Source organism: Malania oleifera, chromosome 12, assembly GCF_029873635.1.
Source record: "Malania oleifera isolate guangnan ecotype guangnan chromosome 12, ASM2987363v1, whole genome shotgun sequence".
Taxonomy (NCBI): domain Eukaryota; kingdom Viridiplantae; phylum Streptophyta; class Magnoliopsida; order Santalales; family Ximeniaceae; genus Malania; species Malania oleifera.
The window spans coordinates 81,877,333-81,949,421 of record NC_080428.1 but is presented as its reverse complement, the minus strand read 5'-3'; the positions used below and the strand labels follow the sequence as shown (position 1 = coordinate 81,949,421).

The 72,089-nt window shown below is 37.6% G+C and overlaps 2 protein-coding genes across 10 annotated transcripts; both read right to left on the bottom strand.

The window, feature by feature from the left end:
* Window positions 1-13,646: 13,646 nt before the first annotated feature.
* Window positions 13,647-20,412, bottom strand: LOC131144701 (uncharacterized). Its single transcript, XM_058093521.1, has 2 exons — window positions 18,789-20,412; window positions 13,647-15,207 (listed from the first exon to the last, which is right to left on the bottom strand). The coding sequence occupies exons 1-2, from the start codon at window positions 19,494-19,496 to the stop codon at window positions 13,933-13,935; spliced, it is 1,983 nt and encodes a 660-aa protein (XP_057949504.1). The 5' UTR covers window positions 19,497-20,412; the 3' UTR covers window positions 13,647-13,932.
* Window positions 20,413-32,558: 12,146 nt separating this feature from the next.
* Window positions 32,559-67,192, bottom strand: LOC131144700 (pentatricopeptide repeat-containing protein At3g04130, mitochondrial). 9 transcript variants are annotated; one of them, XR_009133872.1, is made up of 4 exons: window positions 67,027-67,167; window positions 65,146-66,809; window positions 49,068-49,260; window positions 48,402-48,898 (listed from the first exon to the last, which is right to left on the bottom strand). XR_009133872.1 is itself a non-coding variant. In XM_058093520.1 (3 exons), the coding sequence occupies exon 2, from the start codon at window positions 66,691-66,693 to the stop codon at window positions 65,161-65,163; it is 1,533 nt and encodes a 510-aa protein (XP_057949503.1). In that variant the 5' UTR covers window positions 66,694-66,809; window positions 67,027-67,167; the 3' UTR covers window positions 32,559-32,743; window positions 65,146-65,160. The 9 variants fall into 9 exon arrangements, 8 of the variants coding, with proteins under 8 accessions (XP_057949503.1, XP_057949496.1, XP_057949502.1 ...); XM_058093520.1 differs by lacking the exons at window positions 48,402-48,898; window positions 49,068-49,260 and adding an exon at window positions 32,559-32,743; XM_058093519.1 differs by lacking the exons at window positions 48,402-48,898; window positions 49,068-49,260 and adding an exon at window positions 42,538-42,759.
* Between the last annotated feature and the right edge of the window lie 4,897 nt (window positions 67,193-72,089).

Here is a 72,089-nt window from a genome sequence, read left to right as displayed (position 1 = left end):
GACAATGGCTGGCTGACCACTACTGAGTCAAAAATGTTTGTAAGTACGATGGGCCTGCCGCACCTTGGTCCGGACTGTCAGGTGGACGTCTACAACTCTACACTGAAAGCCACATCGACTATCTATCTCCCACCCCCTCATGGGGTGGTTAGCACAAGTCTGAACATAGATATCTGATCTATATAGCTACGGTACCGAGCTCTTGAAGCTGAACTAAACTAACATCCGGGTTCTGATAACATATAATATATGATACTATAGCATCTTTCATAATTTAATAATTACGGCCTCGTGCCGAACATTTCATAATTACGGCCTCGTGCCAAACATTTCATATATATAACATTATGAAAATAAATCAATTATCATGCATTTTAAAGTCATCATACACTGCATTATTACGTTATTCCTGAAAACATGCTTATTCGTAAAATTGCCGTAACATAATACATTTCATGAAAAACAATATTCATGCCACATAATGCTGAATTAAATCATATGTTCCATCTAAAATCGTAATTCTTGTATACAACAGTATTTTTCCAAATATACATTTACTCAATAATATTCATATGTAATATATGTTTTTCTGAAAATAAACTTACTCATACATAATAATAATTTGCATGGAAAATAACTGCTTTAGTTTATTCCCTTACCTAACTATTGAGAAAGCCCCTAAAATATCCTGGTCTAACACCCGTAGGGTTTCTTGATCAATACCCTGAAACTGAAAACTCCCAGTATTAAATTTTAGTATTTTCACGTGTATATCATTTCCTATAACTATCGTAAGACCAAATTTGACTTAAAAAGCCTTACTTAAACTCAGAGATGATTTTCAACGGAGTTCCACCAACGATTCACTCCAGCAGATATGCAGAGAACTTCTCCAGAAGTGTCGTGGTGGCCTTAGATCGTCGATCCGGCGAGCGATAGAGCCGGAATCGAAGAGAGAAGAGAGAGAAACCGTAAAGAGAGAGAGAGAGAGAGAGAGAGAGAAAGGGTGAGTTTTTGCTAAATTTTTCCATATAAGTTCGGGTTTTTGATATTATAGGACTGGATTCGTTGATGAGCCACATTATCTCGTCGACGAGTCCTTCAATAATTTCGTCGACGAAACCCACTCCTCGTTGACGAAATTCAGATTGTTCCAAGACCTCTCTCGGTATTTCCTTGTCGACGAATCCCCTGTGTTCGTTGATGAGACCTCTGATAATTTCTATTTTTCTTTATTATTTTAAATACCATTTTTATTCGGGTTGTCACACCCATGCTGATTTTCTTATGTATGGTTGCACTGCCAGCATTAGTACCTAGCTCTAGGAGTTTATTTCAACCCCCGAACTGGAGTATCTTTCAACCCCTTTTTCTGAAGTTTCTTTCAACTTCTTTTGGTCACAAGTTGTGGTTCCAGTATCATATATACAATTTATAGCAAAATAATAACCTATGCAATTCCAGTATTTTTCACAAATTCAGATAATCACATTGGGTTCAAACCGGCGCCTTTCCACTCAGTTTATCCCTTTTTGTTTACTGATTCAGCTCGGTGTATCACCAGCCTCCATTTTTCACATTCTCAGTATAACAAATTGGAACTTCGTTCCCATATCTATATCAATAGTATAGAAAATTCATACATTTCCATTTCAACATATATCACACAAGTTTAATCCCAAAACCCGCTAAATGATAGAAATCCAGTAAACATCATTTAAATGAATAAGTAAAGGATTCGAGCATCTCCTACTATAGTATAAAAACATATAAATGATTTCTGTAAAGTTTGGAGATTATACGCCAAAATCTTCGTTTTTACCAAAAATCGTAAAATCGTAAAACCGGCATTTCTACTCGGTAGAATTTAGCAAATAAGTAGTTAAATCATACATAATAATATAAACTAACTTTTTAGCGGTTTGGTTTTTCTAAAAATGTTGTTGTAATCAAATTCCTCTTACCTTAAACTCGAAATGAAACTACGTTCGGAAGCGATCCAAACCGACAACCCGGAATCCCAAAAACCTAAAACCACAGATAATAATCTTACTATATTTTCTACTACTATCCAAATATCCAATCAAAACTAAGATCAGATCCCTATCTCAATTTTTGGGAAAGACCCGAAAATCTCCGAAACGACGATCCGATCCGCTAAAATTGTAGAGTTTCCTCTTCTGATCCACGCAGTACCCTCCGTTTTTGAAAACGGACGACGAACGACGAAGAATCATAGAGAGAGAGAGAGATTCACAGGTTAGAGAGAGGGAGAGAGCTTTTGGGAGAAACTTAGCTCTTAAGCAACTCAAATTGGATATTTATAGGGCCTTTGACCAAGTCCAATTCGTCGGTGAGGCGGCATCTTCGTCGACAAATCCGCCACACAGCTCGTCAACGAGGCCATCCCTTCGTCGCCAAGTTCAAGTTCTGGATATTTCTCTGACCCGCTCGGTATTTGCTCGTCGACGAGGATATGAAGGACTTCATCGACAGTCGTGGTGGCTTCAAATTGTCGAATCGGCAGAAAAAAGGCCCGAGATCTTAGAGAGAAGTAAGGGGAACCGAAATGAGGAGTGAGAGAGAGATTCCTGTAGGGTTTCGACCATAAAATGAAAGTTTGGCCTATTTATACACTGACCCTCGTCGACGAGCCACGTCAACTTGTCGAAGAGATCACGAAGACAATTCGTCAATGAACTCTTCCCTCATCGATGAAATTCAAGAACGCCCCAAACTCACTCTCGGTATCTTCTCGTCGACGAATCACACCCTCGTTAACGAGTCCAATATGCCGCGTCGCATTCGTCGATGAAGGCTACTGCCGCCTTTTATCTTAATTCCATTTTCCTCTCTCTTTAATATTTAAATACCATTATTCATCGAGTCATTACAATCCAGGTAACCAAGTGGAGTGGGCTCCGAGATAGTAGAGTTGTAGCTTCAGGATTATAGGGTATGTGTCTTTATTGAGGGACTGGGGTTATGTTTGTTTAATGCTGGGGATTTTTGAAGTACTTTTGGGAAGTTTGCATATATAATTTGGAGACTCTTGCACTCTGGTATTGTATATAAAGTTTAGGTGTGTTATGTTTTTCCCTGCATAGATAGAATATGAATATGGACAGGAGCATCCCCGATACTCCACTTTGGGCTTGGATTGACTTTATTGTTAATATTATCATGGTATTAGAGATATAGAATTATTATAAAAATGGTAGAAATTTTGAGTCGTTACACTGGTTGTTTCCTCGAAATTGACTAGGACCGGCCGCATTACTTGGCAGCGTGACCAGGTCTATCGTAGTGATAACAGATCATCGCTCTAACTTGGTATTCCCCCCAATGCCTCTTATGACACCCAGGCCAAGGAGGGAGTGATGGATTACCCTGATTAGCTTGATTCCCCATTCCCGGTCTCTAACCCACATTGTTGTTATTTCTCCTCCATGGACCTTGACTGGTATGTGATTGAAAACCAGGAGGCATGTGCCTCTTCCTCTGATTTTGTACCCCTGCACTTCTCTACAGACTTGTCTCCACTAACGTTGCCTTGTCCACCAATTTTGAGAAGTTATGAACCTGAAAAGCCACCACGTGCTCGTAGATCCTCCGTCTCAGGCCTTTCTTGAACCTCCGCACCTTCTTTGACTTACCTACAACGATATATGAGGCGAAGCGGGACAACTCAACAAATTTGGCTGCATACTGCTGAACAGTCGTGTGCCCTTGGTTCAACTTCGAAAACTCCTCCACCTTAGCATCCTTGGTGGAAGCGAGGAAGTATCGGTCAAAGAAGATCTCTTTGAAATGGTTTAGGTCAGAGCTGTGGTTACTGGCCTCTGCTCCTCTAGTAGCTTCACAGCTATCCACCAATGCTTGGCCTCTCCCGTCATTTTAAAGGTGGCATAAAGGACCTTCTGTTCATCAGTGTAACAAAGGACTGCCAGTATTTTCTCGATCTCCTGATTCTAGTTCTCTGCAACTATTGGGTCAGCTCCTCCTACAAACGTTGGGAGATTCATGCGGATAAATTGCTTGATAGAGTAGCCCTAGTCAGCAAGTGGGCAGTTCTGCCCCATAGAGTTCCACGCAATCTCTGCCATGACCTACTAGGCTATACCATGCAACACTGGATTAGAATCACTATTGTCCTCATTGGAAGCCCCCACGTTGCTAGTTCCTCTAGCATTTGTGTTGCCATCGCTGGGATCCATCCTGAAGATAGGACAGAAACTAATCTTAGAATCCCAATATCGTAACACGACCGATACAATCATCTAACTAAGAAACTATATATCCTCATACTAAAATACTTAGGCTTTCCCTTTAGGAACTTCCCTCGCACCAACAAACCAATTTAACGTCCATGCTCCCAATTTAAGGTTCAGTCTCACCTCTTAGAAACAAAACCATCGATGGTTTGCTGTGACTTTCCTGAAAAGTCCTTTTAGGAAAATCATATAAGACCGTCAAGGGATTCCTGCCTCTAGGCTGAGAGACAAAACCCAAAATTCCAATTCAACATCCAAAATAACTTACTAAATTCTAATCTACCCATTCCTATCCTCATCAAAATTCATTCCTATACTCTGGTATTATTATCTACTAAAGTCTGCAGAACCTAACAATCCAAGGCTTTGATACCACAACTATAGCACCCCGAACCCGGTGGGGCCTGGAGTGTTACAAATCTATAAATAAATCCATTTCACAATCTCTGATACCATAATAATAATGACTCGAACCCGAAATGGGGTACTGGGTACACCTGTATATAACTCAATTTAAACATGCAGCAAAAATACTTCAAACATCAAAAACTATACAAGAGTTCTAAACCTTCTCATTTGCATAAGTATCTCCCCGAAAATAATAATACAGCCCAAGGTATACAAAAACATATCTATGTACATATCAGCGTCTCAAAAGTACTTACTCTATGCTACAACATCTAAGCCCCCCTCTCCCAAAGCCCGCTAAGCTCGGCTCCTTGGATTTCCTGAAATTTTAAAATTATTGGGGTGAAACACTTCTCAGTAAGACGGAATAAATTATTATCAGTGTGTGGCTAATATGAATTTTAGTGTAAGCAAAATAAACCATTAATTTATCTTTTAATGAAATAGCATTTGAAATCTGTACTCACACCTATATATTTGAAAATACATAGTTTTCTTCTCAAGACATACTCCGGTTCAATAAATAGCCCTTTTTACATAAATCTACATATATGCATAGAAAAACCTCCTTGAGTGAACAATCATATAACATCATGTATAAAACCCCATGATTGGGTTGTGCGGTCCAAATACTAGACTTAGCCATGGCTGGCATACCACCAGGCTAAATCAACATACTTGTCTATAAGTCCGATTTGCCTACCTAACCTAGTCCGGACTCCAGGGTGGTATGTTGACTTTTTGAGTCCAATCTCGTTTTGATAATGAAAAAACACAAATATCTCATTTGTGCGTTTAGTACTTGAACAGGTTTATACTTCAAGCACGCACACATGGCAAAGGAAAAATGGAAGCTGTAAGGAACATAAAACTTACATATCTTGGCATATTCCATAGAGAATTTAAGAGCAAATGAGTGAAGATATAATCTTATCTTAGTTGTATTGTTTTAGATTATATTTGTATATGCATGCTCATTTGATATAGTTGGAAGCTCAAAATGACATATAGATTGACCTTAGGATGCATGTTTTTCATGACACATTCATATGCATTGACCTAGGTTGGATTAGGCTAATTAACAGGCAGCTCTTTGACGATTCCCCTAGTCTGGTTGACGAAATAATTGAAGGTCACTCGTCGCCAAATGCTCTGTTCTCGTCGACGAGAAAATACCGAGACCTTATAAATCTCTGAATGACCAATCGTCGACGAACCCCCTGGTTTTGTCGCCGAATGAGTGTTGAACACTCGTCGACGAATGTATCCACTTGTCGATGAGTCTGTGACGCAGACTGACACTACAACCCTGAAACAATCATATGTTTATCATTAAAAATATTTTAAATGATCCAACGTCTAGATTTCATTTAGGTGCTGAAATTATTTATAAATATCAACCTAAAACCCTAGTTGAACAACTTTTTGAATCTCTTGCCTACACTTTATCACATTCATACATCTTTTGGGCATTCTCTCAGTTTATCAAAGAGCTTTCACGCATAGATTTGTGTTTTCAAAGTATTTATTCTATCATATATTTTGTTTAATATTTTATTGAGAGAGCAAAAACCCTAGTTTTCCATATCTTTGTTTGAAAAATCTTTTGAGAAAAGTTCATTCTAGGACTTTAAATCTTTGAAGCATTCTTGATATTATTTTCATTCAAAGATTTTATATTCTTTTATTCGTGCCCAAAGTTATTTAAGAAAACCCTAAATCTCCAATACATATTATTTGAAATATCTTTTGTGGAGAAATTTTTAAATAAAGTTTAGATCTTTGGAGCATACGTATCATATATATATATATATATATATATATATATATATATATATATATTTATTTGTATACAGAGATCATAAATTTGATTATTGTAAAAATATTATTGAAAACATCACATACACTCATTGAGCTTCAAGATTATATCCTGTGAGTATGTATTAGGATTTTATTGTACTTATTAGCTTGTGAGAAGCATCTGAGTGTTCAGGAATTTCATTCAATTATTGTATTAACGGTTCAGGCTGTGAACTGGGAAGGAGGAAGCTACGCTTCTTGTAAGCAGCGGAGTAAGAGAAAGTTGTGCCTCTTGTAAGCAGCGGGTTGTAACGGGAAGTTCTGCCCAGGTTTGAGGAGTAGATTAGTGGAATCCTTGGGTGTTTTGCCCCAGGCGAGGACATAGGCCGGGTTTGGCCGAACCTCATAAAATCTTGTGTTTAAATCTCTCTTCCTTTATCTTTTTATTTCCATTTGCGCTTAATTAATTGTTTATTGTGTATACTTTATATAATTGTTGCACTTAAAATTGATTGGGTAATACTGAATTGCTTGAGATAATATTAACTTGAATTTAGTAAATTGAGCAATACTAAAATTTAAATATCTCCAGGCTAGCATTTGTAGTTGCGATTTTAAAATTAGGACTTAAAGGCCTAGAATTTTAAAAATTCCCAATTCACCCCCCTCTTGGGATTACACCTAAATTAACAGGGTACACAACCCTTCTCTGACTAAATCGACTATCTAATTACCAACACTCTCAGAATAGTATGGCTGCACTAATTCTTATCTGTAGCTACGGTACCGAGCTTCCTTTACATTCTGGTCCATCAGGGTTCTTAAACCATATAACGCAATTTATATAATAAAAATAGTAAAGCGATCTCATTTTCTCAACATATAAAACATATCAGTATTTCCACATATCGGTATAAAACCATCATATCATAACTCAGTATCAAACCGTTATTTCATAATTCATCATTTCACATATTGGTATAAAATCGTCATATCATAACTCAATATAACACCATCATATCATAACTCGGTATAAATCCGTCATATCATAATTCCACATCATTCTCAACATTTCTTGAGATCAATATGAAACCAAACTTTTATTGTATATCATCATAAAAATGTTCTAACAGGTTTATTTATGTAGTAAAATAATCATTTCTCATGCCACAAAATTTGAGTGATAATTCATAATATGATTAATTGCCTGGGGAAAATATATTTTACTGAAAACAAGGGTATGATCATCTTCATAATTTTATTTAATTCATAATATAGTTTTTACAAGAAAAAAGAGATGATTATCCTACTCACTTTAGTTTTCCCCAAACACGTATATAATAAACAAAATCATCATTTCATATACTTGATTCATTTAGAAAATCATATATGACATTTTTGTATACAAATACTTCAGTTTAATCGGTTCATATTTCAAAATTACTGACATAATTTATTTCCTTTACCTGTTCTTGAAATTTTCCTACAACGTTCCCTAGAACAAACCCTAACCTTTCCTTAAACTTGCCGAGGAGAGAGGAGCCGGCAAGCCGAAAGGAGGGAGAGAGCGAGAGAGAGCTCGGGAGGGCTTTAGAGAGGGAGAAACATGAGAAAATGTAGAGAGAGGGAGAGAGAGAGAGAGAGAGAGAGAGAGAGAGAGAGAGAGAGAGGAGAGAGAGAGTTTTTCTAAAAAAAAAATGAGCTCACTCTTATTTATAGGTATGTTGGCCCGGACAAAACCCTTGACGGTTTGGTCCACACCAAACCAAATTTCCCGTGTTCTTTTCAAATAGGCTCTCGGTTGTTTGTAACCGTTGACGATTTGGTCTTATGCCAAACCGTGCTCACCCAAAACCGCCAACGATTCCTCAAACCGTCGACGCTTTGGTCTTTGTACCAAACCGTTCCCTCTCTTTTCTTTTCTTTTCTTTTTCTTTTCTTGTTTCGGGTTCCTACACGTAGTAACAACATACCTATATGAATCGTTGGATAATGAAATTTATATGAAAATCCCTGAAAGATTTAAATTGCCTGAAGCAAAACCCAGAAATTTATATTCAATTAAACTTCAATGTTGTTTATATGGATTAAAGCAATCTGGATGCATGTGGTACAATCGATTAAGTGAGTACCTTATGAAGGAAGGTTTCATAAATGATCCAATTTGTCCATGCGTTTTTATTAAAAGATGAGAATCCGAATTTGCTATAATTACTATTTATGTTGATGATTTGAATTTAGTTGAAACTCTTGAAAAGCTCACTAAAGCTGCTAATTATTTAATGACTGAATTTAAGATGAAAGATTTAGGAAAGATAAAGTATTGTCTTGGCCTACAGTCTAAACATGTAAATGGCGGAATTCTTATTCATCAATCTAAATATACTGAAAAGGTATTAAGACAATTTTATATGGACAAAGTTTATCCTTTGGGATCTTCAATGATGGTGCGATCATATGATGTTAAGAAGGATCCATTTCGACCTCATGATAAGGGGAAGGAATTACTTGATCCTGAAGTACCATATTTAAGTACTATCGACTCTCTAATATATCTAGCCAATTGTACAAGACTTGACATTACATTTTCTATAAATTTACTAGCAAGATATAACTCTACTCCTACTCGGCAGCACTGAAATGGAATTAAGCACATTCTACGCTATTTGAAAGGTACATTTGATTTCGACTTATTCTACTCATTTGATTCCAAATCTTAACTAGTAGGATATGCAGATGCTGGATATTTATCTGATTCTCCCAATGCTAAATCTCAAACTAGATATGTAATTATTTACGGAAAAACTACTATATCTTGAAAATTAGTAAAGTAGACGATTACAGCAACATCCTCAAATCATTCTGAAATACTAGCTATCCATGAAGTTAGTAGAGAATGCATGTGACTTAGATTAATGATTTCTCATATCCAAGCAAATTGTGGTCTTTAATCAATTAAGAATATTCTAACAGTTTTATATGAAGAAAATGCTGCATGTATAGCTCAACTAAGAAGAAGATACATAAAAGGTAACAGAATGAGGTATCTTAAAGATCTTAACAGAAAAAGTTAATATATGAGTGACATCCAAGGGAAAGAGTTATGAAAAATAGATGGATGTCCCCCATGTCAACCATGAACTTGTCCCATATATATATGCACTAATTCATGTCCTTATAAACCTGCCCCATATGTCTATACTAATTCATGTCCCTATGAATCTGCCCCCATATGCCCGCACTAATTATGTCCCCATGTGAACATGTCCCATTGTCCCATATATTTGCACTAATAAAGTTAGCATTAACTAGCTTGTGAAGGCTATAAATACCTCTGCCCACATAGCTAGTGTAAGGAAGAAAAGTGGAGTAGATAAAGAGAAGAAATATATTTTGTACAAGGTCGATTCCGATATTTAGTACAAGACCGGTTCTAAATTGTCTTGTAATTCCACCTGTAATAGTAAAGTTTTTTATCACATCTGCCCGTGAAGTAGGCATAATCAAATCACGTAAATTTTAATCTCGTTTTATTTAACTTTCTATTTATTTTCTTACATCTTTTATAATACCTTAATCTTAATTGACTCAAATTTGAAAGAGCAATCCGCTCAACCAAAGTGGGCGACCCAAACGTTACCCGCCTTCTGTCAAGCCTAGGAATAAGGATAATGAAGCTCAATTTTAAATAGGCTCATAGTTCATTAACTGCATTTTGCATTGTTATTGGAAGAAAAAAACTTTACTTAAGGAATTTGCAATCTTAAATGCTCTCTGAGAGTGGCTCAAAATTCATTAACTAAGGCTCAATCAATAATTATGGCAAAAGGTTGTGTTTGGAAATGAGAATTTTATGATTTAGTAGACAAAATCACAAAAAAAGAAATAGAATTGAATGGAATTGGTTTTTATATTTTTACATTTTTACCATATGCTTTTTCATTTTATTCAACTCTAATTTTATTTCATTCTTACACACCAAATATTAAGTTAAAGACTACATATAATAAATAGTTCCTCCTTTTGAGATTGAAAGTCCAACAATACATATAATACTTGATCACGTATGAGTGAGATTAGATTTACTGTAGGTCCTAATGATATGGTCCTCATGACACTTTAGTACATTCATATATTAATATAATATTTTGTAATTGATGAATTCTAAATCTTACTTAGAGAAACTATTTCTTATAAGTATATCCTTGAATTTCAAGCCTTAGATTTATACTTATTTAAATATAAAAAAAATTCAATATAATTTTGCATTGTATTCCACTTCCTTCACAAAAATTCAAATCCAAGGTCTGTGCTCCATTGCCATGGTACTTGGCATGATTTTATTGGTCAGGAAGAGTTGATAGAAGGACCACCATGGTCTTTTGGGAGGATTTAATTTTTCTCGTTTCAACCATCTATGTCAATAAAACACACTAAAAACGAAAAGAGAAAAAGACATTGACATCTCTTAAAGTTTGACAAAAAGATACTGACATCTCCTAAGATTTTAAAAATACCGAGAACCTCCTTTGAGGTTTGCCAAAAAGAAACTAACCTCTCATTATATTTTGCAAAAAGATGAGTTGTAAGAAATTTAAGTGTCTCAAAAATCAAATATGAAGGAAGATTTATGAGAATTTTGAAACATCATGATAGGAATATGAAAATTTTGAAATCTCAAGAAATTCAGTATTCTTTTACTAAATTTTAAGGAAGATCAGTGTCTTTTACTCGAACAAAAAACTAAAAATCCCTTTGTATGTTCCAATCATATGTTTTATTTTTGTTGCGGGGTAAAAATAGCAGGGATGCTCCTTCGACTCCCGTTGACCTGAAAGGGGAAGAAAAGAAAGGCTTGGAGGACCCGGGGTGTACTCCGGTGGATCACTCCGATGCCTAAGTAAGAGGAATGCTTTTAGAGAGGCTGAACGCAACAGTAGAATAGTGTTTTATAACTTACCTTGGCCTTCTCTCCAGATCCCTTCTTATAGGGGCTTGAGTTGACCGTAGGTTGGCTCGAATTTATTGCGCAGGGGCGTGAATCGCTCCCCAGCCATAAGTGCGTGCACCTATTACTCAGCTATTAAAGTCATTGGCGTGGATCTCTCCTCCTCTTTATTGGGTTGGAGCTAATCTCTCGTCAGGATGTCAGACCTGGAGAAGGTGCGAGCTAGGCGTTGACCTGCCCTCATTGGCTAGATCATTTTGGGCGTATCAATTTTATATTTCACTCGCAAGACTAAAATTTACTTTTTATTACATGTATTATTCATTGAATATGGTAAGTTACAAATATAATTTGTACTTGCAACAATTAATTTATAGTGATATTTTAGTTTTCAATCAATTTGCAAAACTGATCCAATCGTGCACGACTTCTCATAAGCTCTCTCACCATGATGGAGATGTTCTCCCAATATCATCTTCAGCATCATCCTCTTATTATAAGCTAAGACATGATCAATTGGCTATGTCTCTGATGAAAACAAAACTAATGGCGCTCTTTCCTGATTTAGATGATGGCGGAAGGTGGTTCCAACCTTCTGATTTGGAAAAAACAAAATCAAACCCCAAGAATTTAAAATTGACTTAACCAACTTATTCAAAACCAATAAATCAATAACCAACAACCAAACAAATAAATAAGAACTACACAACTATAAGTGGAAAATAAACAAAATTCCAGAAGATCTCGAGAAATAATTCAACCACTCCAACCTTCACAAACACTAGTACAAAGCATCATGAGCACAAGGAAGGAAATCCCAACAAATCCAATCAAATCATTCCCCTGACTTACTGTGGAAGCTCATCCCGACAATTATATGATCGAGATATACCAGATTCACCCTGCTTGGAAAGGCGTATGCCTCTTTTGGGAGTACTTGATTTAAAATATATATATAAAAGTAACAGTGGCTTTGATAAGCATCAAAATCCTCCTCTCTCGATGAAGCTTCTTTCTTCCAAGCTTTTGCATCTTTCCGACCACTCCTCCAGCTTCTCGTCTCTCTTCGACGAATCGACAACTCCTTCTGATGTATCGTCTCTCTCCAATGACCCCTTTGGAGCTCTCGTCTCTTTCCAAGTTTGCATCTGGCTTCGAAGACTCCTCCAGCTTCTTGTTTCTCTTCGACGAGTTGACGACCCCTTCCAACGTCTGGTCTGCCTCCGACAATCCCTTTTGACGTCTCATCTCTCTTTATTAGAGATCTTATCCTCAAAACCTAAGTGTTAAGGAGAGAGAGTTCAGAGGATCTTATACTGACATTGGAACTGTTTACAGAAACGATGTGAGATTGGACGGACATTAATACTTCCCCTCAAACTCATGGGGTAAATGAGGCGACGAGAGCCTATGGGGGGAAATGAGGTAAGGAGAAGTCCAGCCCACAAAAGAGTTAAGCAACCTAAGGCCCAGCTCTGATACCATGTTAGAGAGCTCATCCTCAAAACCTAAGTGTTAAGGAGAGAGAGTTAAGAGGATCTTATACTGACTTTGGAACTACTCACAAAGACGATGTGAGACTGGATGGATATTAATACTCTCCAACGACCCTTTCGAACCTTTCATCTCTCTCCAGCGACCCCCTATAGCCTCTTGCCTCTCTCCACAACCCCCTTCAACCTCTCTGCATCGAGATCTCTTCTCAGTTTGAAGTTTTTCCTTGAGCTCATTCGAGTATTTAACACTCACTCTCTCCAGTGTTGTTCATAGTAGACATTCTGCCAATGTCTCTAAAACTCATGGTAGCTGCAGTTGCTTTTGATTTGTTTCGATTTTCACTTTTCATTTTTCAATTTTCAGTTTTAATGTCCTACTGCAAGTGCTTTTTCTTTTCTTTTTGTAATGTTATGGCTCATGCTTACATTTTAACATGTAATTAGCTAAAACAGGCCTATATTTAAAAATTATGTTTTTATTTTTTTCTCCATAATTCTAAATTTTTTCTTATTTTTTTACTATATATAAATTAATTTTATTTATTAATTATTTTAAAAAATACAGTCCCAAAATACTTACATATCAATGACTAAAGGCTTACGCTACACCTCGCCTCGCGGAGGGTAAAACGCCTCACCTTATGTCTTTGCCTTTTAAAACATTGGTACATAGAAATGAAGTAGAGTTTGAAATTTTCACTTGATTTTATCATGGTTTCCGATCAAATTTTCACTCCATTTCTTTCCTATTTTATTCTATTCCACAAACCAAACATGACATTAATTGAAAGCATACAGATGTTAACAAATTGAACAAGAGGGGTAATGGATGAACGCCACACTTTTTTCAGCTCTCTAGAACATCCATTCTGCATTATTTAAGATACCTGACTACCCATTTACATATTTCTGCACACTTTATGCTCGTCTACACACCAAAAGATGATGGGGAAAAATCCCAAGGACTTCACCAAAATCCTGCTGCACTAGTGGTTCTCCATTCTTCCTAACTTGGATTTGGCCTCGCACAGCTGAGTGAGTCTTCCATGGCTATGCTTTGCGCCCCAAAGCAGAAGTACTGGTTCATCAGCTTCTTATTGAAAGAAGCTTGCCTGTGGCTCAATTGTGGTGTTCCACAATTGAAAGAGTTGCTTCTTGACAAAGGTCTCAAAATACTGTTTGCAAAGAGGAGGTTCTTTTGCCTATATACTGAAGTAGGCGAGGAAAAGTTCGATCGAGAACAAGGACTTGAAGGCAATACCTGAATTACCCCGTGCATTAGCCCTGCTGCAAATTCCTTCTTGGTGGATGGACTTGGGAGATTGCTCCTGGCATAAAGTGCCCTTTCGTTGTTTGGAAGGGACGACAGTTTCGAAAACCTCTGTCGAAGCGGGGTCAGACGATCTTCTATGTTTCGATACATGGTGTATGAATCTGAGTCGTCGTCATTGTCTTCAAACTTTGTGCTATAAGGTCTTTTGTCTTTCCTCCCAGGCCATCGTAGGAGAGTCCTCAGGCGCCTAGCAGCATAGCTTATGGAACCTGATCTCTTGCTATCAGACAGGTTCAAGTCAATATCTGAGTCACACTGGCCTAGTTCGCTCGAGCATGTACTAAATTCAATATTCGCTGCATCAATACTAGCATTGGATTCGTTCTCAACGCCAGTGTGCAAGAATATCTCTGCATCAGGAACTCGGAAAGAAGTTCCAGGACTGCTCCCAATACCCTGCACTTTTAGATGAGAAACAAGGGCAATTCTTGCTGTATGATCTTGACAGTTGGAGATTCCACCTGCTGATATCAACCTCTTGATCAGTATTTCAGAAGATGCTGATCGTGGCCTTTGCTTGAGAAGGTCTAGTGGAGTCATTCCATCGGTGTCGCGAATGTTCAAATTGATTGATGACACATTCATGAGGAGTTCCACCACATCAGACTGAATGTTCTCAATCACAGCCATGTGAAGAGCAGTTCTTCCATCACTGTTTCTCACATTGATGATGTCTTGCATATTCACAATCTTTCCGCTTACCAACTGCTTCATGAGCTCAATCTGCCGGTCTAGTCGTCGGAAGCTAGGGGTATGGAAACCAGCCACTGTCATATGAAGGAAAGTATCCCCACAATTGTTTGTTAAGAAGGCAGATGAGGGAGATTTCAGAATCAGAACCTTAACCACAGCTAAGTAACCCCGGTAAGAAGCCACATTTAAAGCTGTGTTCCCTTGATTGTCCATGGATGCAGCAATATCAAAGCATTCTAGTATATCCTCAACTATCTGCACAAATTTGAAAAAGATTAGTCAAAACAAATCGAAGTGATATCTTTAGAGGTTCATATAGAGCGAGAGAAGTCAGGAATGATGAGATGGTGTTAGTTCATGCATGGATGTCAAACAAAAATGAGATAATCTTGCTCGTATGGTCTATTGGACATTACATTACCACAAGGACATGAATAAAATAGGGTTGGCTTTCCATGAAAATGAAATTGAGTGGAGGCAATAAGAAGATGTCACTGACTAAGAAGATGTCACTGACCACAATTAATAGACGGGCTAAAAATACAAGATTACCAAGTTTAAGAGCCCATGTGGCAGTTTAATAAAGTCATTACATATGATAAAAACTTCACATGGGTAAACAAATTAAAAGACTAATAACTGATTGAGGAGAAGAATACGTTTCCAAACATCTTAGAGAGTTCTGTGCACAGAATGGAGCAATAATTGAAGCCATGGCCCAAGACAAATTTGAAGATAATGGAATAGAAAAAATGAAAAATATAACTTTTAAATACACGTTGAATGTACTATTGATTAGCTCGGAGTTACCTACTAACATGTGAGGAGAAGCAGTTCCATATGTGTGAGCCACAGACAGTGACAATGGTCGTGATTGTGATGCCATGGCGGTCACAAAAATTTTGGAAGTTAAAATAGAGTTGTCAATTCATTATCACTATTATAAAATAAAGAGGAAACATAGAAAACCTAAATTGTTAAAAAAAGGATTTGAAGGTCTAATTATGTGCAAGGAAGGTATTACCTCCATTTGCATCACCTATATTATAAGGAGCAGTTATCATCATCAAGTTTAAATGATTTGAGAAAGCACATCTCTCATATCCTGAGAATGAAATTAATAAGAATGCATTGCCTTGGAACGACATGAGTGGCTTAGACACCATTATTTTGGTTACTTGACCTAGCTAGAAGAAAACATCAGAAAAGAATATATTTCCCCGTGTAAGATTTGTCGGAGATTTTACCCTCTCTTAAGCTCCATTTGGGTCAACTATTTTGTTTAAGAAATCGAAAGGAAAATAAATAAGTTAATTTTCCATCATATTTTCTCTCTATCAAACATAATTAAGAATAAAAGTTTGTTCAGATATGACTAAAATTAAGAAAAATTAAAGGTTAAAAGACATGAGAGAGAGAGAGAGAGAGAGAGAGAGACAACACTTGGCGGACAAGGTGTCCGCGCCATCAGGGGTTCAGGAAAGGTAAGATATATGCAATCTTACATCCATGTTTGGAGAGACTTTTTCCATACCTCTAATCTTCGAGTTAGCATTGAGTCAAACCCCGACCTCATCAAAGCTTAATGGGCACGTAAAATAAAATTTATGTTTATTACATATTTTTTCTTCTTTCTCATTTGATAAAAAAAACATAAGAAAGTGAACTTTTTTATATTTTCCTTTCCCTTTTCCAAGTTCCAAATGAGGCCTTAAGCAATTCACCATACAAAAAGTTAATTCCCACTCCAAAGCTAAATTTGGGAGAGATTCAAAATCCCTCAAAACCTTCTTTTATCCCGATAGGATTGCCTATGTACCCTTGTTTTTGAAAGAGGATTGGAAAAGTTAAGTTTATTAGAGATTTGAAAAGAATTGCTTGTTAAAAGCTCTATCTGGAGAATGGAGATTCGAAAAAAAGGCTCTGGGCAGTAGAGAGGAAGACCATTAGGCCTTGACAAATTGGGGGCAAATTCAAAAATACTCAGAATTTCACCTCTATAAAATTACCATAAAAGGATATCCCAAAGAAACAATTAAAATTCAATTTAATCAAAATGGAAATTTCTCTCTTTTTATTTTTTGTTGTATTGAGATCACACGAGATAACAAAATTACAAATACTTTTGTTGCGTTTGAGAGCATGGATTTCAGACCTTGGATTTGGATTTGGTTGGATTTAGACAAATTTCATTACAATTTTTGTATTACACCTTAGAACAATTCTTCTAGGCAAGGTGAGAAATGTCCTGGAAGGTTCAAGTTGTGGGCTTGTTAGAACAGCATGGGTGACCAAAAGTCGTTATTGCCAGGTGTGTGCTCCCATCTTCTCAATTATCAAGTATGATGGGATTTTAGGTAATGTTGGGAGGGTACCAGACCAACAGCAGCTTCATTCCTTTTTTATTGTTTTTTTTTTTTTTTTTAATTTATTCTTTGCACACCAAATTACCAATCCCTTCATCATCCCACCAATTCTTCACCTCAAGAGCATAGTTGAAGAGAGAGAGAGAGAGATTATCATCTTTGAAAATTTACAGTTTTCGAGTTGTCTTCCAGTCTCAAATTTTGATCTTTTCTCTTTCTTCTTTTGACGATTTCTCTTTTTTTTTTTTTTTTTTTGGTTTTTTTTTTCTTTTTTTAGAAGAAGTAAGCTTGATATATTAGAGCAAAGGGGTACAAGTACAAGATACAAGGAAATTAACCATATTTGGCATACTTCTTTTACTGAAGAGATGTAGCATTGAATATCACTAACTAGTACAAGAGATTTCATTAGGCCTGAAACTTGAGTGAGGCAGCTTAAGTCAGATGAAGGCATGAAGTGTTCCTGTTTATCTTTGTAGCTTTTTAAATTCCTCACCCCAAAAGATTTCAAGCTTAGGTATTCTCAAGACCTCAGCAACTTCCTCATAGATCTGGACTTCTCTACATTCTTCAGATTTTGGAATCCTCTACAATTATTTTGCAATTTTTTTTATACTATTTCACTTTTTAAGATTTTATTGGAATTTTTCTCTTTCTTATTCCTTCCGGGAATTTCTGAAAAGTTTAAATTTTTATCTTTTTGAGGTTCTCTACAATTCTTCTATAAGTGGAATTTTCTGCAGCTTTTTCTTTTTTGCTTTTTGCAGTTTTGAACTTTTTCATAATTTTCTGCTTTTTTTTTTCACATTTTTTTTTATTTCATGAAATTTTATTTTATGTTCTTTCCCGAAAACACTTTATCTTTATTATTACTCTTAAAGAAAACAAAAAGGATAGCCCCTCCTACTGAACTCGTGTAAAAGGAAGTGCTTTGAAACATTAGTACTTAAATAAAAGTTAAAAGCATTACATACCTTGTAACAATACTACGATAGCATGGGCTACATGTAAATTGGAGTTAATAGCATCCAATTGCCATTATGAAAGTAATTACAATTTTTGGAATCAAAAAATATATTTAGATAGTAACTAATCCAAACAATGTGATCAGTTTTCCAACCAAACCACTCACAACAATAATGCACAAACACAATAAAGGAAAATAGCCAGCACATTTCCAACTTTCAGTAACCTCTTCTAAGTTCTAATCAACCAACAACCAACATTGTTCATGTGTAGTGGATCGCCCGTTCTTAAATACCCACAAATCCTATTCACTGATTAATCAAAGTGTGATGAGAACCAATGATAGTATTGTGCTAAAAAAATAAACTACAAGAACTTGAACTAGGACAGGCAAAACTTTATGAATCTAAAGCGTAGGGAGCCCCTAACAAGTGTACAGGAATAAGATATATGAATCAATGACCGAAGCATATGGCAATTAAGCAGACGAGTGAGAAGCCTCACCTCAACCTGTCCTCTGCCAGCTGCTGTGTGCAAAATGGTGGATCCCTGAGCATCTCTATAAACCAAAACATCAGAGCAATGTCTGAGAAGTTCCTTCAACATCTCCAAATTCCCTCCTCTAGCTGCTGCATGAACAGCCCTGTTCATCATTTCCCACCTAAACACTCCGGAGATTTCATCTGATTGGCCCTCTAATTCTCCTCCATTTCCATGAAAACACCTTGGGGAGATCGAGAAATCGAGCAGAAGCCTGAAAACCTCGGAGTTCTTGCTCCTGGCCGCTGCGTAAAATATATCAGTGACACCATACTCTCCTTCCCCAAACACAAGGAGAGGGTCTCTATCTAGCAATTCCTTAACAAAATCCACATCCCCAGCAGAGGCAGCAGTGTACAGGAGCCATCCGCCGTACCCGGCCCGAACGAGAGAGTTGTGGCCTCTTGTGTTTTGGCAGACAAGCAAGAGTTGTTGGGCAACATGAGAGCGGCATTTGGCAACATCATCAAACTGGGATTCATCGTCCCAGACGGTTTCGAGGCGTCGGATTCGCCGAAGGGAGGTGAGTTTGATGAGGAGATTGGTATCAAGGTGGAGAAGCTCCCTGACCAGATCATAGAGGCCATTGGCAGCTGCCCAGTCAATGGGTGAGGCATACCACCACTGGTCTCCGGTGCTCTCCCACCGGAGTGGGAAGTAGGCAGGAGGCATTGAAATTGGATCCACAAAGAAAATGAACCAATGGATGGAACAAATTGTGGTGGATTAACACTTTTGGGGGGAATCTAATGAGGACCCAAATTGAGAAACAGAAAAAATTTCAGAAATCAAAATCGACTTGTGAAAATGGGAACAAAAAAGCCACTGGGGAATAACTCATAAAGCGAAGTGAAGATGCGAACAGAGTTTTTCTTTTGCAGGAGAAAGTTGTGAAAAAGATAGAAGTCCCCAGCAAATAAATGCGGAAAGTACATGAATCTTGGACCCAGAAAGAAAACTACCCATGTCAGTCGATGGAAAATTGAGATGGATTAACACTTTCGAGTGCCCAACAAAGAAAAAAAAAACAAATCTGGGTTGAATCAAATAAAGACCCAATTCGAGAACAGAAAAATCAGAATTATTCAACGTGAATTCGTGAGAAAACAAAACCAAAAAGCCACATACCTAATGCGGAATAATGGGTGTTAAGAAAATGAAGAACAAGCGAGATGAATGTAAGAGTTGAAGTGAAAAGAATAAACAAGAACACCCACCAGGAGAGAGAGAGAGAGAGAGAGAGAGAGTCACAGAACGGACAGTAGTGGAGCCGTCAGGTGGGAGAGTTGGGATGCATGGTGAAGAGAAAAATCATGAGAATTTATGTAAGTAAGATGGAGGAGATGGTAAAAGGGGGTAGGAGAAGAAAAGGAGGGAATTAAAAGACAAGCATTAATTGCTAAACAGGGGAGTTGAAGGGGAAGCGGGTAGAGGAATGAAAGACTTTCACAGATGAAAAAAAGAGAATGGTGCCACCTTTGATCATGTTTGCACTTTGCAAAGAAGAAGATAACGAAAATGACACACTCCCTTGTATATTTTTCTACTCTGGTGGAATGCTGACAATTCCTTCGCCCGTGATAGCCACAGTGTAGAGAGAGAGAGAGAGAGAGTAACAAGTACTTCGGTTTGGATTATAAGTGTAAAAGTTTACATTGATAGGATATTCCAAAATCGAAATGCAGATTATGAATAAAAAAAATAAAATTATGTAAGGTGTGAAATAACTAAAACCGAGTTAAGGTTGAAACAAAATTTGGATTTCAGCAACTTGGGAAACTCAAGGCAGGTGCTGGTGGCATCTTTAGAAACTGTATATGTTCTTTTATTTTTTATTTTTTAAAATATTTTGGTTCTTATTCTAATAATAAAACTGAATTGATTGTAGTGATGGAAAGAATAAAAACTTGTAAACAATTGGGTCATACCAGTATTTACATTGAGTGTGATTCGAATATTATACTAAATTGGATAAGATCTAATAAATGTTCTTTATGATATTTTTGAGATTTTAAAAGTAATTTATTTGTTTATTGGAGGGAGTAGATTTTTCTATAAATTATTTGTATAGAGAATGGAATAAAATGGTAAATGCTTTGGCTTGATAAGGTGTCATGGGAAGAATAATTTGTTTACAAATAGTAGTCAAATTTCCTAGTTATCAAAGGTTTGTATAAATTGAATAAAATAGGTACGACTTATATGATGTATGTTTAGTTGGTTTTCTTTTGATATTAGTATATGTTTGTTTTCTTCTTTTATTTGATTTGATGCATGAGGTGTTTTATTTGGTTATTATGTAAACCCCAAGTGTCCTATTATTTCTACGATATTTCTGCATCAGAAGTGAGAATTATTAATAAATTTAGGACGAGATCGCTATGTGGATAGCCTCTGACTCTTAAAAAAATAAAATAAATAATTATGATAAATTAGTGCTTATTAAATTTAAATTGATATTTCAGATTCAACAAATTAAGTGAACACTATATAAGATTTATTATTCTTAAGTGAAATAAAAGTGAACATTGATTATTTACGGTTCACATAGTCGGTTAGTTTTAGATACACTCAAATGGTCAAATGTCTCCTGCACTTAATTTTGAGTCAAACGGTGTTGGTGGGGGACGAGTTGAAGGAGTTGGGTCTCCCACATTTATATTTGGGGGATCAAACCCACCCACCTGAAAAATGCCCTTATTCAAGACTTCATTTCCGAAAAAAAACAAAAAACAAAAAAGAAACAAAACAATTTCATTATAATTTATTTATGTATTGATTTTTAAAAAAATTTAAAGTAAGTGAACGTAAAATAAATTTTTTTTAAGGGCTAGTTTAGATTAAGAATTTTATTTGAAAAAATAAAATAAAAGGAAAATAAGAAGAAAACTAATTTTCCACTATATTTTCTCTTTATATCAAATATCACTAAAAATGAAAAATTATTCTAGTATGACTAAAAATTTACAAAAATAAAATATTTAAGATGTATAAAATTAAAATTTTGATCATTAATCTAGTGTATTTTTTATTTTCTTTCTCACTTTTCTTGAAACTAAATATGAAAATATAAAATCTTTTCTATTTTTCTTTCCTTTTATTAATATTTTTCTAGTTCCAAATGGGCGCTAAAGGGTTCTATATTTTATCCTCTCACTTTCTTCGATAACTAAATATAAAAAATAAAATTTTTCATATTTTTTTCTTTTCTTTTTAAAATATTTTTCAAGTATTGAATAATATGAAAATGATAAATGTGAAAATGGCAATTTTAAAAACCCAATCTTTTCTTTTTAGTGTACAAAAACGATCAATGTTTATTTAATTTTTCTTTTTTACATTTGACAGAAAAGAGAGATTCCAAAAATCTCAAAGTAGTTTAAAAAATGTCACAGTCATTTTATGATTCACTAGAAAAACCATAAATATATCATTAAAAGACTTATCTTTTTTATAAAATATAAGGATAGATTTATATTCTTATTTGATAAATTTAAGAAGAAGTTCATAAAACTATTGAACATTCCTTTGAAATCTTAGGAGACCTCCCCATTTATTTTTATTTATTTATTCTAAATCTCAGGTCTTTTGTCGAAAAAAATAAAAATAAAAATAATTGCATTATTTTTTTCTATTTTTTTTATTTTTTTATTTTTGCTTTCTAGGAGCACCTACAGGCCTATTTAGACCTAATGGCAACACAATTCCCGAAAAATGAAGATAAAAGAATTGGAAGCTGGGGGGCAGGCAGAAATCATTTAGGGCAGCTTTAATCTTTGCCTTGGGAAAAGTGGCCAAACATCAGCCCCATTTCTCTTTGTTCCATGCAGGAATCTTTCTTAATCTCATTCTAACTTTCTTCACTTCTTATTTTAAATAGTCAGTCTAATGCAGTGTGGAAAAAAAAAAAATTAAAAAAAATTTGTCATATCTATTTAGTAATCTTTACTCTTTGAAATCAATGTAACATTCCTATTCCCATCTTCCAAAATTTTTTCTATAAAAATATTTAGGGCAAAGTATAATCTTACACCAATCTCTCCCTTCAAAAAATCAGCATTTAAAAATTTCTCAAAAATGTCAAATAATCATAATAATCAAAGCAGAGTGAATTTATGTCAAAACAAAGAGGTCAGCCTTTGTGCCTCCCGAATTCGAGTTTCCCCTGAGTTCTTGAATTTACACCCTTGTGGTGCTGTGGGGCCGGTATCACGGGGCGCAGGAATTGTCTTGGCTGTGTTGCATTTCAAGGTAATCTAGTAGATGCCGGCTGAGGAGACCCGGCGATATTAAAAGAAAAAAAAAAAAAGAGGGATGGGTTTAGTACAAATGTTTGGTGCTTTATTGAGCAGATGCACCTGAGCGTGGGTGGGTTCATAAGTTCATTGCTTATTATTTGGGTGAGAGATCTACCATGCCTCAAATCCTCACCCAACTCATTATTTGGGTAGATGTGAATAGGAAAAGGTCCCCCATGTCCTTTCACACAAACACCACAACGACCATTATATTTATATTTCTTCCAATTAAATTTTTTGACTCACCAAATTTTTAAATCTAAAATTATACTGAAAATTCTTCAAATCTAAACTCGAAATTCAAAATTCATACTCCCAAACATTACTTTAAAGTGATTTCTCAACTTAAAATTATTTCTGAGAGAAAATACAACACTTTAGTTAGAAAACAATAATTGATGGAATCACTATCAATTTACTATTCCAAAAGATCTACAAAATGAATTGTTGAATCAAATAAACAGAGTCTGCACAAAAGAAATGGGTTTGAATAGGAAGATGCACCACACCTACACAAACTTGAAGGAAGGCAGCAACAGACAACAAATTCAAGCTCAAGGGTCAGGAAGCTTCCCCAACTGAACTGTACAGAGAGGACAGCTGATCTCCAATTAGATCAGACAGCAACAGATGGGACCCAAACAAGGCCCATGCCCTCTCATGACAGATCGAAAAATTTTTAGGTGGATCGACATGAGTGATGATTTTAAACCATTCTTTGTTTCAATATGCAGATATGTAAGGGTGACCATAATTCTTTGTTCAGGTATTTTTTACCATCTCTCAAGAAATAAGTACTGCAGGACTGATTCAAGACCACAATTCGTGTGATTGAAAATTTTCTTGAGAGGCGAGGGCGAGGGGTTACTTATAAAAGGCGACCTACTTAGCATGAGTTCATTAATGGGTAGTTGTTGGGCATGTGAAACTCACTTCTCAAATAGTATTGACTAGAACGAGCCAAGAGGGGGGGCCATCCTGCACATGGAAGGAAGCTCTGGTTTTATATGACTTTGTTCTCTCACTTCACAGCACCATTGGATCACGAGATTGGATTGGATTGGATTCCCCCCCAGACACAGTGGATGGATCACTTTTCTCACTAATTGCGTTCTTATCAAATGGACAAAACCACGTGAAGCTGTATCCGTCCACTCCAACCTGCACCAAACAAGTGAAAAGACAACAAAAAAGAAGGCATCTCATGCAAACTATGGAACAGAGTAACAATGGGATCCGTCTCTGTAACTTGCATACATACATAAGTGATTCCACACCTGCCATAGCCTCTGCAATTGCAATTCTGGAGTTACTGTAACACACAATCCCCACTGAAAATTCCTTTGGAAATTTTATAATTTGGTTATGGAGAAAAACTTGCATGTAACAAGGTGAAAAAGGGTCTACAATGCACCAATTCCATTTTGTTGTTGTGAGTATTTATCCCACAAGTGGAACTCGTTTGTGCGTCTATGTGGGTTTCCATTTTCTCTTGTATATCATGTCCATCTGCCACGGGTAAGGTTTTACTGAATCCCTTGAGGCAGAACCTTGTTATGACTTATGAGAAGTTTAAGGTTGAGCATCTTCAATTATAATTTTAGATACCCTTTTGATTAGCAAGAGAGACTAAAGTAGAAATGGTAACCGAGGGGGAACTCTCTCTCTCAAGAGATTCAAGTCATGACATATGAATATAGCAAAGAAGTTTCAAGTATTTTAGTTAGTTCTTAATGGATGATAATCCAAACATGAAGTGCATCAGGTATCGTAGCCAATGGATCCAATCTAATAAAAATCCCAGCCATCAAACAAACGCAACCTATGGGAAACTCCAACGGAGGGTGTAGGAATGCCCAACCAGGTGAGAGGAATGGGTGTTTATGCCTCATAATTACAGAATACCCTCTATTATAATTTAAAAGAAAAGGAGAAAAAACAACAACAACAAAACAAAACAAAAAATACCTAAGCCGCATAATGCCAACAATGTACAAGAAGCTATGAAAATTCCTCAGCCAGGTCCAAAAAGGGTAGCCCATGTGGTACCAGCTCAGCTTTCAAGGTCCTTGCTCAATCTAACTGGGAGGTTTGTGTGATGCCCCGATTTTTCTGTACAAATTTTTTTTTTTTCAATCAATAATAAATCAATATTCATTCATAAATTGGCCACGTCATCAATTCTACTATTATTCGTACGACCCGACCCGCATTGGGTACCGGATAAAAAATCATTTTATTTATAAAACCTAATAGCGGAAGACAATATATTTATATCATTCAGAATACAATATCCAGAGTATTAACATGCACATATACACAATACTATCTTATACCCAAAAACAATATAGCCCTAGGGAATCACACCTCCCTAGTCCACCAAAACTCACCCTGCATGTCAGGGTCCCAGCTCCCTATGATCATGGAACTCTATCACCAGATTTATCCCTATTTCCTGAAAAATTTAGATAATTTAGGTGAGACACATTTCAGTAAGAAGGAATAAATTATTTACAGTGCGTGGCCATATGAGTTCAGTTATAATACACTTTATTTTTCAAATCATCGTTTCATCTGAGAAAATACATTGATATACACATTCACATAATCATATAGATATACAACACAAGTTTTTATAAGTTTTAAAATAATTTCTTAAATTCAATAATTTCCAACACATATTTACTGCGAAGTTCCTGAAAATAGGGAAGGTTACCCGCCTATACAGGTAGTTTCCCTCTGTCATAACACATTATGCAACCAGATATGACCACATCTAATACCTATCAGGGCACTTATCTTACTCAGTAAGCCCTCAGGCGGAGAGTTTCACTTCGCCTCAATTATTTATATTATTAACTCATACGATTTCATTTCTCAATTTTATCATTCTTTATTTCTCAATTTCCAATGTTTCTTTCATTTCTCATTTTAGCCAATTTTATCATTATTTCACTTTCCATTTTCATTTTACTTTCCGGCTCATGAGTATTCTCGGTATCAAATACCAACATCGCGTCTGTAACTCATGGCCACCCTGACGATCTTTCTATCCACGCCATGCTTCCCCCCATGGTCAAGGTTGTGCGGCCCGAAGGCTAGATCTAACCACGGTTGGCCGACCCGGTTAGATCAAATATCATATCACATATCGCATTTGTAGTACGACTGACCGGCCTATAACCCTAATTCGGACTCAAGGGGCCCAACAATCCTACAAAATGGCTTAGTCGACTGTCATGTCACACTCTCCAAGAGTTCGTGTGGTTGCACTAACGCCATTAGCAACGGTACTGTGCTCAATATCATAATCATCCATCAGGGTTTACTACCACATACCCGCATTCATTATGCGGTATAACCATTTCATCAATCATATTCCAGTATATCACAATTCAGTTCAATATAAATATTCTCATCGTTTTCTGTGCACATTTCATCATCTCGTAATAACATATATCATTTTTCATGTATTTTTTACTTTTTTCCAAAATACTCATATCAATAATTTGTACAAACTCATTTCTCATGCAAATGATTTCCACTCATAAATAAATACCACATTTTATTATTTTTCAATATCAGAAATTCACAAAATCTCATCTTTCAGGCAAAACATTTCTACTCACATATAAATACCATATTTCATTATTTTTCACTAATCACATCAATAATTCTCATTTCAATATTTTCTCAGAAATTACTCATCATTATATTTCACACTCCAAAATATCACAATTTAAAATTACTCAAATGTCACACAATTTATCTATATTTATATCGTAATAATTTTCAGACAAAATACCATAAGCACATTTTCACATATTAATTTAAACAGTAATTCTAAAAATACTGTTATAATTTATTCCCCTTACCTGGCTTACTGAGAGACTTGTTAACACCCAGATTCCACGCCCTTTGCGCCCGAAACTCAAATAGTGAAATTCACATTTTTCCTAAATTAATTAACTCATTTTCCCCAAAACAATACTCAACTAATCTTCCATAAACTCCATATACCCCAAATTATCATTTAAACTATTATTTAACATCCATACTTAATTTTTTAAATTTTGCCTGCGGGTCCCAAAATTACACACGAGCTCACCCAGACCCTAAATTTCAGAAATTCTACTTTAACCCCAGATGCTCAATATTTTAGCATTTCTAAATTAATACTAATTAATTAAAAATAAGTCTTTTAATAACCCTATACCTCAAATTTGGGGTTTTACCCACGACGATCCCACGAGAATTTTGTCCCACTAAACTTGTAAAGAATCACCCCTAAATTCTCGTGATGGTGTCCATTCGTCAATCAGACTTATAATTTGCAAGAAATTAAAGAAAAAAGAGAAATTAGTTTACCCCAGGAGATACGTTTATGCCGCTTCTACCACCGATCCGCTCCGATAGAAATGACGGTAGCGGAGAATGGAGTCCAGCAGTATCTTCCGATTTTCGATCGGGCGAAAATTCGTCACGAAATAGAGGAGAGAGAATGAGAGGAAGGAGAGAGAGAGCGTCTGCGACAGCAGAAGAAAAGAAAAGAAGAAGAAGAATAAAAAACATCCTGAAGCTGAGAAGCTTCAGGATGATTAATAATAATAATAATAGTATATTTAATTAATAATAATAATATATTTTATTAATAAAAATAAATTTTAATTAGTATTTTTTTCCTTTTCTTTTTTTAACTCCGATTAATTAATTAATTAATTATTAATAATATATATATTTTGGAATCACTCCACTAATCTTGTATAACCTTTTTTGGGATTATTACAGTTTGTGTTGAGCCTATGAGTCACACTCGATTTTGATAATGACAAATACTGGTAATTGATGGCTATCAAGTTCATGTGCAGGTTTATATTAGCAGATATACTGATAGCTCATGAAGTAAAGTATGAAAACCTTAAAGATCTTTTTTATTATATTTCATTATTATTCAATTCGGGTCTGTAATAGTAATTAGGAGAAAAAATGTCTGTAATAATTTAATATATATCATGCATGTAAGAACTACAAGTTCAAAGGTCTTAGAACGACTTTAAGTCCCTACACATCACTTGAAAATCAAATGATCTTAGACAAGTCGACCGATGTCAGATTTTTTCGGTGTCCTCAAAAAGACCTAGAATGACCCTAGGACCCACATGCATGCATAAAGAAATGTGCTTATATAAATATGGTTATTGTATAAGGGGATTAAAACCGAAATACATTAAAAATGCATGTTCGGTCGACCGAATTGGAATGTATAAAAGCATTCAATCGACCGAATCGATCAGAGGTCAACGGTTTGACCATAGTACGGTCGGTCGGACCTTGCCAAGTTAATACAGCTTGGTTGACCGAACCAGAAATATATGGGCAACGCCCTAGTCGATTGAACATCCTCGGGGAAGTCCAACCTCTCGGTCGACTGAACCTCCTAGTTCAAAATGACCTGGTCGACCGAACCGTGCGGATTTGGGAAAATCGCCTCTAAGACCCTCAGTATGGAAGACCGAACTCTCAGTTCATTTTTTGCACGGTCAACTAGTGCTCTTGAGTTGAAAATTTTTTTGCTGAGGTTAAAAGTTTTTAAACAAGGTTAACTTTACTAAATTGTTTTAAAACTTGTCTAATAATACCCTACATGTCCTAAACGGTTATAATTTGGCCTTGATCTATAATTATGAGTTCATTTATGAGGATTAGAGAGAAATTAGAAAAAATCATTATCAAAAATTCTCTCTATTTCCAAAAGTTTATATTGCCCATTTCAACTCAAAACACTCTCAAATCTTCATTCCCTAGATATATCTTAGCTTTGTGAGAGTTCTATATTGGGTTATTGACTAGTATAGATTGCTCATACTCCTATTTGCTTGACTTAATTGTTTGATATTATTTTGGGGAGTTTAGCAAAGTTTATCCTATAGATTTGAATATAGTAAATCTTATGTTGGGATAAACTCATAGGCTTGTGGATCTTTGCATTGTCATTGCAAGATTCCTATAACTTGATTTTGTTGTGCAAAATATATTCTACAAGCTATAATATTTTCAAACTACTCTTATACTCATTTGATTGAAGGAAATCTTTTGAGATAGTTTGATTATCTGATTAACATCTTTGAAACCTTGATTTGTTATTGAGATTTGATATAACTTGTTTCAAAGATATAGTTTGTTTAGAACACTCTTGAACATTACAGTGACCACATCTTGTTGAGTGTTGCTTGCAAAAAGATATACATCACTGAACTTATAGTTCCTATTTTATTGATGTACATTGATTGATTGATTATATGCTTAGTGGTACATAATCTGCTTTTCTAAGAAGCATTTCCGTGTACGCAAAATTTTGTACACATTTGTTGTATTCCAGGCATAGGCCTGAAGAGAGAGACTATCCATGTTGAATAGTCCCGGATCGACTTATACTCGGTTAGGAAAGTTAGATGCACAATCCTAGTAAGGTTAGGTTGAGATCAGCCCCGCTAATTGACCTGGTTGTAACCCGTGCCACTCCACTCGTTAAGTGAGCATTAGTAGAATCTTTAGGCTTGTGAGCTAGAGGCGGAGACGTAGGCAGTATTGGCCGAACCCCGATAACATATTATGTGTGCATTTTATTTTTTTGTAATTTATTTATCACACGTGTATGTTATATTGTGAATGTCGCGCATGATTTAATTTTTACACATTATATTTATTTGCGCATTTGAAACTGTATAGACAGAGCCTAGGTTGTGAATATACTACTGTTAGATTAGCTAAACTTAGGAATAAATTTTAAAATTTCAATTTACCCCCCCTCTTAGGAATACACCAAAGCTAACAATTGGTATCAGAGCCTCGTAGCATTGACTTAAACGTTTTTGCTAAAGATCAGGATGACTCAAATTGGTGTATCACCATTCGGAAAGTGACAATCACCTTCCAATCCTCCATTATTTTGTGGTGTTGATTACATCGCACTTGGAAAATTAGAATGAGCATATTTATAAAATCAATGAATTGGAGGTCTGGCAGGTGATTGTCAAAGGAATTTGTATGCCTGTAAACGAAAATGATACTACTGTGATGCATGCAACTTCATATGTCATGGATTTATTATATTGTGCTTTAGAAATTGATATTTTTCATGAGATCATGGCTTATGCTAGCGCTAAGGAAATCTGGAAACAGCTCGAAAAGAAATATGGAGAGACCCAAAAGAAGGAAGAGACCACCACTCTTGAAGTATCAAGCTTTGATGTTCTGGATGTGGTAAATGATAGGGTGATTACATTAACAAAAAATGAGGTATATGATTCTCACTCTAGCTCAATTGATAATTCTTATGTCAAATGTCGTGTTGTATCTAATACTGAATCATATGTTGAATATTGTGATAGTTCTATTATGATGCACTTGATGATTCTCATGTTGAATACTGGAATATATCATGTAATGAATCATTTGATTGCTCTAGTGATAATTGTACTATTAGCTCATGCAATAGTCCATGTGATGCATGTTGTGATGACTCTTGTGCCAAATCCTGTGATATAATGTATGATGAGTCATCTATTGGTTTTGATGATAATATTGTATGCATTGATTCATACGAATGTTATAGTGATAAATTTTGTAATGAATCATTTATTTACAATGAAAGCATGCCCTCACATACAACACTAGAAAATGAATCATTTAAGATGCATAAGATTCTAGTTGGGATATCTAAGAAGAAAACCTTTTTGAAAAATGAGAGTAATAAGTTGGCAAAACATTTAGAAAAATTAAAAGAGTATCATGTCATCCTTGAAAAGAAAAAGGTTACGAAGATCTTGAAAATCATTTGCTTGGAGAAAGAGATAAATGATTATTCTAACATAACATTCGAAATTAAAAATGAAAAAAATAATCACAATGAATCCTTAAGAATTAAAAGAAATAAATTTTTCAGAAAGGGTTCATGGTTAGTTCATCAAACCCATAATCATGCCACGTTAAGTAAAAATCGAAGAGGCTTAGATAAGAAGATGATTTGGGTAATCATGAAGGCAAACCGCGTAGGACTTAAGGAAAAATGGATTCAAATTGAAATTATCTTCTAGTTAATCTTTCCTTAATTTATAGGTTTAGGGGTTGTGATAACCGTTGGCTTAGGAAGTGATGCGGGGTTAAAATATATAAACCTAGTATCTGCATCCACTTCCAATTGGACATGACATCTTTGCCAGGTAATTAATTTCAAATGCTTAACCCATGCTTACTTTAAGTTGAGCCATGGTTGTCCATTGCACAAGACTGAGTGTTAGGGCCATCTTATATCATATATCACTATACCCTAAACTTACTTTTGAATATGAAAAGCGTAAATCAAAATCAAGTCATCACTCTAGGCTTAAAGCACTATTGATCATAAATGACTAATATATATTGAGTGCTTCTCATAGGTATAACCAAATTAGAGGCATCCACTAGGGGATTGATCCCTTTAAGTTTAAATTGTAAATCCTTTAAATTTAGTTTAATCCCTCCATAGGAAATCATTACCAAACCATGATTATATCAGATAGAGACTCATCCTTTCCTTAGTTTGTATCCTTGTTCCAAATCGTGATAATATTTAAAGGATACTTTCCAATCACCAAAGAGCATTGTTCACAACATTCACATATCTTATATGCTCTTTGCCCAAGTTTGGATATGATTACCATCACAGAAATATTTTGAAAACTGTAATATCTATCCCAAATACTCTTCTGTATCCATTAGTGATTTAAATTTTCAAAGAGTATTTATTTATCTTCCCTTCACAAGATCTCAAATCATTAAGTCATATCCTTTAAAGCTTTATATACTTAGAGATGAGTTGAATAACTAATATGATCGCCTAGGTCTCAATCTAGATGAATGTATAAAATTCAAGTAGACCTATGCATGCGCAATTTTAAGTTGAAAGTCATTTTAGCTTGGGCCTCTCTCACGTATTGAGATTCATAAGAAAAGAGACAGACATAGGCTTAGTACACTTAAAGAAATATTCATTGCGACTCTTTGGTCCAATAAACCTAAAGTATTCATGCCAAGTCTAAATTCATTGAAAATCTTAATAACCTTGGCTAAAGAAAGTAGATAATTAAGAAAAGGCATAAATTGAATAAGTGCATAACTCAGGGGAGCATTTCTCTTCATGAATATATATACATTAAATGCTCTCATGATTTTTATCTTTTATGCTTATATGCCTTCATATGAAAAGCTCTAAATTCCTACTATTCATTATGCATTAAATGAGTATATCTTCTAATGGGTAGTGTAACGTCCCTCAATAAAATAAACAACATAATAAATAAATGGTTAACCCAAACCCGTGGGTAACGGGGACACCTGTCATACACAGCGGAAAACCTAACAGCAGTAAACATAAAAATCTATTCATCCGTCCATAAAACATAATATCAGAACTTTCTATTAACATCAATATACGGTTCATATGTACAATCTCCAAAAAGTCAAAATAACACTATGACTATGCAACAAAAATCTCCTAATCCTAACTCAGGGCTTACCCTTCTAGTAGGGAAGCACCAATCACTCAACGGCGGCCCTGACCCGCCGATCTCTCTGGGTTTCCTGAAAAATATATTAATGTTGGGGGTGAGACACTTTTTAGTAAGAGAAAGTAAACTAAATACAGCTGTGTGGCAACATGAATATTTAGTGCTTATACATATACAGTACATTTCATAACTCTGGAAATAATCATAATATCATGCTGGATAATCATGTATTTTCATATTCGTTAATAAATCATAACATACATAAACATCTGTTATAACTCGTAATACTGAAAATATATCCAAGATGAATAACAAGTTAATGTCATGTATTACCCCTCATGACGGGTTGTGCAGCCCGAAGGCGGGACCCGACAATGGCTGGCCGACCACTGCCAAATCAAATATGTCTGTAAGTACGATGAGCCCGCCACACCCTAGTCCGGACTGCCAGGTGGACGTCCACACTCTACTGAGAGTCACATCGACTATCCATCTCCCATCCCCTCGTGGGATGGTTAGCACTAATACGGCCTCGTGCCAAATTTGATCTACCCATAGCTACGGTACCGAGCTCCTGGTTTGAACTAAACTAACATCCTGATTGTAATAACATATAATACATGATCATACATAACATCATTACGGCCTCGTGCCGAAAACATAGATACGGCCTCGCGTCGAAATCATACGTATGGCCTCGTGCCAAAATCATAGTAAATAAGGCCTCGCGCCAATAATATCAATACGGCCTCGCGCCGATAGCATAAATACATGGCCTCGTGCCAAAATCATATAAATACGGCCTCGTGCCGATAACATAAATATGGCCTCGCGCTAAATACAATTCAGGTATTTACATTTGAAAATAACTCATTTATCATATATTCGTCAACTCAATATAACATAACCCATCTTTCCAAAATACCTGAAATTGTATTTTACTCGTAAAAGCATTCATATCATATCTCATTTTACGTAAAATAATATTCATGCCACACATGCTCTATTAAAAGTCATACTTCATATTTTAAAATCATGATTTTCTGACATCTTATACATACATATACTTTTTAAGCACCATAGCAGTATTTTCCCAATCGTACATTTCATTCATAATAAACGAATATATCATATGTTTTTCTGAAAATAAATCTACTCATAATCAATAATAGTTTGCATGGAAAAGAACTACTTTAATTTACTCTCTTACCTTACTACTGAGAAAGCCCCCTAAAATCTTAGCCTGACCCCCGTAGGATTTCCTACTTAATACCCTGAAACTCAAAACTCCCAGTATTAAACATCAGTATTGTCATGCGTACGTCAATTTCTATAACTACCATGAAGTCTAATTTGGCTTAAAAAGCCTTACCTCAACTCTAGGATGATTTCCAACTTCGCTTCCCCAACGATCCGCTCCGGCAAACTTGTAGGGAACTTCACCAGGAGCGTCGTGGTAGCCTTAGATCTTCGATCCGGCGTAAAACCAGCCCAAAATCGAAGAGAGAGAGTGAGAGGGCCAAAGAGGAGAGAGAGGAATCTTCAAATGAATTAAAAATCGAGTTTTTCCATATTCATACAAGGGATTTCGTCGACGAGCAGCACCTTTCGTCGACGAATTCTCATTAATTTCGTCGACAAAATTCAGTCTTCGTCGACGAAATTCAGTCGGCTCCAGAACCCCTCTTGGCTTTTCTTCATCGACGAAGCCTTGTGTTCGTCGACGAATTCAGGCAATCTTAAAAAATTACTTTTATTCCCCAAATGCAATGTCTGTGTTCGTCGACGAAGTCTACGACCTCCTTCTGTTTTGTCTCTATTTCCCTCTCTTTATTACTCAAATTTCCAATTTAAATTCTGGTCGTTACAGGTAGTTTATCTTTTGTATCATTTGTTGATTATACTATTGGATTGCATGTCTGTGTTGAAAGTCTCATGTATGACGGATGCAGTTGATGATAATTGCATGCTGGTAGTGAATATAGGTTCTTGTGTGTCTGAAACTGAAATATAAATTGCTTGATTAAACCTATCAGGTACAGATTTTATGGGAAAATGTCCGATTTACAGACATCATGCTGTCAAAATTTTGACAGGAATTTTCCCAAAATAAAATTTTGTACTAAAGATGATTATGATAAAATTAATGTTAAAACATTTTTGAAAGGATGAGTGAAACCTAATTGAATAATTAAATTTCATCCTAGTATAATCATCGAACATTTAAAGGAGGTCAACTTCATCCCTATAGGAAGCGCATAAATGACCTATATGCATCACTTTCGTCTACTGAATTATTAAGACTCTTATGAAATCCCTGAACATTATATCCTACGCTTCAAATTTTATGGTTTGACATGGAATGTTCTTGGGTCATGAACATTATTGCATGCCTTAATATACATCTTCTAATGCATCTCTGGTCTATAGGGGCAACTATGCTGATAAGGATAAATATAGTTGATTAATAATCAGTATGATTAGTTTAAGAGATTTAAAATGAATGGCTTATACTCTTGACATACTGAAATCAATCTTGAAGAGTATAAGTAGTTTATTTAATCTAAGCTATAATTCAAATTGAAAGGGGGAGCATCTAAACATAAATTCCAATTATGTTTTGTTCACAAATATTTTTAACTTAGATCTATTGTGAACTCATGGTGACATGAGCTTAACCAAAATGATCTTTGTGAAAATCTTAAGTTAATATATATTTGTCATGCCCCGAATCCATAGATGGGTCCTAGGTGTGAAATTAAAAACCTAACATGTCTCTGTATCAATTAAACATACATGATACAATACTGGAAGAGGGTCCGACCCCGTGGGGTATATAGAAACCCAAAAACATATACTTCCACATCCATACTCATCAAGTACGAAGCAAAAAATGTTCATTCTATCCATATAACATACTATACCAGAGTCTATACAACACTAGGACATACGTTCCCATAATTACAAAACATACTCCGGGTGTCTACAAAAACCATCACGACAATCTGGTTACAAAACTCGTACGTATCCAGGCACTAATTGTAGCTAAACGACACCCCCACTTCCAGATGCTAGAATGTCAGTTTCGGCTACCTGAAGGACTTGAAAACATTTGTATATACATTCGGGGTGAGACACCTCTCAGTAAGGAAAAAAACAGGTTATAAGTGTGTGGCATACCAGTGTTATTTTACATACAACAGAACACCATACAATACGATACAGTTTCAAAACATTTCCATACAGTTCCAGTATTTTCACAAATCCATTCCAGTACATATGATACCCAAACATATGGTCAGTGTCGTCACACTCAAGCAACCAATACCCTATGACAACCGAAGCCTCACAGTGGTACGTCGCCAATACGGTGTAACTCACACCCATCGGTGACCAACTAGAACACTGACCATATTTCACGCCCTCTGATATAGAGTCGGACACTCTCGCCCACGGTAATGAACTAGTACATGGTGCAGCGTACGGTAATTAGCCGCTACATAACTGTTTCAGCGTACGGTAATTAGCCGCCACTAGTTGATTTCACAAAACCTTAAATCATTTTGGAACTTATATTCCTATACTCATCAGCGTACAACAATTAGCCGCCACTAGCTGTTTTACAAAATATCTGAAACATTTACAAACAACCATACATTCCACACTTATTTGGTATACAGTAAATCATATCGTTTTCCAATTCAAACATACAATTTTATACAAATATGGATACGGTCATCTTAATAATACAATTTAAATACAACATATAGTTTTCCAAACAAAGTAAAGATGATACTCGAAAATCTCGATTTTCCCAAAAATTATAACCCAAAAATCCCACATTTTTACCCGATAGATTTTCCCAAATAAGTAGTCAAAACGTACACATGATCGTAACCTACAGGTTCACCAATCTCGATTTCAAAAATAAACTGATATAAACAGAATTCCCTTACCTTAACCCGAAATTAAGCCACGAACTCTACGGCTCCCAAAACTACGAACCGAGACACTAAAACCTAAACAATGCATAACAATACTTCCTTACAATTCGTACTACTACACATATCTCGAAACAGAAATGGAAACTAAGCCTTATCTCGATTTTTGGACCAAAACCCGAAACTGCTCGAAACGAGATTCGGATCCACTATTCACAAAGAGAATCTTGCCCTGATCTACGCGGTAACGTCAGATTTACGATTCAGGCAACGAACGACAAAGAAATCAAGAGAGAGAGCGATCTTCAAATTCTAAAGAGAGAGGGAGAGGATATTTTGAGATTACTTAACTTGGAAGTAATGGAAACTGATATTTATAGCCCTTGACTCGGCCGTCCTCTTCCACGAAATGGCATCCTCGTCTACGAGTCACTAAAGACATCTCGTCGACGAGTCGGAAACCTTGTCGACGAGCCTAAGATTCCTGATTTCCTGAAACCTTTCGGCTTCTCCTCGTCGACGAGCCTCTGAATTTCATCGTTGAGTATAGAAGGTACTTCGTCGACAAACTGTGGCTTCGTCGACAAAGCTTACCCAATTTACCAATTTACCCTTCTTTTATATAATTAATCCATATATCACGATTCGGGTTCTTACAACCTCCCCTCCTTACAAAAATTTTGTCCTCGAAATTTGCAATCTCTCATTACGAACTCATTTATACTACTGAATACATACATACTCTAAGAAGAACCGGCGGCCATTTATACGCAACCCCGTCACAATATATATATACATACATTCCCTCACTTATGGCGGAGGAATACTGTGGTTACATATATACATGGCCTCGGGAACTCACGATAAAACAGGACTCTCCCAGAGACTAACCACACAATACTAATACGATAACACAGTACTACATACATACATACATACATACATACATACTCATACCAACCCTACTATCTAACTACTGCTCAAAACAACGGCGGATACTTTCAGCGTATTTCCGCTTCTAATTCTCAAGAAACTTTTTCAATCGCGTGATTCCACCACAAAACCTTCACTAACGGTATCTCCTTAGTACCCAACTTCTGAACTTTTCGGTCCAGAATCTGAACTGGTACTTCCTCATACGCCAAAGCATCCACAAGTTCCAAAGACTCATAACTAATAACATGTGACGGATCCGACACGTACCTCTTCAACATGGATACGTGAAATACATCATGGATCCTCGAGAGCGCAGGGGGTAGTGCAATCCAGTAGGCCACCAGACCCACTCGTTCTAAAATCTCAAATGGTCCGATATACCTTGGGCTTAGCTTGCCATTCCTCCCGAATCTCATCACTTCTTTCATCGAAGCGATTCTCAGAAATACCTTACTCCCCACCTCGAATTCTAACTCACAGCAGCGAACATCTGCGTAGCTCTTCTGCCGACTCTGAGCTGATTTAATCCTTTCTCGGATCAAACCCACCTTCTCAGATGTCTGCTGTATAAGTTCAGATCCTAACACCTAACGTTCACCAACCTCATCCCAATACAAAAGAGATCGACGCCTCCAACCATACAAAGCCTCGAACGGTGTCATCCTGATACTAGCTTGGAAGCTATTGTTATAGGCAAACTCCACTAGTGGCAAAAACTGAATCCAACTACCACTGAAGTCTAACACGTAAGCCCGTAACATATCCTCCAAAATTTGTATTGTCCTCTTCGACTGTCCATCAATTGGGGGGTGGAACGCTGTACTGGAAGTAAGTTTCGTCCCCAGTGCTTTTTGCAAGGTCTTCCAAAATCGAGAAGTAAACCTCGGGTCTTGATCTGAAACAATGAACACCTGTACCCCGTGCATTCTTACTATCTCGTGCACGTACAAGTCTGCTAGCTTACTCAAAGGGTAGCTAACCTTCATCAGTACAAAGTGAGCAAATTTTCTCAACTTGTCCACAATTACCCAGATAGCATTCTGCCCGTGAAGCACTGGCGGTAATCCGGTAACAAAGTCCATGGAAATGTGCTCCCATTTCCACACCGGAATAGCTAAATGATGCAACGGCCCTTCCGACCTTTGATGCTCAGTTTTCACCTGCTGACACGTCAGACACTGCTCCACGAATCGGGCAATATCCCTCTTCATACCACTCCACCAGAAGGACTTGCGCAAATCCCAATACATCTTCGTACTACCCGAATGTACCGTATACAAAGAACGATGCGCCTCCTCCAAAACTGTCCTTCTGATCTTGTCGACGGTTGGAACACACAGCCTGATCCCAAACCTCAAAACACCTCCCTCATAGATGTTAAAATTCCCAGCCAATCCCTGTTGTACCTTTTCCACAGTCTCAACCAACTCCACATCCCTAGCTTGCGTGACTTTAATACGCTCAAGCAAAGTCGGCTAGATCACCAAACTAGCAATGAAATCTTGATGATCACCAACCACCAACTCTATGCCAAGGCTTTCTAGATCCCGTCTGATATGATATGAGCTATAACTGCAGACACTGCTGCATCCTCTAACTTCCAACTCAACACGTCAGCTACCACATTAGCTTTCCCTGGGTGATAACTGATCATGCAATCGTAATCCTTGATCAACTCCAACCACCGCCTTTACCTTATATTTAACTCCTTCTGCGTGAAAAAGTACCTGAGGCTTTTGTGGTCAGTGAAAATTTCACACTAAACACCGTACAATTAGTGTCGCTAGATTTTCAGCGCATAAACTACAGCGATCAATTCCAGATAATGCATAAGATAATTTTTCTCGTATTACTTAAGTTGCCGAGAAGTATAAGCAATTACTTTACCCTGTTGCATAAGCACACATCCCAAACCTTTCAGAGACACGTCGTTATAGATCACCAAACCGTCATTCCCAGAAGGAATGATCAAGATCGGAGCAGTAACCAATCTTCGTTTCAGCTCCTAGAAACACTGCTCGCAATCCTGAGTCTAATCAAACTTCACACCCTTCCCGGTCAGTTATGTTAGATTCCCAGACAATTTAGAGAACCCCTCCACGAACCGACGGTAATAACCGGTCAGTCCCAAAAAACTCCAAACCTCCTGCACATTCCTCGGTCTCGTCCAGTCAACCACAACTTCAATCTTACTAGGATCAACGGAGATACCACCCTTAGACACCACATGACCTAAGAACGCAACCTGATTCAACCAGAATTCACACTTCTTCAGCTTGGCATACAGCTTCCTCTCTTATAGAATCTGTAACGCCAACCTCAAATGGTTTTCATGCTCTTCCGGACTCCTCGAGTATACCAGAATGTGATCAATGAACACCCCTACGAACTGGTCCGGGTACTCATGGAAAACCCTGTTCATCAGATCCATGAACACCGTCAGAGCATTCGTCAACCCAAAAGACATGACTAAGAACTCGTAGTGGTCATATCTGGTTCGGAAAGCAGTCTTCGCAACATCCTCAGATCAAACCCTCACTTGATGATACCCTCACCGTAGGTCGATCTTCGTAAAGACCTGTATTCCCTGCAGTTAGTCAAAGAGATCATCAATATGAGGGAACGGGTAACAATTCTTCACAGTCACCTTGTTAATCTCATAGTAATCAATGCACATACGCATTGACCCGTCCTTCTTCTTCACAAATAAAACTGGAGCTCCCTAGGGCGATACATTAGGTCGGATAAAACCCTGGTCTAGTAGTCCCTGCAACTGCTCCTTCAACTCCAGAAGTTCTGCTAGAGCCATCCGGTATAGAGCTTTAGAGATCGGTGCCTTACCAGGCAGCAACTCTATCGCAAACTTCACCTCACGATCTAGAGGTAAACCGGGTAAAGCTTTTGAAAACACATTCGGAAACTCGTTGACCACTTGAATATCCTCGAGCCTCAATTCCTCCAGCGGTGGTTCCTTCACGCAAGTTAGGTACCCCTGAAATCCGACCAAGAGTAGCCTCCTCGCCTGTAATGCCGATAGAATCTGTGGCGTCGAACGCACACACGATCCAACGAACTCATACTACTGCTTCTCAGGAGGTCTGAACACTACTACCTTCCTACGATAATCAATCAGCGCATAACTAGAGAATAGCCAATCCATCCCTAGTATGACGTCAAAACTAGACATGTCGAATACTACAAGATTCGCTGGTAGCAGCCTTCCCTGAATTACTACTGGACAGTTTCCTAACATCTTACTACAGATCGTTACACTCCCAGTCGGCGTAACCACAGACAACCTCTCATCCATCACTCGGGTTTCAAGCCCACACAACTTCACAGAGCTAGCAGATATAAATGAATGGGTTGCTTCTGAATCAAATAAAATGACAGCTCTATTTGAAAACAGTAACATGGTACCTGTCACCATGTTCCCAGTGTGTTCCGCATCTGCTGGAGTAAGTGAATATACCCTTGCCGGAGCCGTGGTTGCCTGGTAGCTTCCTCGAAGCATCTAATTACTCCCACGGTTCTGGCTCTGTGCAGGCATATCTCTCCTCGATGCCTGACAATTTCGTGATATGTGGCTTGACTTGCCACAGTTATAGTAGTTACCTTAGAACGGTTGACATTCGCCATCATGCCATTTACGGCACTTGGCGCACGGTGCGAAGGATAGGTCCCCGTGAGAATTCTTCCGCTCGGTGTTTTACCAATAACCTGAACTGTAGTTCTTCTTCTTCTTCTTCCACTATCCCTGCCAAGGACCAGTCTGAGACCCAGAAGGTACCGACCTCTTTCTCTGTTCCTGCACTACCTCGTCTCCCTAGAGGTCGGTCTCAACTATGGTGGCTTTATCCACCAAAACAGAGAACTCGCAGATCTGCAGCATCCCCACAAGTCAGCGGATGTCTTTCCTCAGACCCCTCTCAAACCTCCAAGCCTTCTCGTACTCATTCGGAACTAAGTACGGCGCAAATCGAGATAACTCGATATATTTGGTTGCATATCTCTGCACCGTCAGGGTACCCTGCATCAGGCCCGAGAACTCATCGGCTTTCACATCACGAGTGGAAGCCGGGAAGTATCTCTCTAAGAATACCTAAATGAAGTGGCCCCACGTCATACTCGATGGACCAGTTCTCTACTTCTCAAGCAAACTCACTACAGTCCACCAACGCCCGACCTCTCCAGACAGCTGGAAAATAGCGTAAAGGACTCTCTGTCTATCTGTGCAGTGGAGGACTTCTAGAATCCTCTCGATCTTCTCGACCCATTCCTCTACTATAAATGGATCGGGTCCTCCTGCAAATGTTGAAGGGAGTATACGTGTGAACCTCTCGATGGTACACCCTGCATCGGTAGGAGAGCGCTCGTGTCTCCTAACACTCTGCCCGATCTCTTGCATAACCTGCCTCATCAAACCTGGTGGCACGGAAGGAGACTCATCACTCGCAGTCCCCTAGGAGCCACTATCCAAGTTGTTATCCTTGGGCTCCATTCTGAAAATAGAATAGGAATCGGTTAGAATTCCTATATCGTACACCGTTAACACAATCATTAGGACAAATCATGTCAACTACCACTCTAACAGATCGAGGCCTGTCCTATCACACTGGCACGAATCCATCAATGGTTTGCCATGATCTTTCTGAAATCGTCATTCCAGGAAGAACATAGAATACCACCAACGAGTCCCCGTCTAGCAACAACACAATCCTCGACCTACTATACCCACTTCCTACATCTTATACTCTGGTATGTACTCATAACTACACCTAACCAAGTTTACAAGACCTAAAAACCTGGTTAGTTCTAATACCAAGCTGTCACGCCATGAACCCGCAGATGAGTCTCAGGTGTGAAAATAGAAACCTAACTTGTCTCTGTATCAATTAAACATACATGATACAATATTGGAAGAGGGTCCGAACCCGTGGGGTATACAGAAACCCAAAAACAAATGCTTACACATCCATACTCATCAAATACGCAGCGGAAAAATGTTCATTCTATCCATATAACATACTATACCAGAGTCTATACAACACTAAGATATACGTTCCCATAATTACAAAACATACCCCGGGTGTCTACAAAAACCATCACGACACCCCGGTTACAAAACTCGTACATATCTAGGCATTAATTGTAGCTAAACAACACCCCCGCTTCCAGATGCTAGAATGTCAGTTTCGGCTACCCGAAGGACCTGGAAACATTTGTATATACATTCAGAGTGAGACACCTCTCAATAAGGAAGAAAACAGGTTATATCAGTGTGGCATACCAGTGTTATTTTACGTACAACATAACACCATACAATACGATACAGTTTCAAAACATTTCCATACAGTTCCAGTATTTTTACAAATTCATTATAGTACATACGATACCCAAACATACGGTCGGTGTCGTCACACTCAAGCAACTGATACCCTGTGATAACCGAAGCCTCACAGCGGTACGTCGCCAATACGGTGTAACTCACACCCATTGGTGACCAAATGGAACACACTGGCGATATTTCACGCCCTCGGATATAGAATCGGACACTCTCGCCCACGGTAATGAACCGGTACATGGCGCAACGTATGGTAATTAGCCGCCACTAGCTGATTTCACAAAACCTGGAATCATTTTGGAACTCATGTTCCTATACTCATCAGCATACGGTAATTAGCCACCACTAACTATTTTACAAAATATCTGGAACATTTACATACAACCATACATTCTACACTTATTTGGTATATAGTAAATCATATCGTTTTCCAATTCAAGCATACAGTTTTATACAAATATGGATACGGTCATCTCAATAATACAGTTTAAATACAATATACAGTTTTCCAAACAAAGTAGAGATGATACCCGAAAATCCCAATTTTTTCAAAAACTATAACCTGAAAATCCCGCATTTTTACCCGATAGATTTTTCCAAATATGTAGTCAAAACATACATATAATCGTAACCTACAGGTTTACCGATGATCGATTTCAAAAATAAACTGATATAAACAGAATCCCCTTACCTTAACCTGAAATCGAGTCACGAACTCTACGGCTCCCAAAACTACGAACCGAGACACTAAAACCTAAACAATGCAGAACAATACTTCCTTACAATTCGTACTACTACACATTTCTCGAAACAGAAATGGAAACCGAACCTTACCTCAATTTTTGAATCAAAACCCGAAACTGCTCGAAACGAGATTCCAATCCACTATTCAGGAAGAGAATCTTGCCCTCATCTACGCGGTAACGTCAAATTTATGATTCAAGCGATGAACGGCGAGGAAATCTAGAGAAAGAGCAATCTTTAAGTTCTAGAGAGAGAGGGAGAGGATATTTTGAGATTGCTTAACTTGGAAGTAATGGAAACTGATATTTATAACCCTTGACTCGGCCGTCCTCGTCCACGAAATGACGTCCTCGTTGACGAGTCACTAAAGACATCTCGTCGACGAGTTGGCGACCTCGTCGACGAGCCTGAGATTCCCGGTTTCCCAAAACCTCTCGGCTTCTCCTTGTCAACGAGCCTCTGAATTTCGTTGCCGAGTACAAAAGGTACTTCGTCAACGAACTCTGGCTTCGTCGATGAAGCTTGCCCAATTTACCAATTTACCCTTCTTTTATATAATTAATTCATGTATCACGGTTCGGGTTCTAACAATATTTCTTTGCCACATGTTGTTTGTGTTTGTCATGTGATCCTTGCTCTAAATTATTTGACATCTTTAGGATCATTATGGTTGTGATTTTTTTTGGTTATATTGTAGTATGTGCTTAATTGACAAATCAAAAAAATTTGTGCTTGCTTGTTTTAAATTAAAGTTTATTTTTCAGCAAGCAATCTCCAATACCATTTTGCAAACATTATAAGAGCGATGTATATTATTATTATATACATACATATATATATATATATATATATATATATATATTTACATGTACTTTTGGCAAAATCAAATTTCAAAACTAAACTCTTTATCACTTGCCTTATTATTATATACTATATGTTTTAAATTGCATAACTCGTTCGGTACTTCACATGAAAATGCATGCGAACTAGTTAGACTGCTTTTATGCTCAAACCTTCTATTTGATATCACATGCTATGTGTTTTTAATTCAAATCTTTCACTGGTCTTATGATATATTTCAATTACAATGGTTTGTATATATTTCTAGTCTAATCATGTTTGTTATGTCATTTGAACCTTTTAATGACCAGTTATACAATTTTTGTGCCTCATTGTTATATTTCATGCCTTGAGAATTTGTTTATGCTTTGAAATGCATGACTGTCATATCTCTTGCATGATTGATAGTCATAGTCATGTTTTAAGAATACTAAATTGATTAAGTAGTTGTGGATATCTTGTAAATATATTACTCAATTAGGTCACTTTTATACAGGTATTTTTAGGAAAAATGTTCTATTTTCAAAAGGCATGCTGTCGATTTTTTCTAAAAACTTTTTTCCAAACATATCTTGTATTCAGATGATTATTTGTCTATATGCTTAAATGTTTGTTTGAGCCCTTTTTGCTATTGCCAAAAGGGGGAGAAGTAGGAAATCCTGTGTTAATCCTTCCTGATGTGACAAAACCGTTTGAAGTGCAAGCAGATGTCTCAGACTTTGCATTAGAGGGAGTTCTCTTGCAGGAAGGGCATCCAGTTGCTTTTGAAAGTAGAAAATTATCGGGTACCGAGCGGAACTATACAACACAAGAAAATGAGCTTCTCGCGGTGGTACACTTTAAAAAAAAAAGAGGGTATTACCTCCTAACTTTATTAGAAAACTCCTCACTTATGGCGGAAGAATACCATGGTTCCAATCTTAAGACTTTCGCGGTGGTACACTGTCTCCAAGTGTGGAGGCACTATCTATTGGGGTCCAAATTTGTGGTAAAAACCGATAATGTGGCAGTTACTCACTTCTTGTCACAACTTGGACTAACGTCAAAACAAGCCAGTTGGCAGGAGAAGCTAGTTGAATTTAATTTTGATTTTGAATATAAAGTAGGAAAGACGAATAAAATGGCTGATGCTTTAAGTAGAAAAATCGAATTGACAACATTGAAACTCATTAGTCATTTATCAACTAGTAGGGTGGCGTTACCTTTGAAGAATCTTATTAGGGAACATTTAAATATAGATCAGCAGGCGTAAACACTAAACAAACTAATAGCAGAAGGGAAGACACAACAATTCTGGGTAGAAGATGGACTGATAATGACTAAAAGACAGGAGAGTCTATGTGCTTAAAGCTAGAAACTTAAGGAAAACCTTACTAAAAGAGTGTCATGATACATTGTGGGTTGGTCATCCGAGATGGCGAAGAACTCATGCCTTGATTACACAGGAGTACTATTGGCCGAATATGCAAGATGATGTGATGAGTTATATCAAAACTTGCTTGATCTGTCAACAAGACAAGGTAGAAAGGAAGAAGACCTTAGGTTTATTGGAGCCATTGCTAGTTCCTGACAGGCCATGAGAGAGTGTCTCTTTGGACTTCATTTTCTCGTTGCCAAAAGTAGAGGAGTATGACACAATTTTAGTGGTGATTGACCGGTTCTCAAAGTATGCAACTTTTGTACCAGTCTCGAAGCCATGTTTAGCAGAAAAGACAGCTCAACTATTCTACAAGCATGTGATGAAATATTGGGGTGTTCCAAAAAGCCTAATCAGTGATAGGGATGTCAAATTCACTGGGGGATTTTGGAGTGAACTCTTTCACTTGATGGGTTCAAACCTTAATCTGTCCACCAGCTACCATCCACAGACAGTGGTCAAATCGAACGTTTTAATGGGATGTTGGAAGAATACTCACGACATTTTGTTAACTCAAATCAAAAGAATTGGGTTACGTTACTGGACACAGCACAATTCTGTTTTAACTCTATGAAATCTTCTGCGACTAATAAAAACCCTTTTGAGATTATGACAAGTCAACAACCAACTCTCCTGCACACTCTGGATGGTCCATACAAAGGAAATTGCCCGAAAGCATACCAATTCACGAAAAATTGGTTGCAAAACATTGAAGTCACTCGAGCTCAGGTAGAAAAAGCATCAAAACGCATGAAGAAATGGGTTGACAAAGGGAGACGACCACAACAATTTGAAACTGGAGATCTGGTTTTTGTAAAAGTGCCACCAGAGACATTTCGATTTCTCCGCGGCAAGGATAAAAGGCTTTTACGCCGTTATGAAGGTCCAATCAAAGTGATCGAGAAGGTGGGATATGCACCTTATCGGCTTGAACAACACGAGTAGATGAAAAGCCATAGACGTCCAGTCCATCCCGTGTTTCATGCAAGCAATTTAAAGCCATTCCACATAGATGAAGCAAATCCGCACCGACAAAAGATAAAGAGATCAACAATTTCCAAAAGGCAACCTGTAAACAAAGATGTCCAGGAGATCATTGTAGACAGAGTCGTCAATACAGAAAGTCATCAACAACAACAATATATGGTTTGGTGGCTGGGGCTGGGGGAAGAAGAGAATAGTTGGGAAAAATCAAAAAACCTTCAGCATGCCATACAGAAGATTGAAGATTTCAGAAATTTGAAGACAACAACATCAGCTTCAACCTCAGTAAAGTGAGAAGGCCTTCTACAACACATCAACGAGGACGTCGATAAAATGAATCGGGGAGGATGTTAGGGAGTGACAATGTAATAAGGAAAATGGGGAGAGAGATACTGCTTTAATTGTATTCTCTAGGGATTTAGAATGAATATATATATATATATATATACTGCTTTAATTGTATTCTCTAGGGATTTAGAATGAATATATATATATATATATATATATATATAATTATCAGTGTTAACGTTTGTATGGTTATTCTCTTGGATTTGAATAATATTAGTAGTCCTTTTCATTATGGTGTTTTGTTGCCTTGAATTGTGATATCCCTGATTGTTATAGTCTAATTCTGTGTATGAGAATATATTGCTCGTGTGATTTTCTATTATTCCTTGTTTTCCTTGAGTATTGAGACTCACCTGGTGCTCGTGCTTGCAGGCTTGAACATGTGAGACTTGACTGACTTGTCGAGGGAGAGCTCTCAACGACTCCCACATGGCCCTTACCTGAGTCTCATTTTGGGGGTCCGTGACACACTGTATGGATTAATCTCTAATAAGTAAAATTTTATGCTAGGAGGTAGGACCATATATCACAGCCCTTTCCTATTTCCTACTATGCTTGAACTGATAGACCCCTTTCGCTTCCAACTCTGCTTTCTCCCACTTCAATTGATTTTATCAAAAGCTCCCTAACCGTGGCAGCATAGGCAAGGCAACATACCTCTTATGCGCTGCATAGATTAATCTCTATGCACAATTTCACGATTGTAAAGGGGACAATATGTCACAGCCTTGTGGAGGACCCCTTTCCTATTTCCAACCATGCCAGAACTGATGGGTTACATAAAAATCATGGGGCACTCCATGCCATTAATCTCAAGAATTCTAGTCTTTAGGGTGCGTTCGTGAGTCACGTTTAAGTTTCCATAATTAATTATGAGACCCATAATGGTATTTAACACTGTTTAGATATCGCTCTAATTTATTGTAATATCACAGCTACAAACGTGAAGAATGGCCTATAATTTATCATTCAATAAACTTTCAATTTCTATAAGTAGCTCCATAGCCTCAACGTGACTCTATCACACTATCTTTCAATATATCATATTCATAGTTGTTGCAGAATAAGTCAGAAGGATCAACATAGACAAACCAGTAAAATTGCAAGAATATAATAAAGTATAGAAGTAACACCCAAAAAAGAAGAAGAAGAAGAAGAAGAAGAAGAAGAAGAAGAATGCACACACAAGTTTACTTAGTTCATCTTTAAAGCCTTAAGAGGCACCATGATGAGTAAAAATTCACCACAAAGAGCTCAAAGGTGAAAAGAGTACATAACACTCTCATGCCCCACCAGCCCAGTTAAACAATTACGCCCATAATTGACAAAAAGTACCTCACACAAAAATTTTTCTCTTGCTCAATAGAGAAGTTCGAAAGAGTTCATAGACAACCCATATGAATTTCAGGAGAAGGACAATTGACATAGGAAATTCGGAATAGTTTTTCCCTGAGATTCAGTTGACTAGCTCGTGATCTATCAGCCGACCGAGATGGAGAGCAAACAATTCTAATTCTATAGGTTCAAAAATCAATTGCCCAGCTCATGAGCCATTGATCAATTGAAGCAAGCAGAGCAAAAAATTTTGTAGTCGGCAAACGATCAACCTGTTCAACCAGACCAGTCTACTGATTCTGCAGAATTGAGCCACCAGATTTTCCTGCACATGTTTGACTATTTTGGCACAAGACTAAGAATAAACAAACTCCAGAGTACAGAATCTTATCCTAAGAATGAAGCAAGAGAATTCTAAATGGTCTTGTTATTGTCAAGGTTAAATTCACATATTTGTGGTCATGATTAAGATTATGAGCTTTTTTTTCCCGTGTAACTTTAATCTTACCTTGAGAATTTGAGTCACTCCAAATCTCCTCCAAGGTATCTCTAAACCACCACACATAACCACCGAGTGTTGCACACTGCTTCAATAAAGGTTTTGACAAGGTGCAGTCGAAAGGTTTTTTAGGTAACAAAATAACAAATGGGCATATTCAACAAGATTTCTCCCCATGCATCTATTTCTCCACTATTGCTCCCTGAAGATAAGTTTGCAGTATTTAAATAATTTCAATTTATAGAATGAAAAAATAGGAAAGTAAATACAACTAAAAGATATTCTAACACCTTCAATTTTGAGTAAGGAAAAATAAATTTTCCGCATTCATTTTATTTTGAGTGGCCTGGTTGGTGGCTGCAGGGTCAAACTGAGCCATTCTAACACGCGAAGCTAATAGGTGTGCAAATTTGCAAGTCCTTATCTCACCCCAGTGCAATCATATGACTAAAACAAACATCCAATTAGCCGCTTGTTTGAGTTTCATTGGAAGTTGGGTATGTCTAGGTTGTCTGGAAACTCTCTCATTGACCTCTTTTAGAGGTTTTGTTAGGCAGAAGGATACTAGCATGCAGGTGGTGATTTTATGCAGGCAGAAGGATGCTAGCATGCAGGTGGTGATTTTCTGCAGGCAGGAGGAAGCTCTGGTCTTATATGAATTTGTTCTCACTTCTCAGCACCATTGGATCATGAGATAGGATTGGAGTGGAGTGGATTGGATTCCTCTCCCCCCCCACACACTTTTCTCACTATTTTTATTCCTATCAAAATGGACAAAACCACGTGAAGCTGCATCCCTCCAACCAGCACCAAACAAGTCAAAGGCAACCAAAAAGAAAGCACCTCAGGCAAACTATGGAACAAAGTAACAATGGGATGGGATTGTCTCTGTAACTTGCATGTATACATAATCCCCAATGAAAATACCTGTGGAAATTTTATGCTTATGGTTATGGAGAAAATTTTGCATGTAACAGGATAGCATACGGTCTACAATGCACCAATTCCATTGTGTTTGAGTGATGAGTCAGTATTTTTCCTGCAAGTGGAACCCGCTTGTGCGTACTATAATGTGTGTTCATGTGGATCCCACTTGCAAAAGAAAATGCCAACACAGTGCGCAATGGAATTGGTACGTTATAAATCCTTTGTGGTGTCACATTGTGTGCAAGCTTTTCTCTTGTTTATCTCAAATGTCAAACCCATTCAATATACTTTCTAGTTTCTACTACCTATAGAACTCATATTTTGAAAACGAAAAAGGGAACATTATTTCCATCTGCCACATGTGTAAGGTTTTGCTGAATCCCATCAGCATAACCTGGTTATGACTTGCAATATGAGAAGGTTAAGGACTTAATGTAGAGCATCTTCAATTAAAAATTTGGACACCTTTCTTATTAGCAAGAGACTATAGTTGCAATAGTAACCAAGGGAGGAACCCTCTCTCTCTCTCTCTTTATTATTGTTGTTTTTTTTTTTTTTTCCATCCACCGCTCCTTCAAGAAATTCAAGCCATGACCTATGAATGTAGCAAAGAAGTTTCTAGTATTTTAGAATTTTTGGGCTGTTGAATCATTTTGCCCATCTTAGGTATGCCAGAATAAATCTGTATAATGGAAAGGTGAGTGGAATGGGAATGAATGTTTGAATTCTGTCAGTGTGTTGTTTTTGCGGCTTAACTTACCCTACTACCCTTATACTATATTTGGTGTAACTCCGGCATAACTTACCCTACTGCCCTAAGACTATATTTGGTGCAACTCTGATGCAGGATAGGACTGGCAAAGTAGAAGGTTGGCTGGTCCTCCCCTCCCCCATTCTAAGATGAGTCGTTGACCAGCAGTCTCTAATTAATGGAAAAACTGAAATGCTGTTTGTTTTGTTTTTGTTTCCTTCTTTCCCTGTGTTATTTTTTCATTAAGGCCATGCTTGTATTTTGATTGATTAGCTGGTCCTCTATGGATGATAATCCAAACATGGAGAGCGATAAATATTGTAGCCAATTGAGTCGAGTCTCATAAACCCCAGCCATCGAAACAAACGCAACCTATGGGAATCCTTTCCACTGAGTCCACCACTAAACCCATTTCGCATTTGGAAACCCCAAGGGACGGTGTGGGAATGCCAATCCAGGTGAGAGGAATAGGTGTTTATGCATCAAAATGACATATTACCCTTCTATTATAATTCAAAACAAAAAGAAAACAAAAATAATACCTGCCACCATTGGACTTACTAATGATTATCATCATTCCTAACAATCCAAACATAGGACTGAACCATTCTAATCCCTTAAGAATGGAAACGACTAGGCAGGTATTCCCACTCATTCCCATTCTATAGATTCATGGAAATAGAATGGGAATAGGTGGAAATGACATATGATCCATGGTTTCCCAAGAGGTTTCTCCTTTGGGCCAACGTAAGCGTCTAAATTTGAATACCTGTAAGGCATACTGCCAACACCGTACAAGAATATATGAATATTCCTCCAGTGTGGTCCTAAAAGGAAAGCCCAAGCAGTACCAGCTTTAGCTTTCAAGGCCCTCGCTCAATCTAGTTGGGAGGTTAGTGTTCTGCAGCTGCTACAGAGATAGTTTCTCGATCACTCTCTCCTTTTTGCTTCCAACTCTGGTATCTCCCACTTCACATGATTTTATCAAAAGCTCCCTCACCATGAGGCATAGTAAAAGCATCATATCTCCTATACCCTGCATAGATTAATCTCTATGCTCAATTTATGTTTGGAGCTAAGACATGGGGAAGACACTTTTCTACTTCCTACTATGCCTGAATTGATGGTCCACATAATAATCATGGGGCACTCCATGCCCTTAATTTCAAGAATTCTAGTCTTTATGGTGCAGTGGTGAATCACATTTAAGTTAGTTTAAGGTTCCACAACTAATTATGAGACCCATAATCACTTGAATACTGTTTAGATGCTGCTCTATTTATTATAAATCATACAAATGTGAAGAGTGGCCTATAATTGTGTATCTACAACCCCCTGTTTGGTTTGCGGAATGAATTTAACTTCGGAATGGAATCGACAATGGAATGGAATTGAGACTAGAATGGAATCATGGTTGGAACACCATTACTACTTTTGGATGCTCACACGGAATGACTATGGGAATGGAATGAAAGATGTGATATTTTCCAAAATACCCTTTTACAATCAAAATTTAAATTGTGATTACTATATTTTGATTTTATTTTTTATTTTAAAATATTTTTTTTAAAATAAACAAATCCATCTTCAAATCTATTTTAAAATGAATTTTTCTTTCATAATTTTTAAAATAAATAAATAAATTTTATTTTAAAATCTGTTTTAAACAAAAATCTTCTTTCATTGAAGAAGATCATGGAACTTTAGCTCAAGGATGGATCGACCATGGTGATGATGCAAGCTTCGGCAGCAAGGGTGGCAATGGCTTGCTGCGACAACGGTGTCAAGGGCCAAGTTCTCAAACAATGATGCTTGATCTGCAATCTAAAGCACGAGTTCAGCATCCTTGAGCTTGATGGTGATGGAGCAAACGGATAGGCCATGGACCACGGATCCAAGCTACAGACGGCAGTCAAGGATGGCGAGGCCATGGATGGTGGTGACAGCCTCAGTGATGGCAGAGCAGAGGTCACCGGAGCAGAGGAGGAGGAGGAGAAGAAGAAGAACTGAGATTGGGGGTATACGGGAATGTCTTTGATTCCATGGAATGAGAAATGATTCCAGTCCATTTGGGCAGGAATCACCATTCCCTCAAATGATGGAATCACCATTCCGGGTGGAATTGTATTCCGCCCTTCATTCCTCAAACCAAACGCACGAATGTGATTTCATTCCTGAAGCTTGATTCCATTCCTGGCCTGATTTTGCAAACCAAACAGGGGATAAGTAGCTCCATAAGCTCAATGTGAGTGTGCAAATTATTCATAATTGTTGCAGAAAATTCAAAAGGATCAACATAAACAAACCAGTAAAGCGCAAGAATCTAACAAAGTATAGATGAGAGAGAGAGAGAGAGAGAGAGAGAGAGCAGATAAATTTACTTGGTTCAGATTTAAAGCCTACATACACAGGAACCACAACGAGTAGAAATCCACACCAACGACCATAATTGACAAAAGTAACTCATACAAAAGGTTTTCTCACACTAAAGAAACCCTCAACTTAGAGAAGTTCACAGGAGTTCCTAGACACCCCATGTGAATTTCACAAGATGAACAATTGACTAACTCATGAGCCATTGATCGACTGTAACAGGCAAAGCAAACAATTTTGAAGGGTCAGAAAATGATCAACCTGTTCAACAAACAATTGAGCCACCATATTTTCCTGCACATGTTAGACTATTTTGGTATGGGACTACACAATGAACAAACTACAGATTCTTACCTTAAGAATAAAGTAAGAGAATTCTAAATGATCTTGTTATTCTCAAGGTTAAATTCACTTAATTTATTTGTGTTCATGATCTTCTTAAGATTATGAGTTTTTTTTTTTTTTCCCATTATCTTAGCTTAAGAACTTGACGCGCTCAGAATCCCCTTTCAAGTATCTCTAAACCACCATACATAACTGATGACTGCGATGAGTCTTGCACACAGCTTCAACATAGCGTTCATCAAGGTACAGTTGATAGGGTTTTTATGCAGGAACCCAAACCAAGAAAAGAAAAGAAAAAGAAAAAGAAAAAGGAAAAAGAAAAAGGAAAAAGAAAAGAAGGAAAACGGTTGGGACAAGACCAAATCGTTGACGGTTTCAACAGGGCAACGGTTTGGTAAGACCAAACCGTTGACGGTTTCAGCAACCTCGGGGAAACCGTCAACGGTTTTAAAATACTAAGAGTTTTTATATAAGAACACGGGAAAACTGGTTTGGTAAGAGACCAAACCGTCGACAGTTTCCTGTGCGGGTTGGGGGCCTATAAACAGAAATCCTATTATATTTTTCATTTCTTATTCTCACAAATTAGGGTTTCTCTCTCTCTCTCTCTCTCTCATCTCTTCCCCCTCCCTAAACCGTGTAACACTCTCTCTCTAGCCCATGTTCACACCACTCCCACTCTCCGGTTCTCTCTCTCTCCTCCCGGCTTGTCGGCCCTCGCTCCTCGGCCAAGTTTAAGAAGCTAGGGTTTCCTCTGAAGGTTGTAGGCAGATTTTCAGGAACAGGTAAGGGGATTAGATTATGTCAGTTATTTTAGAAATGTGAACCGATTAAACTAAAGTATACAGATACAGGAATAATATGTATGATTTTCTGATTGAATCAGGCGTATGAAAATGAGGGTTTCGGTATTATATACGTATTTGGGGAAAACTAAAGTGAGTGGGGTCACTGGGGTGATCATCTCCTTTTCCTGAAAAACCTATGCATTGAGTTAAACTAAACCCTAGAGATGATCATACCTTTATTTTCAGCAAAATATATTTTCCCCCGGGCAGTTTATTACATTATGGTATATCACTTAAATCGTGTGGCATGAGAATATTTATTATTATTGCATAATTAAACCTGATGATTTTTATAGTATTATAAAGTGAAAGATATGGTTTTATACTAATCTCAGAAAATGTTAAGAATAATGTGGATTTATGAAATGACGGTTTTATACTGAGTTATGATATGACGGTTTTATACCGAATTATGAAATGACGGTTTTATACCGAGTTATGATATGACGGTTTCATACCGAATTATGAAATGACAATTTTATACCAAGTTATGATATGACAGGTTTTATACAGATTTATGAATATGATGGTTTATACCGAATTTGAAAATGAGATCATGTTACCGTTTTCACTATGTAAATTATATATATCGTTTATGAACCCTGAAGGACTAGATCTTATAAAAGCTCGATACCGCAACTAGTGAAAGTATTAGAGCAGCCACACTATAGTGGAAGTGTAGGCCATAGATAGTCAATTTGGCCTGAGAAGAGTAGGATACCCTCCTGGGTCCGGACCAGGTTGAGGTAGGCATATCGTGCTTCAGAGCATGTTATGTTGACCTAGCAATGGTCAGCCGGCCAGATTGCTAGGTCCAGTCTTCGAACCGCACAATCCGATCATGGGGGTTATTCATGATGTTATATGATGACCCAATAAGGAAGGTTCTCTATTCATATATGTAATTTATGAAAAATGGGCTATAATGAGCCGAAAGTATGTTATCAAGGAAATTATGTATTTGCAATGATATACGTGTGAGTATAGTTTTCAAATGTCATTTCACTCACAGTTAAATAAATGGATGTATTATGTTTACACTAAACTCATGTTAGCCACAAACTAATGATGATCTAATCCGTCTTACTGAGAAGTATCTCACCCCAATATCCATCTCATATTTCAGGTCCTACAGGGAATCGAGCCTAGCGTGCTACAAGGTTGGGTTTAGATTTTATAGTTATTGTAAGTGTAAGCGAGACACTTGTTTATCATGTTTTGGTTTATTTTGGGATGTAATATATAACATGGAGATAAATATGTGTAATTGGGATGATTTAGAACTCTAGTAAAGTATTTTGAGGTTTAATTATCTTCCGCTGCATGTTTTATATTGAGTTATGGACAGGAACACCAGGGACCCCCTTTCGGGTCCGGGTTGCTATAACAGTGGTATCAAAGATATATATATATATATATATATATGGAAGAATAGCACTTCGGGCCCCACCCAGTTCAGGGAGCTATAGTTGTGATATTAGAGCCAAAGAAGATAGGTCCTGTAGACTTTGACAGATGATCTTACCAGAGTATAGGTTCGAGTTAAGATGAGGATAGAAACGGGTAGATTAGGATACTGGTAGGTTATTTTGAGTTTTTTCTCGCAACCTGAAGGTAGAAATCCCTTGACGGTCTTATGTGATTTTCCTGGAACAATGGTTTCAGAAAAGTCATGATAAATCCATCGACAGATTTTGTTTCTGAGTAGAGAGACTGGAACTTGAAAAATTAGAACTGGAACATTAAGTTGGTTGGATATGTCATAATTTCTATGGTGATTTGAGGTTTGTTCCTTGAAATGACTAAATGTATACAAGAAAAGGGATTGGTAAAGTTTCTGGGACCAAACCGTCGATGATTTTCTGCGGCATTCACAAACCGTCGACGGTTTCCTCAAAACAGGCTATCGGGATCTCAGGTTATCCGTCGACAATTTCAGAGGTCTCAGTAAAACCGTCAACGGTTTTGTGTCTAAACAATAGGATTGAACCTTAAATTGAGAACTTAGACTTAAAGTGGTTTTTAGTTAAATAATTGTACCAATCATGTTAAGATATTGGAATTCTAAATTCATTTCTGTCCTATCTTCAGGATGGATCCCAAGGATAACAATGTGAACGCCGGAAGAAGTAGCAACGAGGGGGCTTCCAACGAGGACGACATTGATTCTACATCAGTGCTTCGTGGTTTAGTCCAGCTAGTCATAGCAAAGATCATGCGAAATTCTAGTGGGCAAAACTGTCCCACCACTGAGCTGGGTTGCACCATCAAGCAGTTTACGTGCATGAATCCTCTAACCTTTGCAGGAGGAGCCGACCCAATCATTGCGGAAAATTGGGTTCAGGAGATCGAGAAGATATTGGCAGTACTGTGCTGCACTGATGAGCAGAAGATCCTTTATGCCACATTTAAAATGAAGGGAGAGGCCAAACGTTGGTGGATAGCTGTGAAGCTACTTGAGGAGCAAAGACCAACACCCGTAGCTCTGACCTAGAACCATTTCAAAGAAATTTTCTTTGATCAATACTTCCCTGCCTCCACTAGAGATGCTAAGGCGGAGGAGTTTACGAACCTAACCTAGGGGCACTTGACCGTTTAGCATTATGCAGCCAAGTTCTTTGAGCTGTCTCGCTTCGCCCCATATATGGTACCAGATGAGTCCAAGAAGGTGCGAAAGTTCGAGAAGGGCCTTAGACAAGGGATTTACGAGCAGGTGGTGGCATTTCAGATGCAGGATTTCTCGTAGTTGGTGGATAAAGCCACTGTAGTGGAGACGAGTCTGCAGAGAAGTGCAAGGATTTTAAATCAGAGAAAGAGAGAGACCTATGCCTCCTGGTTTTCTCGCAGGTACGAGTCAGGGTCCTTGGAGGAGGCATGGTAACAGTGGAGGCTAGAGACAGGAGATGGGAAATCGGGCATTTCAAGGTAACCTATCATACCCTACTTGTCCTAAATGTATTAAAAGGCATCCGAGGGAATACCGAAGTGGATCAGGTACCTATTACTGGTGTGGTAGACGCGCCCACGTTGCACGAGATTGCTGTGTGCCGTCTAACAATGCACCCCTACCTAATCAATACCAGGGAGGGAATTAGGCACCCCGAGGCAACTCCCCGAGGAACACCGCCCAGGCGTGGGTTTATTCTCTTACTTTGGGAGATGCAGAAAATGCAGAAGACGTGGTGACAGGTAATATCTTTATGTTTCCAAATAAAGTTGTTGTGTTATTTGATTCAGGAGCAGCGCACTCTTTCATATCTTTGGGGTATATCAAATTGTGTGGGGTAGAAACTCTGCTACTAGACACCGAATTATCTGTAGTCACACCGACAGGAATAGTAGTGGTATGTAGAAAAGTGATTAGAGATTATCCAGTGACTGTTTAGGGAAGAATGCTACATGTCAGCTTAATAGTGTTTGACATGCATGGATTTGATGTCATTCTGGGAATGGACTGACTATCCTCCAACTATGTCAATATTGACTGTTACAAGAAAGAGGTAGTGTTCAGACCTCCTGGGAAGCAGTAGTACAAATTTGTAAGGTCGTGCATACGCTCCTCACCACAAATTCTGTCAGCTATTTAGGCAAAGAAGCTACTCCTGGAGAGATGTCAGGGGCACTTAGCATGTGTGAAAGAAGTACCAATGAAAGAACTAAAGCTGGAGAATATCCCAGTAGTAAAGGAGTTCCCAGATGTTTTTTCAGAGGACTTACCTGAGTTGCCTCCCGATCGTGAAGTGGAGTTTGCTATTGACTTACTTCCAGGTAAGGCACCAATCTCTAAGGCTCCGTATAGAATGACTCCAGCTGAATTAAAAGAATTAAAGGAGCAGTTACAGGAACTACTGGACAAGAGATTTATTAGACCTAGTGTGTTACCTTGGAGAGCACCAATATTGTTCGTGAAAAAGAAAGACGAGTCGATGAGGATATGTATCGACTACTGAGAAATAAATAAGGTGACGACTAAGAACAAGTACCCGCTACCCTGTATTGATGATCTGTTTGACCAACTGTAAGGAACACAGGTCTTCTCTAAAATCGATCTCCGATCCGGGTATCATCAGGTGAAAGTTAAATCAAAGGATGTTCCAAAGACTGCTTTTTGCACCAGGTATGACCACTATGAGTTCTTGGTTATGACATTCAGACTGACTAATGCTCCTGCTGCATTCATGGACCTGATGAACAAGGTCTTCCATAAGTATCTGGATCAATTTGTTGTGGTGTTCATTGATGACGTTTTGGTTTATTCGAGGAATTCCAAGGAGCATGAGACTCATTTGAGGCTAGTACTTCAGATGCTTAGAGAAAGGAAACTTTATGCTAAATTCAAGAAATGCGAATTCTGGTTGGAACAAGTTGCATTTCTAGGACATGTAATATCTAGGGGCGGTATTTGAGTGGACCCGAGTAAAATAGAGGCGATGGTGGATTAGCCAAGACCGAAGAATGTTCATGAGATCCAGACTTTCTTAGGTCTGGCAGGGTATTGTCGCCGATTCGTAGAAGGGTTTTCTAAACTATCAGATCCTCTGACACGGTTGACAAGAAAGAATGTGAAGTATGAGTGGACTGATGATTGTGAGCAGAGTTTTCAAGAATTGAAACGACTTATCATTGCTCCGATTTTGACCATTCCATCAGGAGATGGTGGTTTCGTGATTTACAGTGATGCATCTCAGAAAGGGCTTGGGTGTGTTTTAATGCAACAGGAGAAGGTCATCACATATGCTTCTCGTCAACTCAAGGAATACGAGAAGAACTATCCCACACATGATATGGAATTGGCGGCAATAGTGTATGCATTGAAAATATGGAGGCACTACCCGTATGGTGAAAGATGCGAGATCTTCACGGACCATAAAAGCCTCAAATACTTCTTCATGCAGAAGGAACTGAATATGAGACAGAGGAGATGGCTAGAGCTAATAAAAGACGATGATTGTACTATCAGTTACCACCCAAGGAAAGCTAATGCGGTAACTGATGCGTTGAGTCGGAAGTCAGTTGGTGCATCAGTGTTAGCAGTTGTAACTCAACATCAAATCAGGATGAATCTGAAAAGATTTGATGTAAAAATAGTGGAGGGAAATCACCAGGCGTTCATTGATAGTTTGATAGTCCAACCGACCTTGTTGGAAAGGATTAAGGCCGTTCAGGTGAAAGATGCAGAGTTGGTGAAGATTGTGGATAAAGTATAGAGTGGACTGAGGGCAGATCTTAACATCTCAGACGATGGGGTTTTCAGGTTTTACACCAGGTTATGTGTACCCAATGATGCTGAGATTAAAAGAACCATCCTAGAAGAGTCACATCACTCTCTTTATACAGTACATCTAGGGAGTACCAAGATGTACCGAGATTTACAAGAATCTTTCTAGTGGAACAACATGAAGAGAGAAATTGCCCGATTCATAGAGCAGTGTTTGACATGTCAGCAAGTGAAAACTGAGCATCAGAGACTAGCAAGATCATTGCAACCACTTCACCTTCCGGAGTGGAAGTGGGAGCACATTTCCATGGACTTCATCACGGGATTACCACCGGCACTTCATGGGCAAAACGTCATCTGTGTAGTTGTTGACCGACTAACAAAGACTGTCCATTTTGTTCCAATTAAAGTTAACTACTCCATGAATAAGCTAACAGAGTTATATGTTTAGGAGATAGTTAGATTACACGGCGTACCTGTGTCCATTATTTCAGACTGGGACCCATGGTTCACCTCCCAATTTTGGAAGAGTTTGCAGAAAGCTTTGAGATCTCAACTAACCTTTAGCACAGCGTTTCACCCACAGACTGACGGACAATCAAAGAGAACGATTCAGATATTAGAGGATATGTTGCGGGCTTATGAGCTGGATTTCGGAGGTAGTTGGATTTAGTATCTGCCACTAGTCGAGTTCGCTTACAACAATAGCTATCAGACCAGTATTGAGATGGCACTGTATGAAGCATTATATGGTCGGAGGTGCCAATCTCCGTTGTATTGGGATGAGGTTGGTGAACAGCGAATTTTGGGGCCAGAGATTATACAACAAACTTCTAGTAAAATCAGACTCATTCGCGAAAGAATTAAAACAGCTCAGAGTCGACAAAAGAGTTATGCTGATACTCGCCGACGAGAACTAAAGTTTGAGGTAGGAGATAAGATATTTATGAGGATTGCTCCGATGAAGGGAGTTATGAGATTTGGAAAGAAAAGTAAGCTAAACCCTAGGTATATCGGGTCATTCGAGATACTGGAGAGGATTGATCCAGTTACTTACAAGATAGCGTTACCCCCAACATTGTCGAATTCATGACATGTTTCACATGTCTATGTTAAAAAAGTACGTTCCAGATCCTTCACACGTGATAAGCTACGAGTCTTTGGAAGTCAGAGACACATTATCATATGATGAAGTGCCAGTTTAGATTCTAGACCGTAAGGAGTAAGAACTACGTACCAAAAAGATTCCATTAGTGAAAGTACTTTGGCGTAATCACGCAGTTGAGGAAGTTTCATGGGAATTAGCGAAGGAAATACGTTAGAGGTACCCACACTTATTCAATGAGGCCCAACGCTAGAGAGGTAAGTGGGACTGTTGAGGTAAGTATTTGGTTGTTTGATTATGAACTTGTTTAGAGTAAGTTTGTTTAGTTTAAAACTGTCTGTTTTTGGTTTTAGGTTAAGAGCGACTTTTGGGAGGGTTTTTGATTTACTATTGTAATCTCCAAGAGGCACTTTTTATGTAAACACGGTATTCCCCGCCATAAGTGAGGGTAATTAATAAATTTGGGACGGAGCAGCTATGTGGGTGGCCGCCGGATCTTTCCAGAGTTGGATAAACATTTTAGTGATTTCCAAATGTTGGTATAAGTAGTTAGCAATTTTGAGGACAAAATTTTTAGAAAGAGGGGAGGATGTAGGAACCTGAACCAAGAAAAGAAAGAGAAAAAAAAAAGAAAAAGAAAAAGAAAAGTGAAAGGAAAAAAAAAAGGAAAACGGCTGGGACAGGACCAAACCGTCGACGGTTTCAACAAGGCAACGGTTTGGTAAGACCAAACCGTCGACAGTATCAGCAATCTCAAGGAAACTGTCGACGGTTTCAAACAACCGAGAGTTTTTATATAAAAACAAAGGAAAACTGGTTTGGTAAGAGACCAAACCGCCAACGGTTTTCCTTGTCAATGATTATAGGAAAACCGTCGACGGTTTCCTGCGGGTTGGGGGTTTATAAATAGAAATCCTATAATATTTTTCATTTCTTATTCTCACAAATTAGGGTTTCTCTCTCTCTCATCTCTTCCCCTTCCCTAAACTGTGTAACACTCTCTCTCTAGCCCAAGTTCACACCACTCCCACTCTCCAATTCTCTCTCTCTCTCCTCCCGGCTTGTCGGCCCTCACTCCTCGGCCAAGTTTAAGAAGCTAGGGTTTCCTCTGAAGGTTGTAGGCAGATTTTCAGGAACAGGTAAGGGGATTAGATTATGTCAGTTATTTTTAAAATGTGAATCGATTAAACTGAAGTATACGGATACAAGAATACTATGTATGATTTTTTGATTGAATCAGGTGTATAAAAATGAGGGTTTGGGTATTATATACGTATTTGGGAAAAACTAAAGTGAGTGGGATCACTGGGGTGATCATCTCCCTTTCCTGAAAAACCTATGTATTGAGTTAAACTAAACCCTAGAGATGATCATACCTTTATTTTCAGCAAAATATATTTTCCCCCGAGCAGTTTATTATATTATGATATATTACTTAAATCGTGTGGCATGAGAATGTTTATTATTATTGCATAATTAAACCTGATGATTTTTATGGTATTATACAGTGAAAGATATGGTTTTAGATCTCAGGAAATGTTAAGAATAATATGGATTTATGAAATGACGGTTTTATACCGAATTATGATATGACGGTTTTATACTGAGTTATGAAATGACAGTTTATAACGAATTATGAAAATGAGATCATGTTACTGTTTTTACTATGTAAATTATATACATGGTTTATGAACCCTGAGGGACTAGATTTTATGGAAGCTCGGTATTGCAACTAGTGAAAGTATTAGTGCAGCCACATTGTAGTGGAAGTGTAGGCCATAGATAGTCGATTTGGCCTGAGAAGAGTAGGATACCCTCCTGGGTCTAGACCAGGTTGAGGTAGGCAAATCGTACTTCAAAGCATGTTATGTTGACCTAATAGTGGTCGACCGGCCAAATTGCTAGGTCTAGTCTTCGGACCGCACAACCCGATCATAGGGGTTATTCATGATGTTATATGATGGCCCAATAAGGAAGGTTCTCTATTCATATATGTAATTTATGAAAAATTGGCTATAATGAGCCAAAAGTATGTTATCAAGGAAATTATGTATTTTCAATTATATAGGTGTGAGTACAGTTTTCAAATGCCATTTCACTTACAGTTAAATAAATAAATGTATTATATTTACACTAAAACTCATGTTAGTCACACACTGATGATAATCTAATCTGTCTTACTGAGAAGTATCTCACCTCAATATCCATCTCATATTTCAAGTCCTACAGGTAATTGAGCCTAGCGTGCTACAAGGCTGGGTTTAGATTTTGTAGTTATTGTAGGTATAAGCGAGACACTTGTTTATCATGTTTTGGTTTATTTTGGGATGTAATATATAACATGGAGATAAATATGTGTAACTGGGATGGTTTAGAACTCAAGTAAAGTAGTTTGAGGTTTATTTATCTTCTGCTGCATGTTTTATATTGAGTTATGGACAGGAACACCAAGGACCCCCTTTCGGGTTCGGGTTGCTATAATAGTAGTATCAAATATATATATATATATATATATATGGAAGAACAGCACTCCGCGACCCACCGGGTTCAGGGCGCTACATTTTAGGTAACAAAATACCAAATAGGCACATTCAACAAAATTTCTCCCACAAAACATCTATTTCTCCACTATTACTCCCTAGATATGAGTTTGCAATGCTCGAAATTATTTCAATGCATGGAATGAAAGAATAGGAAAGCAAATACAACAAGAAGATGTTCTAACACTTTCTGTTCTCGGTTAGAGAGAATGCTCATGTTTTTAATGGTCAATCCATGTCTTGTAGTTACTTTAGGGGATAATTGTTTTTCTTGCTTGCCAATGGGCTTACCTGTCTGCCAATGGAATTTCAGCAGGATTGACTAACATAGTTAGCATGATCTTTTTTATGAAGCTTTTTTGGGAAAAGGTAAGAGCATACATTAGTGTAGAGGCGTGTACAAAATGCTAAACAGCCTTTACAAAGATTCTGAATCAAGAAAGAAAAGGAGAAACATAAAATACAATCAAAAGAGCTGCTCCTAGAGACTAATCCCCTTGCATCTATTACTTATATCAGCCAAAATATAGCAGACCATAGCATCAATATCAAAAGGGTTTGCTCATATAGAAGAGAAATCCTTGTTATCCAAATGTGATAGACAGCGCCACCCAACTCAATTTGCATATTGAATCACAGTCTCTTGCCTACGTAAAGAAACCCAATTGAGTTCGTTAGACTAGCTGGGGCAGAGAAGGCCGGCAGAAGTTTTGCAATACACTTGTTTTCTAAAGAGCAAAAGAAAAAGAAGTGTAGTTTTTTAATGGATCTTTTTATAATTTTTTTTTTTTCTTGTTTTCTCCTCTTCTTATAATCCTCTTCCCTCAATAACATTTTTTTTTTCTATTAAAAATAAAAAAACTGTTGAATAAAACACTAGCCCTGGTTACCACCAATCAATTGTTTTATATTTCAACCCCAGTAGAATGAATGAGAAGAAATCATAAAATAGTGGGCATGCCCCTTTCATAGTAATTAATGACTTGAACGCTCCTCATTTGGCCTGCTAAATATATAAGCTTGTCCCCTATATGAAAATTTAGATTGCCCCTTTTTCGTATAACTAAAAATGAAAAAAATGGCATGCATGCCCTTCTCTCATTTTCCCAAAGGCAAAATATAAAGTCCCATTCATAACAAACCAAAAATGTTGAGCATGTCACTAGACTTTGCCACTCCAAATATCACCAAGGCACAATAATGAAAATTTCACTTAGTATCCTAAACATGAGAATACCATTTCAACTATAAGAAAACAGATCATCAAACACCACAATGGCAACAAAAGCATCCACTTATGTATGAATTAAATTGCAGAGGAATGTTTGTTACAGAACAGCTACAAAGACATTTACAAACTATCTTATGCATGGCTATCATTAAAAACACTCATTCTTGCGCCATTAAGTCTCTGTTTATTCATCTCCAGTTATTGCTCACAATAAAATTTTTGGAATTCTACATTTTTAATTAACCAATAAATAACAACACATTTAACTATTGTACTACAATTTTCAGGAAAGAAAGAACCTATGATCCTACATCTCTGGATTGTATCCATTACCAACTTCTAATTGCCGATATTAGCAAGCAATATATGTATTCACCACTTATATATATATTTTAATACCAGATGACCACGGCAAATCTTCAAAATTTAAATTTATGTGGAGACTGGAACAACGTCAACCCTATGCATCGGGCAGTGGGCAATTATAGTTGTTATCGACTAGGTGTTAGCTGTATGTTACAATGGAAAAGTAAATTGTTAGCCATTTGAGAGTTGCATGAGCATAAATATGTTCAGCTCGGTCGTCTTTCACTATAATTTAAATTTATGTAGAGATTGGAACTACTTCAACCTTATGCATCAAACAGTGGGCAATTACAGATGCTATAGACTAGGTGCTATCTGGATGTTGTAAAAGCAAAAGTAAATCAATATCCATTTGAGAGTTGCATGAGCATAAATATGTTCACCTCAGTTGTCTTTTACTAAGATGATTTCATTTGTTTCATGAAAGCTTCAACCCTATCAGCAGCATCATACATATTCTTCTGTTTGATTTCATCCAAAAGGAAATGACATGTTTGATATCTAGGGGTTATCTCCTGACTAATCATCTCCTCAAAAAGGTGGTAAGCCCACTCACATTTGTTTGCTCTACAGAGACCATGAATCAAAAGTGTGTAAGTTGAGAGATCGAGACTCAGATGATGCTTATTAACCATGTCATTCAACAATCTGCTCAAACTGTCATCTGTCTTTCCCCTTTTAAAGCACGACTTGAGCAGTGGGTAATATGTCTGAACATCTGGCCTACAAAGTGCTGAATCCTCCATCTCCTTAAGGACGTTCAAGGCCTTTTGCTCTTTAGCGCGATGGCAGAACATAGCAATAATAGAATTGTAGGTAGATGTATTTGGGGCAACACCATTCTTGGGCATCTCCACATCAAAAACATGGACAGCATCTTGTAGCCGGCCTGCTCTCCCTAGTGTATGTATCAAACAGTTGTAGTAAAGAGTGTCAGGCTTACAACCAACTGATTTCATTCTATCCGCTAGCTGCAGTGCTTCCTCAAACTGTTCAGACTTTGCCAGTGAACACATGATAGTGGTGTAAGTGACAACGTTTGGAGGGCAACCCTGAGTTTGCATCTCATCTAGGAGTTCATACACTTTATTGAAGTTATAAAAACAACAATAAGATTGGATGATTGTTGAGTAACTGATAACACATGGGCGACAACCATGTCCCTTCATTTCCTGAATTGTCCAATGGGCCTCATCTACCCGATTCACTTTGCACCAACCATGAATGAAGATGTTAAATGTATGAGAATTCGGCAGAATGTGTGTTTTGAGCTCCAAGAAAATTGCACGGGCCTGCTCAACCTTGTTCTCTTTGCAAAGGGTGTCAAGCAACAAGTTCATGGATTCTGTGTTCTTGTCCAACCCGAAAGTCCCCAACTCATCAAATATTCTCACGGCATCTTCCCAATTCCCTGCTCCCGCAAGCCTTCTCATAACCTTTGCTATTGTACTAAGCATGACAAGACGGCCAGACCTCATTTCCTCAAGCAAAGCCCTCATCTTATCCATTTGCTTCATTTTCCCTAGTATGTCTACCATCAAATCGTATGCTTCCGGAGTATGCTTATAGTTTGATTGGGCCTCTGCCCATCTAAAAACACCCAATGCAGACTTCCAATCATCTTTGAACCGCCGGAGCAACTTATCAATTAGGGTGTGGGAGATGGGCATATTATTACAGGCTTGGTCGTGCAGGAGAGAGTGCACAACTTCATCCTCACTACTTCCTCGAGTTATATTTGCTATGATAATGTCAATTTCAGAAGGTCTGCTTGTATCTAGGCATTGCCCTTCTCGGTTACCGATTCTTGTTCCCATGAAACGGAAACATTCTAAAGGGGAAGCAGAACACACCGAAGAAAGGGCACGAGAGCATTCTCCGTAGAAAAAGCGAGAAGAAATTGGAGGGCAGCTTCTAATTTGGGAGATCATTGAAGGGTTTTCTTCCGAAGGGGAGCAAATGATTAGAACATTAAAACACTAGCTTCTTCGTTTTCCTCGGATTAGCGCCAAAGAGGTGCCACAGAAGAGGACGAAGATGGCGAATTCTGGAAACAGCCAGTGAGAATAGGGCATCAGTGAAATGGGTATCTCTCCTCTGCGAATAGACACAGCCATACAGAGAAACCACCACAGTATTGATTCTATTGAACTGTAGAAAACTTATCAAACAAAAATGGAAAAAGGGTCCTGACTGTTGGGCATAGCTAATAAATCAAGAACCAGAAATAAAATTAGCTTCCGAGAAGAAGCTCAAAGCAGTACCTGTAGGATTGAAGTAAAACTACCGCAGCAACTGCGAAGCCTTGTCCGAGAAACAGAGAGAGAGAAGACGACATGGGTCTCTGAAGTCATTCGTGGACTGATAATCAAATGAAGAGTGAAGGGGCTTCAAAGTGGCCCGATAAGAACGGGTCAGGCCCAGGTGCAGAAGCATTAAATCTATGAACTCGTCCTTTTTTATTTCTTTTTTTTTTTTAAGTTAAGCTTTCAAATGACCTAAAAAATTATTTTTATAATCATTGGGTGTAATTTTAAGTTCTAATGGTGATTTTATTATCCTAAAAATATTTTATTATGCTATTTTGAATTTTTTAACGAGACAAAGACAAGGTATTAGTTTATAATTTAATTAAGTTTAGCTTGTTAATTGGTGTTTTAAGAATTGGATCAAATGAGACTAACTTGAATAGTTGAATTCAAAATTGAATAAACATTTAAACTAGCTAAACCTTTGATTCATAAATATAAAATTTATATTTGTGTTTATTAGTTGTTAATCTCAACTACAAAAATTAATAATGTTAGTGGTACAGTTTTTAAATTTTTTTGTTTTTAAGTTTTGAAAAAATATGAATATCGGGCAAAAGGGACTGACATTAGGCTTTACAAAAAAAACAAGGACCCCTCCTGATGTTTCAAAAATCTCATTGGCCTCTCAAGATATTTTTAAAATGTCAGAAACCTTCGTTAAAATTTGTCAAAAAGGTATAAATTTCCTCTCAAAATACTTTTTTTTATACAAAATTCAAGAAAAGATTTGTATTTTATTGACAAATTTCAAGTAGGTTTATAGAATTCTTAAAATCTCATAAAAAAGCTCTTAAAAATTTTTAAAATCTAAAAAGAGGTCTTTATTTTTTTGTTAAACCTTAAGAAAGGTGATTGTCTCTTATCCTAAGAATATTCTATGGCTATACAATGTAAGAATCATTGCTAATTTTTTTTCAGTACATTGAGAAGTAGAGACTTGGAGCAAAAACCAAACAAGAGCTCTAGAAAAGAACCACAAATAGGAGGAGCTCTAGAAAAGAACCACAAATAGATAAAATTTAATTCTATCCTAATTCTTATATAAACTCTTTTTCCTAGCAAGAAAATGAACATGCCTAAAGCCTTTGAAAATTTTGTAAAATTAAAGTTTTTATTTGGGATAGTGAATTTCAAATGTTGGATTTGACTTTATGTACGAAACTCAATCTAATTTTGAACATTATATTTGTTTAAATTTATATAAATCTAAATTTAAATTCTCAAACATGAGCAAATTGTAAAATAAATATTCTTATTTTTATTTATAATAAATAAAGTACATTCCTGATTTGTGCTCTGCACATGCATGTACACATAAAAAATATAAATTAATATTTAAGACGCTTCAATATTGAATAATTGATCAATGAAACAATTTAAGCAAACATCAAGTTATTGTGATGTTAAAATATAGACACAAAACAAACATATCTATGATAAATAAATAAAAATCCCAATAGCCAATAATTATTTTAAGTTCTAAAATTTAATTACAAATTTTTCTCAGAAACTATTATCGTCAATTATTAAATTATATAATTTTTAATTTTTGATGTAAGAACTCAGAAAATATAAAATGGATTTCTGAAGATTTCATCGACAAAGCCAGATTTCGTCGACAAAATTTAGAGGTTCGTCGACGAAGAGAAGCCAAGAGGTCTGGAAAATTTTAAATATCAGACTTCGTTGACAAGGCTATCGACATCCGCGACAAAATCCTTGATTTTTCGTCGACGAAGGTACTTTTCGTCGACGAAAACCGGTCGGGTCAAAAGGGGTATAAAAGGAATTTCCTCATTTCTTCTTCATTAAGTTATCCCAAAACCTCTCTCTCTCTCTCTCTCTCTAAACTCTCTCTACTCTCTCTCTCTCTCTAGATTTCCTCGTCGGTCGTTGATAGAATCGGAAATCTAAGGTTACCACGAGGATCGTGGAAGGATTCTCTACGTTTTTGGTGGATCGAAATCTCGGTTCGAGCATTTTCGGGTTTCGGGCCAAAATCGAGGTAAGACTTGATTTTCATTTCTGATTCGGTATATGTATAGTAGTATGGATCGTAAGCATGTTGTATGGTCGGAGGTGTCGATCTCCTTTGTATTGGGATGAGGTCGGTGAACGTCAGGTTTTAGGATCTGAACTTGTGCAGCAGGCGTTTGAGAAGATGGGTTTGATTCGGGAGAGGATTAGATCAGCTCAGAGTCGGAAGAAGAGTTATGCAGATGTTCGCCGCAGTGAGTTAGAGTTCGAAGTGGGGGGTAAAGTATTCTTGCGTATCGCTCCAATGAAAGGAGTGATGAGATTCGGCAGGAAGGGCAAGTTGAGCCCGAGGTATATCGGACCATTCGAGGTACTTGAGCGAGTGGGTCTGGTAGCCTATAGAGTTGCATTACCTCCGGCACTTTCAAGGGTCCACAATGTGTTTCACGTATCTATGCTGAGAAGGTACGTGTTGGATCCGTTTCATGTTATCTGTTACGATGAGTTGGAAATTGGAGATACTTTAGTGTATGAGGAGATACCTATTCAGGTTCTAGACCGTAAAGTTCAGAAGCTCCGTACCAAAGAAATACCATTAGTGAAGGTATTGTAGCGAAACCACGAGGTAGAAGAGGCTTCTTGGGAACTAGAAACGGAAATACGCCAAAAGTATCCACAATTGTTTTGAGTAGTATTTGGATAACAAGATTGTAGAAGTATGTATGTATTCCTCTGTTATCGTATTGTATCTAGCGGTTAGTCTTTGGGTGGGTCTTGTTGTATTGTGAACTCCCAAGACTTTGTATGTATGTAACCACGGTTTTTCCTCCACCATAAGGGAGGGAATGTATGTATGTATCGTGACGGGGCTGCGTATAAATGGCCGCCGTATTCTCTAGAGTGTGTATGTATGTATTGTAACGGGGCTGCGTATAAATGGCCGTCGTGTTCTCTAGAGAATGTATGTATGGATGGTGACCGTTTGGTATCAGTATGTATGTATTGTAACGGCGCTGCGTATAAATGGTCGCTGTATCCTCTAGTGTACGTATGTGTCTATCATGACAGTTTGGTTTCGCTTTAGGGTGAGTATGTATGTAGTAGTATGAATGTGTTGTAATGAGAGATTGCAAATTTCGAGGATGAAATTTTTGTAAGGAGGGGAGATTGTAAGAACCCGGAAAATATAAAATGGATTTATGAAGATTTCGTCAACGAAGGCAGTAGACTTTTTGTTGACGAAATTCAGAGGTTCGTCGACGAAGAGAAGCCAAGAGGTCTAGAAAATTTTAAATATTAGACTTCGTTGACGAGGCTGCCGACATCCGCGACGAAATCCTTGATTTTTCGTCGACGAAGGTACTTTTCGTAGACGAAAATTGGTCAGGTCAAAAGGGGTATAAAAGGAATTTCCTCATTTCTTCTTCATTAAGTTATCCCAAAACCTCTCTCTCTCCCTCTCTCTAGATTTTCTCGTCGGTCGTTGATAGAATCGGAAATCTGAGGTTACCACGAGGATCGTGGAAGGATTCTCTACGTTTTTGGTGGATCAGAATCTCGGTTCGAGCATTTTTGGGTTTCGGGCCAAAATTGAGGTAAGGCTCGGTTTTCATTTCTGATTCGGTATATGTATAGTAGTATGGATCGTAAGCATGTTTAGTACTGCGGTTTGTAGATTTCGGAGTCTCGGTTCCTAGTTTTGAGGGCCGTAGAGTTCGTGGTTTGGTTTCGAGTTGAGGTAAGGGAATTCTGTTTATATCAGTTCATTTTTGAAATCAGGATCAGTAAGCCTGTAAGCTACGATCGTATGTACGTTTTGACTACTTATTTGGGGAAATCTATCGGGTAAAAACACGGAATTTTTGGGTTACAGTTTTCAGGAAAATTGGGGATTTCGGGTATCATCTCTTATTTGATTGGAAAACCGTTTATGTTGTTTAAACTGTATTACTGAGGTGACTGTAATCCATATTTGCATAAATTGTATACTTGAAATTGTAAACGATATGATTTGTCGTAAACCAAATAAGTGTGGTACGTGTGTATGTATGTATGTTGTTCCAAATATTTGTGAAAAATAGTTATGTGGCGGCTTATTACCGTACGCTGAAATGTATAGGGACGTGAGTTCCAAAGTGATTCCAGATTTTGTGAAATCGGCTAGGGGCGGCTAATTACCGTATGCCGAGAGTGGCTGGCTCTATATCCAGGGTGCAAAATATCACCAAGAGTGGCTGGCTCTATATCCAGGGTGCGAAATATCACCAAGAGTGGCCAACTCTATATCCGGGGTGCGAAATATCACTAGTATGATTCGGTTGGTCACCGAATGTAGCAACGGACCACAGTGGGCCTAGGTTGACGCAGCGTAGTTTGCACATGGTAACGTAATCGGGGTTAGACCAGGTGATCTTGTATAGTTGCATGTGTAGCAATGGATTCACTATTGGGCCTGAGTCGGAAACCTTCATAGTTTAATGTGTTGGAACGTAACCGCTGTGAGACTAGGTGACTTGTGCAGTTGTGAGTAGTGTGACGACACTGACCATATGTATGTATGTATTTGAGTATCGTATGAACTGGAATGGATTTTGTGGAAATACTGGAACTGTATGGATTTTGTGGAAATACTGGAACTGTATGGAATTGTATGGGAATGTATGGAACTTGTTTTGTATAGTATGAATGTGTTATAAAGTATGAAAATGATACTAGTATGCCACACACTGATATAACCTATTTTCTCCCTTACTGAGACGTGTCTCACCCCGAATATATACAAATGTTTTTCAGGGCTTTCGGGTAGCCGAAACTAGCATCCTAGCATCCGGAAGCGGGGGGTGTATTTAGCTACTGCTAGTACCTGATAGGTACGAGTTTTGTAACCGGGTTGTCGTGATGGATTTTGTAGACACCCGTAGTATGTATAGTATTGTGGGAATGTATAACCTTGTATAGTATAGACTCTGGTATGGTACGGTTTGATGTATAGAAAGACCGTATTTCGCTGCGTATTTTGATGAGTATAGACATGTGTA

Bases quoted from the DNA above. Each gene is read 5' to 3' on its own strand.
- LOC131144701 (XM_058093521.1), bottom strand. From the start codon at position 19,496: ATGCCTCCTGCCTACTTCCCACTCCGGTGGGAGAGCACCGGAGACCAG. The intron at 15,208-18,788 runs GTGAGGCTTCTC...AAATTTGTGCAG, and splicing joins CTGGCAGAGGACAGGTTGAG to ATAGTTGAGGATATACTAGA.
- LOC131144700 (XM_058093513.1), bottom strand. From the start codon at position 66,693: ATGATCTCCCAAATTAGAAGCTGCCCTCCAATTTCTTCTCGCTTTTTC.